At 35.6% G+C, this 69,215-nt stretch overlaps 4 protein-coding genes across 7 annotated transcripts; 2 read left to right on the forward strand and 2 right to left on the reverse strand.

Annotated features, from left to right (window-relative positions):
* Window positions 1–8,725: 8,725 nt before the first annotated feature.
* Window positions 8,726–12,644, forward strand: LOC133286212 (protein MANNAN SYNTHESIS-RELATED 1-like). The gene is made up of 6 exons (XM_061483604.1): window positions 8,726–8,827; window positions 9,154–9,289; window positions 9,397–9,467; window positions 10,628–10,713; window positions 11,624–12,206; window positions 12,366–12,644. The coding sequence occupies exons 1-6, from the start codon at window positions 8,726–8,728 to the stop codon at window positions 12,642–12,644; spliced, it is 1,257 nt and encodes a 418-aa protein (XP_061339588.1).
* Window positions 12,645–15,347: 2,703 nt separating this feature from the next.
* On the reverse strand, window positions 15,348–30,742 carry LOC133286210 (calcium-transporting ATPase 9, plasma membrane-type-like). The gene is made up of 33 exons (XM_061483599.1): window positions 30,536–30,742; window positions 29,834–29,950; window positions 29,704–29,743; window positions 28,928–29,037; window positions 28,713–28,844; window positions 28,516–28,605; window positions 28,011–28,080; window positions 27,184–27,254; window positions 27,022–27,105; window positions 26,859–26,936; window positions 26,709–26,780; window positions 26,443–26,526; window positions 26,233–26,315; window positions 26,031–26,139; window positions 25,891–25,946; window positions 25,731–25,773; window positions 25,540–25,623; window positions 24,801–24,938; window positions 21,919–21,984; window positions 21,695–21,793; window positions 21,344–21,454; window positions 20,851–21,018; window positions 20,438–20,497; window positions 20,070–20,234; window positions 19,781–19,897; window positions 17,859–17,957; window positions 16,987–17,124; window positions 16,778–16,878; window positions 16,590–16,635; window positions 16,355–16,486; window positions 16,025–16,132; window positions 15,851–15,942; window positions 15,348–15,626 (listed from the first exon to the last, which is right to left on the reverse strand). Exons 1-33 carry the CDS (start codon window positions 30,740–30,742, stop codon window positions 15,518–15,520), a joined length of 3,279 nt encoding a protein of 1,092 aa, XP_061339583.1. The 3' UTR covers window positions 15,348–15,517.
* Window positions 30,743–49,205: 18,463 nt separating this feature from the next.
* Window positions 49,206–51,883, forward strand: LOC133286211 (peptidyl-prolyl cis-trans isomerase FKBP53-like). Of its 4 annotated transcripts, XR_009748097.1 has the most exons (7): window positions 49,206–49,311; window positions 49,398–49,471; window positions 49,557–49,780; window positions 50,399–50,449; window positions 51,021–51,126; window positions 51,234–51,321; window positions 51,395–51,883. XR_009748097.1 is itself a non-coding variant. In XM_061483603.1 (6 exons), the coding sequence occupies exons 4-6, from the start codon at window positions 51,037–51,039 to the stop codon at window positions 51,508–51,510; spliced, it is 294 nt and encodes a 97-aa protein (XP_061339587.1). In that variant the 5' UTR covers window positions 49,217–49,311; window positions 49,398–49,471; window positions 49,557–50,449; window positions 51,021–51,036; the 3' UTR covers window positions 51,511–51,879. The 4 variants fall into 4 exon arrangements, 3 of the variants coding, with proteins under 3 accessions (XP_061339587.1, XP_061339586.1, XP_061339584.1); XM_061483603.1 differs by having other exon boundaries at window positions 49,217–49,311; window positions 49,557–50,449; window positions 51,395–51,879; XM_061483602.1 differs by having other exon boundaries at window positions 49,222–49,311; window positions 50,399–51,126; window positions 51,395–51,875.
* Window positions 51,884–54,863: 2,980 nt separating this feature from the next.
* Window positions 54,864–59,838, reverse strand: LOC133286209 (uncharacterized membrane protein At1g16860-like). Its single transcript, XM_061483598.1, has 5 exons — window positions 59,734–59,838; window positions 57,577–58,531; window positions 57,133–57,288; window positions 55,758–55,969; window positions 54,864–55,386 (listed from the first exon to the last, which is right to left on the reverse strand). Exons 2-5 carry the CDS (start codon window positions 58,450–58,452, stop codon window positions 55,194–55,196), a joined length of 1,437 nt encoding a protein of 478 aa, XP_061339582.1. The 5' UTR covers window positions 58,453–58,531; window positions 59,734–59,838; the 3' UTR covers window positions 54,864–55,193.
* Between the last annotated feature and the right edge of the window lie 9,377 nt (window positions 59,839–69,215).

The raw sequence follows: 69,215 nt of genomic DNA on the forward strand, positions 1-69,215 counted from the left end.
GAAATTATTCTTCAAAATCTGAGAGAAATGGCTAGCCTCAGCTTTTCTTAACATAATAATCTCCCTTCTACTTCTATCTGCTAACCCAAGCAAAGCTGCCTCATTTGGATACAATTGGAGAGACCCCAGAACTTTATTGTATTCAGATTCGGCATCCTCAATTCTGCTGGAAATCTTGCTAAAATGCTCAGTATACAGCCGCTTAAGTGGGCCCTTGAGATGCTTCAATCTCTTGCAGATAGCAAACATTTTGATGCCCTTTACTTGGAGCTTCCAAGCTTCACCAACTGTTGGCAGAAAACTAGATAAGTCTGAAACAGAATTATGGAATTTAAATGCAACATTACCTCGACCCAATGTTGATCCCAAAGATATAATAAGGGGAGAATGGTCAGAGATGGATTCAAAACCAGGAGTCTCATAGCTAGATTCCTGGAAATCAATAGACCACAAGTGGTTGCAGAGGACTCTGTCGAGCTTGCTCCACACACGGCCATTAGTCCAAGTGAAATGGCAACCATGATTGTTCAGATTAACTAGACCAAGCTCATCACAACAGTCCCGGAAGTCACTAGTTTCGTATGCAGTAACAGAGTTCCCATTATGTTTATCAGAAGGGCATAAAATGGTATTGAAGTCCCCTAGAATAAGCCAAGGCAGATTCATAGTGGCCCCAATATTGAGCAAGCTGGTCCATAATGCTCTTCTAGCTGTGATAGAGTGCATACCATAGACAAACGAAATCTGAAAAATTTTCCCAGAAGAGTTATCCAGGATATTGCAATGCATAAGTTGAGCTGAACTTTGCAAGACAGTTAGGGTGACTTTTTGTGGCTTCCAAAGAATGAGGATACGACCTGCAGCATGGGAGGAAAAGTTATGATCACACTTCAAGCCCACAAATTTTCTGTTCACAATCTGATCAACCAAGTGAAGGGATAACTTGGTTTCCAAAATAGCCAAAACATCCACTCCCCTTTTTTGAAGGAAGTGTTGCACCCCTTGGTGCTTTAGAGGCATATTAAAGCCCCTAATATTCCAAGAAGCTAAAATCATCGGGTTGTATGGGGAGATGAGTCCCCATCACAAGAAAATAACTGATTTTTATTCTTGCTGGCAGCTTTAACAAGAGACCCCTTAATCGGTTGCTTAGAACTGATGAGACTGTCCTTGTGTTTCTTTTTCCTAATCCTGGACACTGCCATGGTGAAACCTTCAAAATCTGCTTCATTGTGGGAGATGGGATCTGAGCAGGATGCATCTGTGGGAGTTGCAACTGCAGCCACTGCTTTGTTATGTAAAACAGCACTACTCGAGGGAATAACCAAAGGGGCTTGCAGATTAACAACAGGCTCCTGCTGAGGAGGATGGAGAATGGGCTGTGACAATGGTGATTCAGCCACTGCCTCCACATCATGGACCCCCTCGGTTTCATTGACTGGCTGCTGCTCGCTTACCCCAACTTTGGGGACAGATTTGCACTTAGTCACCTCATGACCTATCATCTTACAATGAGTGCAAAATGTAGGCAAGCTTTCATAATCAATAGTTTGAAAGAAGGTGGAACCATCAGGAAGTTTGCACCAGACCTCACTCATCAATTCCCCAGCCACATCAACCTCCACAAGTGCTCTAGCAAAGGAGATTGATTGTTTAGTTGCAGTTAACTGATCAGTCCTAATGGGAGTCCCTATTTTTGATAGGATTTTTCCCAAAGCTGCAGGATTCCAAAGCTCCAAAGGCAGATTCTTCAGCTGAACCCAAACCGGGATCTTGCTCAATTCCTTGGAGCCAAACATGAACAATGGTGGCATAATTTTTAGTAGCAACGGTCGCTGGAAAATGAAATAAGGGCCAGAAGAGAGCACCTTCAGCATATCAGCTTCATTCTCGAACTTAAAGATTAACCAGCCACTAGCATGGGTGATGAAAGAGGACTTGACACCCCACTTCTTGCAGATTTCGAACAGGGCTTTTTTCCCTGGAAATCTGCCAGCCACATACCCCACAAGGCAGTACTCCCAGCTACCAGAAAGGGGTTGAATATCGTCCTCGTCCAGTAAGACATCTTTATCCCCTGGTGGAGCCGAGAACTTGAGATTATACCCGCTTGAAGGCACTCTATTGTCCTTAAACAAGTTGGCCCAAGGCTTGGCGGGATTGGCAAGAAGCTTAGGGGCAGAAACAACTTGTTCAGTATCTGGAACATCCTCTGTTACTGAATCGTCATCCCCAAGAGTGCAAGATTCTGCCTCAGTTGGTTCAGGACAATTATCAAACACCTGGAGTGCAGTGCGAGGGAGAGACTCTGTTGGTGATGTTGGTTCCCCCAAGCCACCCAAATCATCAACAAGTGTCTCAACATCAAGTTGTTCATCAATAGCAACACCACTTGTGCCTTTAGAACTCTTACGTTCTTCGGATCTCTTACTCGTAGCTTGCTTTTTCTTTGCATTTCTACGCTTCTTATCTTTTTCTCTGTTCATTGGTTCCCAATCATACAAGCTGGGTCACAACAAATGTACTCCACGAATGGAGGTTAAGAAGAAAGAAAGGTAGTCTGCAACAGAAAAAAGAATTAATAGAAGCAAAATCAATATCACCGTTCCAAAGAGAAGCTTCCAAATCGACTGAGACAAGCGAGTCTAAATCTGGTGACGTGTAGCAAGGAGATGGCAATGAGACAAATGCATTCAGCAATCAGCCTTCATCGAAGTTACGGACCCAATGCTTGCTAAGAGACAAAGGCTCAGGAAACGGACAAAAGTCACCGCTTGCTAAAGGACAAGAATCACCGCTTCAGCCTTCGGATGCAAAGAGCATAAGCATAAGCCAATGCCTTCAATGAATCCACCAAAGTAAATGATGTTAGAGCAACTCTCCACAGTACCCTAGTAGCCTTCCACCCGCGATGGACAAGCCACAGGGATGCTCCCTTGGCGGCTGGAAGCACTTGAGCCTTAGGAGAGAGAACAGAGAAAAAGCCCTAAGAGAGAGAATGACTGAGGACTGAGAGCTCTTTCTTGATTCTATGGGTGGTGGTGCATGGCCGTTCTTAGTTGGTGGAGCGATTTGTCTGGTTAATTCCGTTGATATAATAAGCCTTATTCCTTTCACATTGTTGATTTAGGTACATTTTTTTCATCCTTTTCAAAGATAGGACATGCATTGTTTTGCTTTGTTCTCTTTGTTGTTATGCTTCTACCATAAAAAAAAAAATAGGGAAAAAAGGATATCATTTAAAATAACACACCTTACATTTTTTTATTCTCACAAAGAGGTGAGACTCATATCTTTAAAACTTTTTTTCCTCACTCTCTCTTCCATGATTTATCTCTTTCTCTCACTTAAAATGATAACTTTATGTCATTTGAAATAATACACATTTTTTCAAAAAAATATTCCAAAAAATAAGAAAGAGAAAAGGCTCTTCTTATCAAACTAGGAAAAGGATTTGATACAGATGTTAAATGACAAAACAAGAAGAAAAAGAAAACATGTTCTGTGAGAGGATGAAGCTGTAGGAGCTCTGATGCTGGTGATGCGCGGTCTCCACTACAAACAGAGACAGTGGAATCTAAACGGAGGTGAAAGTTTATTTTCCTTCCTCCCCTTTTTTTTCAAAACATTTTCTTGGGAAACAAACAGTGTTGTCGTATGCTGACGAGGAGGAAGGGCACATGCACGGGGTCCAGTGAATTTAAAAATAAAATAAAAAAATCGTGAATTTGACTTTGAATGTAGGAGTTGACTAAACGTGTATTAATAAACAAAAAATAGTTAAGTAGTGATGCATCGTTATTAATAAACGTTGGCAAAACTTTGAACTTTTTTTTTTTGGATAAACAAAACTTTGCACTTTTCTTTTTTTGGTGAACAACTTTGAACTTTTTTTTGTTGGTGAAGTGATCTTCAAATTTTTTTGTAATGCAGTTTTTATAAAAATTTGAACTTTTTATATTAGAAACAAAAAAATAGTTATTGATAAACGTTGGCAAAAATTTGAACTTTTGTTGTGCACTTTTTATTTTATTTATTAATTGTTGGTGAAGTGAATGTCTTTTTATCTGATGTTGTATGTTGAAACAATTACACATTAATTTTTTCTTTGGTTTAATTCGATTAAAAATTTCACCTGCTACTACTTGCAATATAATCACAACACCATTCCTTCAAACTCAAAGCGGGGGATTTTATTTGTTGTTTAATTCAATAAATGATATCAGGACAGGGCATAATGAATTTCACTATTAGTTATGTAATGCCGGTGTTCTGGATATAACAATTTTATGTGTTTTGGTTCTTTTTCGTTTAAATTCATCTCAATTTTTTTTTTGTGCTTGATTGATTTCGTTTTTGAATCGAGTAGATAGTGAAAACACAAACTGCTAATTAGCAATGTATCCCAAAATCCTTTTGGTAATTGTTGCGCCTGCACATGTTGTTTGTTGCTACATATATGGATTTTTTTTTTTTTTGGGAGTTACTCAACCCTAATTATCTCTTTGAGACGAGTTGGCTCCCTCCGGTATCCCCACGAGCTTCGACTCTTTAAGCCGACTATGAAACTAATCCAGAGTGCGGGGGAACAGTGATGACTAAAGGTTCAGCCCCCTCCCCAAGAATGCATTGAGCGATATCATGCTTGTTTTATACCTCTGCCCCTCCAATGCACTCGATTATCATAATCTCTAATTGTTACAATCTATGAAGCACCGACACTTTAAAATTTCTGACGTCGACACTTCTCGACACTCACCGACACTCCAATACTGGTTGTAAAGACTCAAAAAAGGTTCAAATGTTATGTTGCGTTGCATTTTGAGTTTCACTATTAGATTCGTTGAATTATGATTACTAATTTATTGAGTTTTATTAATTGTATATACAAGAATTAATAAGTTTATTATAAACATTCGGGATAATTTATGTTTCCTTGCAAAATTAATGGGTATTATAAGTTTAGCTTTATTTTTTTGTTAAATTATTGAATATTAAATATAATATACACTATATAAATTAAAAATATTATTTAATATCAAAACATGTCCTAACATGTCAAAATTTAATATTTTTTAAAATTAACGTGTCGAAGTGTCGTATTCCATGTTTCGTGTCAGTGTCGATGCAACATAAGTTACAATACAGTTTTCCTACATTATGGATCATTATGTTATTTATAAAAAGAAAAGGAGATACCCCGAAACTGCCCAGCGAACATCCTCTTCCTGACTAATCAAATTTAGAGTCTAAATCTAATAATACCATTGATTAGCTTTTTCGCCAACTGTTTGTAGTTTTGTAGTCTTTAGTCACTCTCAAGAACCGCACATTGTTTGGGGTGCAAAAAGAAGCTTTTTCCCGACTCGTAACAAACTCACCCCACTGAAAATTGAAAATACAATTTTACTGGTATCTTACCTACCAATATGAAAATACAGCATACCAAATGCCGAATAATGTTCTATATTTCGTGTCATATAATACGTTAGTACATGCCTCTTTTATGATCTGTGAATTAATAGCATCATATTGCACTATACAAATTAATTTATTATTTTTATGGAGAAGGATATTGTGATAACCAAGTTGTGTTACTACCAATTGACTACCAATCAATCTCACTGTTAGATCGATTATGTTGATCTAATGGTTATATTTATTTCCATCTTTGTATCGTCATAAATATAACCGTTGGATCAATATAATCGATCTAACGGTAAGATTGATTGGTAGTCACTTGGTAGTAACACAACTTGGTTGTCACAATATCCTTTCCTTATTTTTATTTTGAAATAAACTTTTATTGATCCAAAAAGGTTGAGATTGAGCCTGTAGACTTAAAAGCCAATGTAATCGAGGCGGATTAGTTGGATAGTCAAATTTTCTTCTTCGGCCTAACGCTCAAAAGAGTCAAATTATATCGCATCAGAAAAGTTGAGATGGCTTTGTACGAAGAGGACATGTAACTAGCAGGAAATAAATATACTTCCTGTGACTTCTCAAATCCCTGACACACTTTTAATTACATGCCAGGAACGGTTAACTATAGACACATATACCAGCGCACAACTTAGTATTACGTAAAGGTAAATAAATAATTGTTGTAATTATGATTGGCTCGAAGAAAAAAAAAATCAGAAAATTCAATTCAACCGGATCCGATTTAGATTAAAGTTAGCTTTTAGGTTGACTCGTTTTTAACTTATTTAAATGAACATATAATATTAATGTAATGTACAAGTTTAAGTTATGTGACTTCCATCAACTTAAATAATATAATTGTCTTACAGAATAATTTATAAAAAAAAGCAAAATAGAAAGGATTACAAAATGAGAAATAAAAATAAAATGTTCTAGTTTTGAATTTTCTCCATAACAAATTTGCATCAACATTGAGAAACAATCAGAACCACTTGCTATCAAGTGGGTAAGATATTTGAACCAAATAGAACCAGCACAGCTTAATAATATAAAAATGGCAGCGATATGAGAAGATTAGAGATTTATGTTTAGAGAAGGAAGAAAGATGATGACAGCGTATGTGAGTTTTGTCTATTTTTATATATTATATTTTGTACTTTTTTTAATAAAAAAAATTCAACCCGCGAGTTGGTTTGTTTTTTTTCTAAAGCTGACTAGAGTTGACAGCTTATTCTTGTCAACCTAACCCAACCCAACTCATCTTTGATCGATTACGATATTTTTGCCAACGCTAGTTGCAATATCATTTCAAGTATAAAATAGTTGTACGACCAAATGGTTTAAGTAATTATTTAATGTAAAGTAATAATGTAAGGATTATTTATTAGTTTCACTTACATAACTTGTTAAAATTCAGTCTACATAAAAATTATTATATTTTTTTAAAATGTAGTCCGTATGTTTTTTTGGATACATGTCCGTGTTTATATTTGTTAAATATGTTCAATAAATTCTTAAATATTTATAATTATATCAACAATCAGTAAATTATTATTTTGCGAGGTATCGTGGCGTAACAACTCCTTTTTGCATTGTACAATTAGAAAATAGTATATATAAAAAATTTCGACTAAATTAAGATTTAATTGAAAACAAAAAGTTTTATGTACATCCAATGATAACAATGAACAAGTATTTCCCTTTCATTAAAAATAAAAAATAAAAAAATCATATGGTAAGATTTTGGGCAAAGAATTGTACTTTCCAACTTTAATTTTTTGACTTTACGGGGCAAGGATTTCAGATATCGAGCTTACGATAAGATGAATGATAAAAATATGGTGAATACAGAGTGGCACGCATTGTCATCATATATTGCTTGTGTCAAGTATCAACTGCTCTCTCTGAACATCATATGGGACTGCCCAATTACTCAATGAACAAGATATTTATAATATGAAATGAGATGTTTTGACATCGATTTCAAATTTGAAATTTGATATCTCATCTGATAGTCGTTAGATCAAAAAAGATCAACGACTCTAATTTGTAAGCATGTGACACCATTAATGACTATCAGATGAGATGTCAAATTTTAAATTTGATGTCAGTGTCAAAGAATCTTACCTCTTATAATATTTATATACACTTAAAAATGAATTGGAAAAGGAAAGACAGGATTAGGTACAATAACAAATAAAAGTTATATTTTTCTGAAAAATAAAGGTTTGAAATCTTATAAACATGCACGAAATGAGTTCTGATATAAAATGGTAGAGAGATATTCGAGGAATTAAAAAAAGAAAAGAAAAAAGAATTTAGACATTAGAGAGACAGGGCATGATTTCTATTGGGAAAGTGTCGGCAGTGTTAAAAAGTAAAAAAACTTCATTATATATTAATTAAAAAATATTAATCACATATTATAAGAGATTAGTATCTTATATTATAGATACAAAATATATGAGCCCATTTTTTAAAAGAAAAGAAAAGAAAAATAAATAAGTGAGTCCCGTATATTTTATATATGAGATTTATATTTATCATACAACGTGGAGAAAAGTTAACATAGACTCGGTGCACCATAATTCAGTGTTTTATTTTCTAAAATAAGAAACTTTTTATGACACTTTTATCCCTATCATTTTAGGTATTTCCTTCCGTGTCCTAATTTTTTTCTATTTTTAGAAAAATGTGCATTGCACCGGGTGCATAGTAACTTTTCTCTACAACATGATACAATAATTTTTTCTACACATACAACATTTTGTTGGGTCCGTATTTTTTGAAGCAAAAAAAAAAACTAAAACACAAAAAATGAATCTCTATAACATGACACAATCACTTTTACTACAACATAATTTTTATAAAATCTTTAATACATATGACATAAAATATTAATCTCTTACAACACACGACACTAATATTTTCGGTATTAAATATTAATACGCGCATTACTTATCCTCGTTTCATGGGACACAACTTACCTTTATTGCTGACACAGTTAAATGTGGGGCCATCACAATTTTTAAAACAAAAAACAAAAAAACAATTGGCTGACATTTCGATCTATCAGTAGGATGGAAAACAGTTTTTCCAGGAATGGGTTGTGTTGTTATAATCATTGTATAACGTAATGTGAGCCAATTGTTTTTTCCCTATTAATAATGGGTTGTGTTGTGTTTGTTTTCTGTTGTGGGCTCCCCAAGTTGAACTGAATTTGAAGCTTGAAGCTTAAAGCTTGAAGCTTCCATTGCTTCTCATTCTGAATTCAATCACAGGGAAAGAGAGAGAAAGAGAGATGGGAGTGGATTTGAGGCAAGTGGTGGCTGGTGTGCTGACTCTCACAATGTTCGTCATGCTTGGAAATATGATCAAAAGAGACCACTTTGATTCACTTCAAGTAAGCCTATCTATCTTCTCTTTTTTCCTTTTCACTAATTCCATATGAGAATGCTAAATGTATTGGATTTCATTTCGACAATGATAAATAAACAAAACCCTTTCCTTTATTTACAATTTCAAACTAGGAAACCATAGCTGCTTTATAGATAAGATAATTTGAAGTTGTACCTTTTTGTACACCGCCCCCATTCCTTCTCTTCATTTTCACAAACTTATGTTATGCAATGATTGATTGACTACACCAAGTAAGCAAATTGAGAATCATTTGATCATAGTTACAATATTAGTTTATTTCATTTGCCCTTTTACTTTTTACTTTACAAGGAAAAACTTCCAGGAGGAACGGAGGATACCAACTTTGAGAATGCCAAGTTTGACGCTACTCATGTAACAAAGAATCTAGGGCTTTGGAAGGGAGATGAGGATGACCTAAAACCGTGTTGGATTAAGCCATCTGAAGGTAAGATTTGATTTTAAAAGACTCAGCAAATTATTGAGAAACTTATATCACTCACTAGACATAATCTTTCTGTTCTTTAATAATTCATATATTTTCATGGCTGGCAGTGGATGTGGAGCAGACTGAAGGGTTTATTATTTTTGCATTAACCAATGGCCCGGAGTACCATATTTCTCAGGTAACTGATTCAATGATTATGCTTAACTTAATGGGGAGGTACTAATGTATCAGTTATGTATAGTATAACTACTTACAGCAGTTTCTCAAAACATCAGCAATATTTTTACCTTTAGATAATGCACACCCCTTTCCTTCCAAAATATATGGAGCCATTATTGTGGATTATCAGTGAGAAAGGAAAGACTATTTTATGACACATTCTGGTTACCAGCCAATGCTGATGATGGTTACGCTAAGATTTATAATGTTTTGCTACTCTGTTATTCATGTGCTCCTTCATCAAAGAGTGTCATTGTAAATTTCTCGTTTATTACCATTTTCATTCATTATTCTCTTTCCTTTCTGCTTTCTTCTTCTTTCTTAATAGGTGTTTCTTATCACTGAATATGCCTTTAATTGACTATTTTTTTTTTTATATTTACCATATTAGTTAATTGCGCCAGAATAGCGCCGCGAGCCGCGCCGTGTGGGAGTTGCAGTGCCTAGCGGCAAGAAACCGCGCAGCGCCACATTGCACCAGAACGCAATAGCGACCATTGCGATCACATTTGTGGCCATACTACTATCATAAGGCAAAATGTCGATTTTGTCCAAAATTTAAATGTGTAACAAAAAAATATTAAGGGTTTTTTAGTCTATTTGTGTCTCTCTCTGTCACTTATGCTATCTCCGCCTTTAAAAAATGTTTCTTTTTGTCATTATTTCTGTCATATATCTATTCTGCTGTTTCAACAACAACAACCTGCTGTAACGCTATAGCGTTTTTCGGGGTTGGCCATGACATGCCGCAATCCACAGTTGATAACTTTGATATTTACTGAACCAAGTAATCTTTCCACCAACTGGTGGATCATGCTGCATGTGTTTCTTTCATTACCTGTGCTCTCAATATATTAATCTAATTATCATATAGAACTTAGCCTTTATGCCTAGTATTGAGTTGAACGCCATCCAAGAGGGATGACGGACTGCTTTGCCTGTCCTTTTTCCCCTCTCCTTTCTGCTGCTGTTAGTTCCTAACATCTATTATTGTTAGTTGTTTATACATTGCCTCATAACATTAGATGCAGTCATATCCTGATAGATGCACTTTCCCCAATATGTAATTTCAACTATTTTTTCCTATATTCTCTAATACTCTGGTACTGCATTGTTCAGATAGCAGATGCAGTGATTGTTGCTAGAAATCTGGGGGCAACACTTGTGATACCTGACATCAGAGGAAGCCAACCTGGTGACAAGTGGTTAGTACTGAATTTCACTATATAAAGCATTAAGGATATACTTGCAGAGTTATGTACGGAGGAAGATGTTTATTTTAATCAATTCTCCATATTTTTTTTGGAAGGGGGGTTATTTTACTTTTTTGTTTTTAAATGAGTAACTGTAATATTGTTGCTTGTTCTGCGTGCTGTGTTTATTGTTGTTCATCTTTTGTGTCATCAACCAAGATATATGAGCTATTCATGGACACGATAAGCCGAAACTGAGTTAGCTTCATTTCTCAACTGTTAAAGAAACATTTTTTTTCTGCCTTTTTTGTTTGTAAATATTTAGGGTCTCAAAATATCTTTAGAAACTAATCTTGGGCTTTCACCTAACAATTTAAGTTTTTACACAATTGGTCCTTGACCTAAGTAATGCCAGTCTATTTTAATTTATCTTTCTCTGGATATTGTGAAACATTATACAAGTAATGGAAGCAATTATCACAGGGAAGGGAGTAGGTAGGTGGTTTATGAGCCGCATGATTGAAATGCCTGGCAAAAAACTTTTCATCTGTTCTGTATTGTTTGCTTTACTTCTTAATAATTGTGCCACGTTTAGATGTCCCCCCCATCTCTGCCCTTATTTAAACATAGTAACACACTGCCAGCTGAGTTGAGGCAAGCCAGGGCCAGGAAAAACCCTGGGCCGAGTTGTAGGTTGGAAACTGACTTAAGGCCCTCCAATTAGACAAGAACCAATTTTCAGCTTTGTTATTTCAAGCCCCATTCTTATTGCAAGCTTGCTTTGGAGGTAGCTCAATTTGAACATGCTTAATTGTTGATGACATTAATGAACAGCTCACAGTTGAACTCATTTTTGAATTCATCTAATTTACATAGAGCGTGAAGAAGTACTAGTTTATAACTAATATAAATGACATCTCAGGAACTTTGAGGATATTTATGATGTTGATGTGTTCATGAAAAGCATGGAAGGGGTGGTCAGAGTGGTAAGGAATCTTCCTGCTCATATATCAACGCGGAATATTGCTGCTGTTAAAGTCCCGAATCGGGTTACAGAAGACTACATAGCTGAACATGTTGAGCCAATATATCGAATGAAGGGAAGTATACGGCTTGCAACTTACTTCCCTTCAATAAACATGAGAAAGGCAGGGGAAAAAGGTGACACTGATTCTGTTGCATGCTTAGCAATGTTTGGAAGTTTAGATTTGCAGCCAGAAATGCATGAACTGGTTGACTCAATGGTTGAAAGACTAAGAACTTTAAGCAGAAAGTCAGATGGTCAATTTATAGCTGTGGACTTGAGGGTCCAGATGTTGGATAAGAAGGGCTGCCAAGGTAATGATAATGATGGAGAGAAAAGCTGCTACAATGCACAAGAGATTGCAGTATTTTTGAGGAAAATTGGTTTTGAAAAGGATACCACAGTTTATCTGACTGAATCAAGGTGGGATAGTAGTAGCCTTGATTCTCTAAAGGATTTGTTCCCTAAAACTTATACGAAGGTGAGTTGTGTTTTTTTATTAATCTGCCTGTTTCATCTTCTATCTCTCTCTTGCACATGCAACATACATCTTATTCCATTAGACTACTCTAAGGAAAATCTACAAACTTTAAGAATTTTTAACATTAGAAATATAAAATTCTCCTTGCCTTGGATGCAGGAAACCATCATGCCCGCAGATAAGAAAACAAAGTTCCTAGATTCTCAAGATTCTGAATTTGAGAAATTGATTGACTTTTACATAAGTTCTCAGAGTGACGTTTTCGTACCAGCAATTTCAGGTCTGTTCTATGCAAATGTAGTCGGAAAGAGAATTGGTTCTGGAAAAACCCAGATACTGGTTCCAGCTGATATTTCTGGTTCATCTGCTTCTGCCTCCAATTTTCTGTCCCCTTATGTCTCCAAGAAAAACCACTTTGCTTATTCTTGTTACTGTTAGTTTTCTGTGAAGAATCAAGTGGGAAATGTGTTGGGAATGGAACGAGGGAACCCAAAACTCTTTGCAAAAATGTACATCCTCCAATGAGCCAAATGACAAACCATAATAAGTGGGCCGACACCACATCTCAACCCAAACCCTTAAGGCTGTAGGTTTTATGGGTCTTTTGCAGTTATATGGTCATCACTTGGTCTATGTCTAGCTTATGTGGAACTTACTTCACCACCACTCACTCACACTTGATTATTTCCAACATCCTTGCTTCCCTGTTAGTTTATTTTTTTCGAGCGTTCACCAAAAAGGTTGAGTGTTCACTAGATTGAAGTCATTGTCAAATATGTACAAAGGGGAAGGGCTATCTATTCATCACATGTATTTTGTAAAATTATGGTTGCCTCATATTTATTTTTCATAATTGGTGAATGAAATGATAATGAATTCTTTTGATACTTTAATGCTCCTTGGTATAATGTCAGCGCATGTATTGGATATTTTTTTATTTATTTTTTAATTTCTTTCAGATAAAAGATGTATATTCATTTCTTTGTATTATTATACATCAAACGCAAACCTTGATACAGAATGGAAAGCTTTGAATAGTGGAGGGCTATGTTCCACCGACACCGATACGGGACACGGGATACGACACTACACTACATTCCGATACGTTAATTCTAAAAAATATTAAATTTCGACACGTTAAGACACGTTTTGATATTATATAATATTTTTAATTTATGTAGTATATATTATATTTAGTATTTAATAATTTAACAAAAAAATAAAGCTAAACTTATAATACTTAATAATTTTGCAAAGAAACATAATATATCTCAAATGTTTATATTAAACTCAACAAAATAATAATCGTAATCTAACGAATGTAATAGTTGGAACTCAAAATGGAACTCAAGGTAACCTTCGAATTTTTTTTGAGTCTTTGCAATGAATATTGGAGTATTGGAAAGTGTCAAAGTGTCGGGAAGTGTCGGACACGACACATCAGGATTTTTTAAGTGTCGGTGCTTCATAGGTGGAGGGCGGGTAAATAAGCAGGGCATGCCAGACTATAACCTATATAGATCAGACCAACCGTACATTATTTTGAGCCTGTGTAAAAAAACATAAGATCAAGGGTGAAATAGCCTTTCACAATGCATACAGATAGCAACATGAGCAGCAGATGGTTCATGCAAATGATCAAGCTGACCTAACAGCTTGTTCATTTCGGAATTGAACAGCTTCCATCCGGGGCGTTTGATAAAAGAGAAAAAAAAAATTTATCTTAAAATCACGATTTTCGAGAATATAATAGAAAAGTGAGTTTTCTATGAATGTTACCAAAAAATTGTTTGGTAGACCAAAATATTTCCGAGAATGTTGAGTTAATTTCCCTGTTAGTATACTTGGTTGATTGTTAAATATTAATGGGAATGTGAGATAATTTTACAAAAATAACCTCTATTACAAAAAATATAGAGCTCGTCTTCCACAAGGAACGATTTCCCGGTAGCAACATTCTTCACATTTTTATCGGCCACGAGGGATGCGGATCCTCTAGGCGCCGTTTTCCATATTCCCATGGTATTCCTTGATTTTCGCACAATTTCCTCAGCAAACCCCCAATCCAACCCGTTCTGCCATAGATCAAGAACTTGAGAGGATGTTTCTGCAAAGAGCCAACGTGCTTTGACGATGGAACCACCATTTTTGTATTAGTTGAGACATATTTTGCGAGTTTTTCTTCTTTAGATCCATATCTCAAACATTGACCGTCTTCTTCAGCATTTCTTTCTCAGTCGTTGTCTTTTAGAAAGCATGGTTAATTTTTTCACAATTTTTCCAGGTTGATTTTCCATTTTTCGATAGGATTTTGGTTGCAAAAATACATATAAAATGGAATCCTGGGAAAATTACTTTTCCGGGAAAATATCTTAAATAAGCTACCAAACATTGACATTTTAGAAACCCATCTCCACTTTCTTGGGTTTTCAAAAATAATCCCCCTACCAAACACTTCAATATTTGCTTGTTTCCGTGTGAAAGTCTTCTTATACATGTATTTTCTCTGTCTCTTTCTCTGCAATTAATTGAAAATGAAAGCTATTATAAAAGTGTTTTATGATAATTGTGAAGTCCACGAAGTTGGATCAAACGAGTTGGGTCCTTGGTCAATTTTCATTTTCCTACTATAATGATTTTGGTCTCGCTATTTCAGCTCAAAAAAAAATAAAGCGTCTTTTCATATCCTAATACCAGTTGCTCACATGTCAAAATGAATCTTTTAATTTTTTTGGTCTACATGACAAAAAAGTTCATATAGTGATATGCATCTGTTAAAGACTGCAATAGCCAGTTAAATTGCCTGGCTATTGTGCTTTTTATGGTTCGATCATTTAACTACAGGCCCAAAGTTTGATAGCGTAAGGGGAAGGGAATGCTAGTTTATGATTGGTTAGACCATGCTAATGCTTTCTTGTTCTTGTTCTTTTTTCCTTTCGGGAAGAAATGAACCTTGCCCGACTAAAAAGTCAATGTAATAGTATTTGTAGACTAGTAATTCTGAGTTCTGACAATGTCCAGAAATGGTAAAATGTGTATGTGAACCCTCCCTCCTCCCCCATCAAAAAAAGAAAGAAAAGGAAAATGAGGTATATGCATTGCATAAAGATTGCTGTATGTTTAAAATCCTTTTGGGACATATTTGAGAATGAAAGATTGCTATATATATGTTGAATATACAATATATTACAAATTCTAGAAAGAAGGCTAAGCCATATGAACTAGTAATATGTATATTTATTACATGTCAGTCGTTAGCTTACAATGAATTGCAGGTGATCCTTTTTGCAACCGATGGTCTCTCTCTTGAGCTATTGTTCAGCACGAGACTTCCTCAATCGCCTGAATGACCTCTTGAAGTATCGAGACAGTGGTGTTTTGGGAACTGGAATGAATTTTCCAACAATAGCAAGAGGCCAACTGTTACAAGACAAAATCAGCTGGTCAGTACTCAGGGCCAACATACAATCTCCTGAATGAATTACAAACTTGAATACGAAAATTTTAAATTTTGTTCACATAATACTGCTAAAATATGTCGTGAGGGTAGAATTCAATATAATGATGAATGTGATCATACTGTAAAATGAGCAGAATACTCCCACAATTGTCGTAATCAAAATTACTGCAGCGAGTCAACTAACCTGACAAGTCCGATACAAAGAGAAGCAAGCCACAGCTTCCAATCAAGCCTCACTGTCGTTGTGAACTTTCCAAGAAACTCGATGATGATTATCTAACAATTTGACGTGAGAGTCAGAAATGCACTCAAATGTTGACAATTAAGAACACAAATAACAAGAGGGATGCCTTTTCACCTGAAGTATAAAGGTCACTCCAACAATTCCTACGAAGAGACGGTTCTTTGTCACTCCCCGGAAGACATTCATTTCTTCTGGTTTTCGAGCATTGAATTCATTGAATATCTGTAAGTTGAAACATTATAAAGCTGTTCAATAAGAATATTATGGGGGGAAATTCTATTCAATAATTCCAAGCCTTATTAGATAAGGGACCCTGGCCGATTAGAGAATAAAGAGGGGTTCAATCCATCAACCACGGAGAAACCCCAATCAAACAAGAAAAAAATGGCTCCGCTAACGTAAGGACCAGCCAAATATCTCATATTTTCATTAACATTCACTTACTTGGCACAGGACGAATGCATTGAAAATTAAAGTATTCTTCACTTGTAAGGTATGGGTTTTAGAATCTTGATTACGTAGAATACTTTCACCACCGAAGGTAAGAAAGAGAAGAACAACGACTTGATAGAGAGCCTGCAATGGCAAATTAAATATCATTATAGTATTTAAAGAGCCCTATGTTTCCAATTCAAAGATGATCTTAACAACTCTCTCCACAGAATGAAATATATTTTACCTGTACGATCAAGTTCCTCCACATGACATTCGTTATAAGGGGTTCCCTGAAAGCCCAAACATAAGATCATAGTTAAAGCGTTCATAACAAGGTTAATTCGAAGCCCAAATCAACCATATATAGCTTAGTAGGTTTAACAGTACTAAACATTGAGCTGCATTGTGAGAAAGGCAATCAATAATCCAAACCTTCGGCCAACTGGTGTTCTGTGCATAAGGCGGTCTGTTGGTGGTTCCGTAGCCAGTGCAAGAGCCCCAAGTGTGTCCATGATAAGGTTAACCCACAAAAGCTGAACCAAGAGCATGTGCATCAGAAACCAATATGTACATAATTGAACAATACATACAACTGCAAATAGTGAAATATTCAACAAAAGAGAAGAAAGAGGGCGGAGTACCTGTACTGCATTTAAAGGAACTTCACCAGAAGATACTGCTGCCACAACATTTATTACAAGAGCGGCAACGTTAACTGTAAGCTGGAACTGAATAAATTTCTGAATATTTGCATATACAGAGCGGCCCCAGCGAACAACCTACACAAAGTGAACTAGATATCTTAGACAATTCACAGATTGGACCAATCTACTAAAAACTAGATATCTAGGCCATTGCACATTACATCAATTATTTTATGCAGAAAAGGACAAAAGAATGAGAAGTGATCAGATAAAGGTTAAATTAATAGGAAGGTCGATGTAGTTTTGTTGCATTTTTAAATAAGTATATATAGTTTATTAATTCAATATTTTTTAATAGAATCCGACCTTTTTAAAAATGGGTTTTTATAATTCTCATTCAATATGAGAATTGAAATCTTCCTACACATCATTCGATTTCCGTGCTGACATGGGTCGCACATATAATTTTTTCTAACATATAGGTCTCACATGTTTTTTGTCTCTATAACATAAGATTTCAATTCTCATATAGCTTTTAAAAATTCTTATAAGTTCTTACAATTTCAATAATTTTGTAATTAGGTTCTCATTAAGTATAAAATTTTATAGATCATTTAAATATATAACAACAACATGAAATGACCTATTGATGATTGTAAACATACATTAAATAAGTCTAAATAGTTATTAGATTATAAGAACTCATTTAAACGTTTTTATAAGGACCGTAATAAAAGTTTGGAAATTATTATGACTCGTTTAAAATTTTAGTAAAACTTGAAGGACTTACGGAACAATTCAACATAAAATCATGTATCAATCACAGACAGCGGAAAAAAACGACTCAAGTGAATAACAAACACGCTTACCTTTACTACTGATGCAAAGTTATCATCCAGAATTATAATATCTGAGCTTTCTTTAGCAACTTCAGTTCCTTGAATGCCCATAGAAAGACCAATATCTGCCTAAAATACAAAATAGTAAAACACTATATCAACTATAATAAGGAAATCAATAAAATTGTTAGATTCCAGGTTTTGATAATAAATTTTAAATTTAGGCTTTTGAACATATAGAAATTTGTGTGCAGGATTTAAGTTATTTGATGATTTTTTTTAGCATATGTCAGTATATTTGAATTTGAATAAAGTGATAAGACATACATGTTTCATTGTCTAAACAAAAAATGTTTAATTGTATCTTCTGTCATTACATGGATTGATTAATTAAAGATTTTTTATTATTTTGTACATCTTTTAGGCAAGTTTTTGAAATAAGATATGATGAAATCTCCTCAATTAAGTATTTGATTTGTTGACTTTGATAAAAGAAATAACTATCTCTGTCTCTTTATATGACTAGGCTCCTGTCTTTATTAGAACATGCAATAATAACAACTACCGGGGAAAAGAACAACTCCTAAGAACAAAAGAAACAACTACCAGAATTGCATGTTTGATTTTCGGCTTTGGCTCATTAGATTTTAGTTTAGAAAAAAAAATATATGTTTTAACCATTGATTAAAAAACTAATAACTAAAATTATAATAAAATATATGCATATGTTTTACAAACTATAAAATTAAAATGTATTCCCTTATTTTTTTTAAAAAAACTATAACAACTTCATTTTTTTATAGAATACATCCTCAAGAGTCAAATCCTTAATTTTCATATTTTTTAAAGAAAAAAATTAAAATAAATCAAATTCACTATTATCTGTTGCGCGGAAGAAAAACACTCTGGACAAATAATAATATAATATGTCAAAAAAAAGCGAGAGAGACACCCCCTCTGTTTTTTTTTTCTCTGATCTGTGTAGACTATTATCAGGTCAAAAATATTATGCTGATTAATTTTAAAATGTAATGATTTTTATACATTTTAATACACTTTCATTATCTTTATTTTTTAAAACAAGTAATAAAAAAAATATAGGAATTTTAACGTGCAAATAACATTTTGGAAATTTTACAACCTGATCTTCCAACCATTTTCGGGAGGAGAGGAGGATCAGGCTGTATTATAGCCAAAGGCTATGGGCAATTCGGCATGGAAATGATTATGGAAGAAAAAGAAAATATTATTTACAAAACTCGTTACCTGTAACTATTGTTGAATCCAGAATGTTGTCAATTCTAATGGCACGAAACTTACGGTTTTCTTTTTTTTTGGTAAAAAGATTGACGTTCATATATATATGCAGGGTTTTGGCAACTAACAATTGCAAATGCATCTATAGTCATTGCTACATCACGAACACATTAGATCAACTATTTCACGATGGCCGCTTTAGTTCCTAGCAAATAAAAAGGCTATTCGTGGTTTCTAAGAAATTCAAAATGGACCCATTTAGTTGAAATCATGGTCCCTCACAAATTCAAAAAAGACTTACATTAGTCCCTCAAAAGAATTAAAATGGGTCCATTTTGAATTTCTTAAGGGCCACGAATAGCCTTTTTATTTGCTAGGGACTAAAGCGAGTATCGAAAAATTTGGTGAGAATCGAAAATAGTATTTATTCAAAAATTAACTACTACAGGCTGCACATAAAACACTTCTAGTGAGAACAGTTTATGGTGAAGTCCATCTATTATAGAAGTCGATATATATATATATATATATATATATATATATATATATATATATATATATCTCGATGAAATGTGTGCAACAGCGATATACATATGCATTCTATGCAGGTTTATCCTTAAGAAAGCATTTAAAATAAAAAAAAACTCAATATTATTTTTCAGCCTGAAGACGGTACATCCAAGAAATATACAGACCTCATGAAGCGCAGGAGCATCATTGGTGCCGTCTCCTGTGACAGCAACAACTTCACCACCTTTACGTAGCGCTTGCACGAGCAAAAGCTTGTCATTAGGAGAAGACCTCCCCATCACCTATATGTATTATGCAAATCAAAAGTATATATTACAACCGTGGATGTAATATGTGGTACGGGTTATTGGCGGGGACAGCATTCCTTTATGTAAGATTAGTGGTGGATGAATTTCATTCTCGAATATTTTTAGCTAATGAATATAAACAAGCCACCACAATAAAGAACCATACCGTTATTTTCTTAGCAACTTGTTCCCTTTCTTTTTCAGATAGTTGACGGAATGTCTTTCCTTCAATTATATTTGGCTCAACAGCATCTTCATTTGAAATCAGTATTCCGCACTCCAAAGCTATTGCTTTTGCTGTTTGAAGATTGTCTCCCGTAACCATGCGTACCTATGAGTTCACAGACATACAATGTGTTGGGTTCCTTTGACTTCACATTTTGGATAAACATTCATGCAAGTTATAAAGTCAGAAACTACGTTCTGACACTGTCATTAATGGTTTCATTTGAACTGCAACCTAAATACGAAGATATCTAGTAGTTCGATTTATATGAAAACTATACTCATTAAACAATAAATGATATATATTACCTTAACGCCAGCTTGAGTGCATATTTTCACCGCATCTTTGACTCCTGGGCGACATGGATCCTGAATACTCAGATTGATGTTAGTTAGATGAAGGGCTATACAGGTTTAATTTGAAAGCATAAGTACAAAACAAGTTCCAGAGCATAATATTTTTTACAACAATACCATATTCAGCATTAAAGAGAATGCTTTCAAGCTCAAAATTTGCAATCTTCATTACATACATGTGATATTTGAAGTATATTTGTTATATATAAATAAACTTAAAGTCTTAATACTTTAGGAATTTAATTATGAACATAGAACTTAATGCCCTATTTGTACAGAAAATTGCAAGTTACGGGGAAAAAACAAATTTCAAAACCTTATAACATTAACACATTTATAATGGAAAAAATACTCTTGCGTCTTACCTTTATTCCAACAATAGCAAGCAAAACAAGCTCGTTATCTGGTAAGGACCACTGGTCTAAATCGTCCTCATTGGACGGAATTTTGTCCAAACCATATGATCTGTATGCAATGGCAACACAACGCAAGCTCCGAGCAGCCATGTCATCGATAGCATTCTTGAAGAATACCTGCAAAAGATATTTAATTAAGTATTATATAGCTAGGAAAATGCTGTAAATATTACCAACTGCTATCAGTTGCTATAATTTTTTAAAAATGAAATTAGTGCACCAATATATAATTGCATAAGTTATCAGAGTAACTTGAAACAACACTATTACCACATTGATATGAATAAAGTGATTTGGTGGTACCCTTAGTCCGTATATATATTTTTTAAATTTCAATTAGCTATCAACCAATAGAAAATGTTTTTCTTATCTCTATTTATTCAGTTCAATGATTTTAATCCCCTCAACAAACTTTCTACGACTTGAAACTGCTGTTCCTGACCTTCTCTTCTTCTATAGACTGAAAGTGACTATTGGAATCAATATATTGAGTACATGTTCCTACAACTATCTCTGCAGCTCCTTTCCAATGTATATGTACTCCAGAGTCCGCCTGCAAGCAAAATTGCAATCAGTATTTCTTATTAGCATATGAAAGATGATGGAAACTATATCCAAGTGATATGATTCCATAATAGCAAAGCAAACAAAATCCACTTCCGTAAATTAAACAGGTTCAAAAATGAGATTTAAAAAATTGAAAGCACAGGGATGGATATTTCGACCTGATAATAGTTATAAAATACAAAAAGATAAAGGGATGAGTTGGTTAATAATTTTATCAAATGATTACCGGTTTCACAGCAACACCACCTCGCTTTTTCTCAGAATTGAAGGGGAAGACATGGAGAACTTTTGAATTTGATCTGATAAGATCAAAATTCATTCCCAACTGCCATGACAACTCAATAAATAAGTTCAGCATCAAATCAATACATTAATAAAGAAAAGGGCGGAAGAACATAAAAAAGAAATAAAGGAAGAATAAAAGAGGGGGGGAAAACCCAGCAAGAGTACCTTCATGGCCCAAGAAAGAATTGCCTTCTCTGTAGGAGATCCTGATACCTCTGCCTCTCCACCATCCTACCAAAGCAAAGGCAGACAAAGAATGTAATGCTTAATAGATATTAATGTCATGATTCAAACATTCGTGAAATAAGAACCACAGATGTAATACCAGTTGAAAGTGAAAGAACAGGTTAGTAAAGAACCTTCTATGAACTTGTATGTTACTACAGTTTATAACAAGACCAGTGCGTTTTCACGGTAGTAAAAACAAATCAATAAATCCAGTTTGCTTATTATTATTTGTTAGCTTGTACATTCATGTAACATCCCGAGGCTGACGAGGGCGGGGAGTGATCGCTGGTGCAAAGAGGCACGGACAAGGAGCGGCTCCTGACAGGCTTCCAGCGGGGGTTACTTGCACGAATGAATTGAATCGACACCCGAAAGAGAGAGATTCCAAAGACTGTGCAGGTATGAGACTGCACAATTTGGGATAGCTTATAAGAATTAATTGGTACTACCTATACTAACAAGATGCATCTTCTTTTCGGTAGCCCAGAACGGAAGACTCCACAGTTAAGCGTGCATGACTTGGAGCAATTCTGGGATGGGTGACCTCCTGGAAAGTTTTCCCGGGAAGTGTGCAAGTGAGGAAAAAGCACACTGAAAAGTCTCGTGTTAGTATGTGGGGATAGTCATTGATTCTTGAAGCGGCCGGGCGTTACAAGTGGTATTAGAGCAGGGCCTCTCTTCCAGTACGGTGTTGTTCGAGGACGAACCATGCGGAAGCTAGTGGGCATGTAACATCCCGAGCGCTGACGAGGGCGGGGAGTGATCGCCGGTGCAAAGAGGCACGGACAAGGAGCGACTCCTGACAGGCTTCCAGCGGGGGTTACTTGCACGAATGAATCGAATCGACACCCGAAAGATAGAGATTCCAAAGACTGTGCAGGTATGAGTCTGCACAATTTGGGACAGCTTATAAGAATTAATTGGTACTACCTATACTAACAAGATGCATCTTCTTTTCGGTAGCCCAGGACGGAAGAACTCCACAGTTAAGCGTGCTTGACTTGGAGCAATTCTGGGATGGGTGACCTCTTGGGAAGTTTTCCCGGAAAGCGTGCGAGTAAGGAAAAAGCACACTGAAAAGTCTCGTGTTAGTATGTGGGGATAGTCATTGATTCTTGAAGCAGCCGGGCGTTACAATTCATATTGGCCAATACAAAAGAAACCAGCAACAATCACACTACAAACACCATCACCAATCTTAGTAGTAATTCCCATTCTGGGAGTAAATTAAGAATGGCTTTATGTGCATCAGGCAACATGCCATAGACAGACAAGTTACAGCCACAGGACATATATTGCAGCTTGCAAATGAACACCCATTTCTAACAGTTGTTTTTAAATCCAATTGTGAGGTTTTGAAACCCTGCATATAAATATGAAGAATCTTTGCTGCAGCAGTAGTCTTGTTTACACTTGCCAAGTTTAACTATCAGAATGTGATTTTTAAAAAATGAGATCTGATTTCATTTGCAAACCAAATCTTTTGTTTAGAATGTTAAAATAAAAAAAATAAAAAATGATTTAATTTTAAAATTTCATGGATTTAATTACTTTTGTTTACAAATCTTATCAAATTTGGTAGAACTCAGAGAGAATTAACTTAATTTTAAATTTAATAATATAAATTAACTTTTTTACCCTTGTTTGATAATCTATTCAATAAATAAAGTTAAATCAATTTTATTTTTAAAGAATGTTAAACATAAAATTTGTTTTTCAAATTAATTCAAATCCTATTTTTCATAATAAATTCTAAATATAAAATTTATTTTTTAAATTAATTCAAACCAAATTATATTATATTATTTCTAATTTTTAAAGAATAAACATAAATACATAATCTTACAGAAAAGACATTAGCTATCAGCTGTGAAACATTACGACCTTATGATGGTTATTGGTTACTGCAGATGAAATCTTAGGGTGCGTTCTGGTGTGCAGAAATATTTTTTATTTTATTTATTAGTTGTATTAATAATTATAAGAGTATCCCTAACAAAAAAACACGGTCCCCACTTTAGTCCCTTACAAAAATAAATTAGTCAGTTAGTTCCTAACAAATTCAAAGTGGACCCATTTTAGTCCTTTTGAGGGACTAATATGGGTCTTTTTTGAATTTGTGAGGGACCACGATTTCAACTAAATGGGTCCACTTTGAATTTGTTAGGGACTAACTGACTAATTTATTTTTGTAAGAGAGTAAAAGGGGGACCGTGTTTTTTGTTAGGGACCAAAAAGGGTATTTACTCTAATTATAAAACTGTTACCTTATTTTTATTATTTTTAAAAATTTGTACAGAAAATAATTAAAAAAAGTATAAATCTTAAAAATTAAAAATAAAGTAAAAATAAAATGACATTTTATAATTATTAATAAAAAATAAAATTAAAAGCAAAAAGAAATTGAATAAACCAAACGCATCTTTAACTTTCTATCTTGCTGGTATCTTCTTCACATGTAGTTGTCACTTAGTAGTACTATCTTTCTTTTTTTGCCCCCTCTTTTAAATCCGACTACGTTTTAGAACTTCAGAATAAACGAGTGCTTATAATAGGAAGCTATATGCTGAAAGAAACCCGCGTGAAACCTATTAATTGTCCTCAATGCACACAAATTCTAGTGCAGCACTACTGGATTTATTCCTGATCTTCCAAAAGATAAAAGAACACATGCAATTATCTACTACACCTATCACTGCGATTGCGTGTGTGTGTGTAAATTTGTCTATTTGAAGATCCTTGAGTTAATTTAGTATCAAATATCACAACATAAAAGGGAATCATAGATTCAGTTGTGAAAATTAAGTAGAAAGGCAGACCTTAGGCACGAAAACATTGCCAGATGTATTTTGTGCAATTCCCTCAGTTATCAGAGACAAAACTTCTGGATGCAACTGTGACAAGTCATCTGGGGGATTTAGTTTATTCCTCCCAACATATGCCTCAACTACAGTCATCTATAAAAGCAAAAAATAAATTACTATCAAATCTTGATAATTCAAGGATTTTAAATATAATGAATGATGAAAATGCAGATAGCTAGGAGGTAGGCAGAATGAACAAATAGCTAGTAAACCTATTTGATAGATTATGCCTATGACAAAGTTATGGATACATTGCCAACAAGCTTGTAGCTCAATTAACATTGGGTGAGGTTCTCTTATCCAAATTCTTGCGCCTCTAACGTAATGAAAAAAAAATGGTGAAGTTGTACGTGCCAGAATGATCATCTAGCATTTGTGAAGGAAAACGCAAATGAAACTAACAAATCTCAAGGTATTAATCTTCATGAAGTTACATTGTTTAATTTTCTGGAAACCTAGTACCAAAAAAAATTCTGGAAATCATCTGCATTTTCCTCAACAATAACATATAGTGGACCATAAATAAGCTGAACATTTTAGGAAAGAAACAATGATCAATCTGTTATGAATCCCATATCAACGTGAGCTACATCAATTAGATAACTATTGAAGCTTTTATTCATATGCATAAATGTAAACTATGGCCATAACTCCTCCTAGCTAGACTATCCAATCCTCCAACCACGGAACCCACCTGATTTAAGGTCAAAGTTCCTGTCTTATCACTGCAAATTGTTGTAGCAGAGCCCATAGTTTCACAAGCTGACAGCCTTCGTACCTGCACGATTGTTGGAAAATATGTTTTAAAACTAAATATGACAAATAGTTGCAAAACTTACAAGTTAGAATATTGTGGTGATTGTTGGATGGTAAAAAGATACTTACCAAGGCTTTGTCTGCCATCATTTTCTTCATTGAGTATGCTAGGCTATCATAAGAGTGATCGAGAAAGAAAATTACACAGATTAGAATAAACAACATCAGACGGCTTAGTTGTGGCTAAATCTTGTGTTGTAAATGAAATAAACTAGCAACATGTACTTACGTTAAGGTAACAGCTAGAGGTAGACCTTCAGGCACTGCAACAACCACAATTGTTACCTGCACGGCTCTATATTTAGTTGAAAAAACTATTACAAAAGATAAAAAAGGATGTACTAAACGTAATCAAGAATTCTCACTTACTGCAATGGTAAAAATTTTGATGACACCATCTACTGCATCGCTAATACTAGTTGTTCCGGCAACAAATTGCACTTTTCCATCCAAATCTTTCGTATGGCCAGAAAAGAATCTAGAATTCCCAAATCATTACACAGGTGGTCAAAGTTGGCACCGAGCTGGTATAAGTAAGTTATAACCTACAAAAACAACAACTGATATTTACCTTCCCAAGAGGACAGCAAGCACAGCAGCAGCTACAGTAAGCCCAACTATGCCAATAAAAGTAGCTACTCCATTCAAACGTACCTATTACATGTCACCAAAAATAAGTTAAAAGTCTTTACGAGTGACGGATATGATTTTCTTTAACGAACAGCACCACAGCTAAAGCAACAGCCTTTTCTTTCTTTGTTTTGGATGGGGCAGGGGGAACCTGTAATGGAGTCTCTTCTCCAGTATCCTCTGAGATACTTGCCATCAGCAATCCCCACTCAGTATTTATACCAACACCCGTTACCTACAGATGGCAGTATGTAACGTGTTAGGGTGGTAGCATCCTAAAAATATTTGTTCCTAGTGCTTAAATACCACTACAATAATTCAATACTCTAAAAAAAAAAAATCATGTTTATATCAACATAGACATTGCTCATCAAATAACAAGCAGACTAGCATAAAAGATATAATATCATATTATACCAGCATAGAACCAACTCCATCTGCTACTTTGCAACCGGACATTAAAAAAGGCGCTTTATGATCCTTGTGAACCTGCAGAACACTCATTGCTTAAATATTATAAGAATTAAAAACTAATAATTAGGTCAATAGAAGGTAAAGACAACATACAATCTTGCTTTCACCAGTCATACTGGACTCATCAATGGAAAATGAGTGACCAGTGATTAAAACTCCATCAGCAGGAACCTGATCACACCCGTAGAGTAATTAACGAAGAAAGAAAACTAATAAAATTTCCAGAGAAATAAACTGAAAAATTATGCAAGCTCACTTGATCTCCTATTTTAAGGGGCACTACATCACCAACAACAATTTCAAATATCGATATTTTTATTGTTCTGCCACCTCTAATGACCTGTAACGAGTTCACGAGTACATGATCAGTTTAACTTCCACATGATTAGTTATGTTCTAATAGTATAATGTTACACACCTCCAATTGTATATTTTGTTTTTCTGCATTTAAGTTCTGAAACTGCAGAGATTGCCGATAATCACTGACAGCTGGAAGACAAAGAGGAAAAAGTAACAACATGAAGTATCCAAATAAGTTAAAGGATCTTCCTATCATCCGTCTTTAGGGATTTTAATATTTTTTATTATAAAAAGTATTAGATGTTTTTAAATTTTCAAAATATTAGAAACTTCTATTTTGCTAGATTTTATTATAATTCCTTAATCAATATCTTAACAAATTTCATAAACTAATACAACTTGAACTAGGGTCGTTAATAGACAACAATAAAAGTTAATCCAAATAGTCACTTGTGCATAGCTCCAGAGAAATTCTTATATAGAGTTAATTTACAGAGACGTTTTTTTTTTTTTTGGTAAACATTTACAGAGAACTTAATTTATTGAGGTAATTGACATATTATGATTTTTAACTCAAAATAACTATAAAAACCTCTTGATGATACAAAAATAACTATATGATACAAAAATCTAAACAATTATTTAAAATTAAATAATAATATACCAATTATTTATTAACTTAATTTACATGACTCTACTTGACTGAGTGTACACTAAATCTATGCAATAATTTCTCTTAACTCAAGTTTTACGGGTGCGGTGGGAATTTGGGCAGCCATAAATTCAAGTGCAAGTAACAATTTACTGGTGAAGAAAAAAAAAAGTTTATCCTATCAAAGATTTCATTTCTTTCCTTTTTTTTATCCTATAGAAGCATACAAATAATTTGACAAGATTAAGTACATTTATATACATCAAAACGAAAGAAACTGTTAAATCCATTACCAGTAACTACAATGACAAGTAATACAGCAAAAGCAATGCTTCCCCCATCATACCATCCTTCTTCCAAACCCTAGCGATTACGAACAAAGGAAAAGGATAAACCTTGGTGAACGATATCAATTTCAATTAAAACGAAAGAAACATTCCAACGACAACACCAAGCACAGTGAAGAAACAGGCATACTGAGAGAAAAAGGCAAGGGTCCCAAAATAAACGCATAAAATAAAAAGTATAACATAGTATGAACAGAATGCAAATAAAAAATAAAGCAAATATCCATTGTGGATGAAATGTGATGAATTCACTTTATCTTGTTATCATGTTCAAACCTGATAAAACCTGGTCAGATTTATCTAAAGATTTTCTTTTAAATCTAACTCCTATTAAGAGAGGCCAAAGTATTTATCATTCATATCCTTTCACAAAACGAGGCACCTATTAATTTTGCTTATATTACTACTTATGTGATTGATGAAAACTAGCAAATAAGGGTGTTAATCACACCTCTGTTTTTATTCCAAGTACCAATGACACCGCAGCTGCTATAATCAATATTATAAGGGTCGTATCTTGCCAAGATTCCCATAGAAACCTCTGTAAAACAACCACAAAGAATTAATACCAGCATAGCATCTAATTCATCAACTGTAATTAAGAAAAAATAAATAAAAAATGAGAAGATAACATCATAAAGAATGTACCCAGAATCTTCTCCCTTTTTTCCGAGGATATGTATTAGTACCAAATGCATTTTTCCTACTCGATAGATCAACATCATCTCCGCTAATCCCTTTATCTGGATTTGATTTTAGTGAGTTTGCTAAGCCTTTAACCTGGATAAGATATCACTAGTTTATATTAGCAAAGCACATTGCTTCAACATAACGCCACAAACAAAAATATGAAGTAGACTTGCCCCTCCATATTGTTGTAATGCAAGAATATTCTGATCCTTAGACATTGAAACAAGTTGTTCGAGCCCGACAGTATAGTCACCAACTGGAGTTGGGGATGCCACTGCTATACCTGTCACTGTGATTCAAAATATCAATTGAAAGGTGATAATGAGTAATTTAAAACACAATCACAACTCATAATTCATAAGTTTTAACCGAATACAGATATGTGAACTTAGTGTTATAACAATAAACAAAAAAAAAAAAAAAAGGAAGTTTGTACTTAGCATAAACAGATAAATTAATTGAAAGCTACAACCAAGATTCGTGCAAGAGAATACAGATTGATTTGTATACATCCTATACCAAGTAGGACCTAAAAGCAGTTCATATTACAGTAGTTCTACAATGGTGGGTGACTTTCAACAGTTAATATATCTAAAACGCATATCCACCTAGGAATATTTATCTGCCGCTTCTAGTTTCTAGCTTCTACATGGCAAATTTGAGAAAAATGAAAATCAACTGATTGCAACTGCTGAAAAAGCAATAAAGCATCAATACCAAACTGTTCTTTGTTTTGGATTTTATGCCAGTAGTTGGCCACAAAGCTGCACTTCTAATGACCACTGCTCTGTTTTTCTACAGACTTTTCCTTTTACAGTGGCGGCAGGTTAATAATTAACAAAGTTATTATTCTTTCGAAGAAGCTTTTGGCAGGTAAGGTTACAGACTATAGAAAGATTGGGGTGGGAGGGAATGGAAGCTATATAAATATATATAAAAGTAAGTATACCTAGTTCACGTTCACCGGCCAATCTGAAAAGCAAAGCTGCCTAATAGAAGAGTGAATCATTGATTAGAAAAGAGAAAATAAGGTTAGAATTGAACAATTGGGAAACATTTTAGCGATTGAGAAACATTACTCTTATGACTTGAGCATGGGCTCTAATCATGCTTTTCTTTTGCTCTTTCTCCTCTTCCTTTTTCAAGTCAAGAGTATATCTAAAACGCCTGGACGCATTGAGCACGAATGCTGCTTGCTGCAAAGAAGCAAAACTTGATTTCAGATTCCTTGAAAAATTCAAGCACACTGCTAAAGTAGCTATTGTTCCTATCCTAGTCCTTGCCAATTAAAAAAAACAAAAAACAGGATTGGGGGATAGTAAAATAACTGTGCAGAAGAGCAACAGAAATCCTATGTTAAATGACACTAATAAAAAAAGGGAAATATTATTCACCTTTCACATGAGATATCATCTCTCATTTACTCTTATTTCGATTTTCGTATCCTATCTTTTTCTTTTTTTCCTTTTTTTCGTAACGGTGGAACCCACTTATTTTCTCTCTACAACATAAAATAACTATCTTATGTTAAATGACACTAATAAAACCCAAAAATAATAATAATGGAATCTATCCCTCTTTTGTGTGAGTAGAATAATTGTTTCTGCGTAAAAAATGAGATAAATATAACCCTTAATCAAATTACCCAAAACCTTGCTGTTAGCATGGTATGTTTAGAAATGAATGCATGTATGAGATTGAGAAACAAGAATGTAATGTAATGTATGAATTGGGATTAATATGAATGAAATGAGGGGTTGGGTTGGTTGGTTGGTTCTTACTCTCCAACGCTTGAGGGTCTCGGGAGGTGCATTTTTGGTGTGGGCAATGTCGAAAGGATCGTCGGGATCGACGAGGAAGTCGTCTTCATCGTCTTCATTGTTAGTTGTGGGGTCGTCAGGGTTCCTGCTGCTGCTGCCGCTTGCAATGGTGACTGTGAGGAGGCCATTGGAGGATGACGTCGAACCACGCGACGTCGACGTCGTCATGTTTATGTTGTTATTGCTACTGCTCATCCCTTCCCTTTTCTTCCTTCCTTCACAATGATGTTATTGCTATGCTAAGCATTTCTCAATTCATCTCAATTATCCCAATGGTATGCTGTTTCCATGTGCCTGCTGCTATTTTCCTATTGTTGACCAATGACCATGTCAATAACTCATCATCAAACATACATTACCCTTTTCTCTCTCTCTCCTCTCTCCAGTTTCTTCCAAATATAAATATAGATGATATCCCAAACAAACCCTATATATATATAAGGCAGCTATTGCTAAGCATCATCACCAAATAGCAAGGCACGAGCTTGCGGTCTGCCTGTGACTCTGAACCACCATCCATTATTATTCTTTCTTAATACATAATATTACATTTATTTATTTCTGCAATTGGAATGTATAATGTACAACTAGAGCCGTCAAAAATGCCGTAACCAGTGGCGTGGGGTGTGTGTTAGGAGTGTGTGTAAGTGTAGGGTGTTGTGTTTCAATTCTTTGTAACTTCCAAAAAAAAAAGAAAAAAATGCCCTAACCCCGTGGGCCACCCCTTGGGCCCTCATTTTCAGCCCTCAAATCTTCTTATATTCTAAAGGAATGACATTCTTTGGCAAGTTTGCTCATGTAACATCCTCGTCTCGAGCCGGTTCAATTAACATACACATGATATAAACAGAAACAGCGGAAGACTTAACTTACGAAAATATGAGCTAACTTTTTCTTTTTCTAACTTAATTCTTACTCGGCGTAAACGAAAATCGGGCAGAGTTTCCTCTATAAATCGGACAACTGGGGATTTTCCAATCCCACTCAGAAGCATTTCCTGATAAACAGTTTATACAACATATCAATTCAGAAATACCAGATATCCAAATATAATCAAATACCCATACATGGGCGCATGCATAACATGGCTCCGTGCCACTAAATCTAACAGCATGCCATCAAAACATAAACCTATCTGAATACTACATCATCATATAACGTTCTTGAATACTCAAATGTACATGCATCAAACTGACAGACATGTACAAAACATATACAGGCCATATACAAAATAAAGGATCAATATCATGATCCATCAAATGCGAAAATACTAAAATACATCAAACACTCCAAAAAGGTAGTAGCCTACAGCCACTCAAAATCCGGTCTGTCAACTGCCTCAGCCACGTGTCGTGTCCCTGCCTAGTGAGGACTCACCGGAAATCTGGGCACCTGAAAATGTGTCCCCAAAGAGGGGTGAGATTACAAATCTCAATAAGCTCCAGGTTTATAGAGAATTCTCCATACCCCTGGCTCACTCCTGCATGAAAGCCAGATACAAAGTATACGAATACAACATATAACAGATATCATAACAGAACAGAGCATATATCCATATCATATCAGAGATGTGCGCCGTCATTCCCAAGGGAGGACCCCAAGCGGAAATCAACGCACGTGTTCCCGAGGGAGGACCCCAAAGCGGAACCAGACATATCAGAGGAGTACACCATCAGTCCCGAGGGAGGACCCCAAAGCGGACGTCCGGGTACTATACAATCAATGGCCAGAGATTGTTACAGAAATCAAATTACAGAAGTCATATCAGAGCAAAACATATCACGTTATCAAATAACTCTATATGAATGCATCTATACAAAGCATCTAAATCACAGTCATACAGTCCAACCATAGTTCACTAACCATGGTGGAGCACTCAAGCAGGAAAGACTCCTTAAACATAGAGCTTACCTCTTGAAGCTTTACCAATACGCTTACTTGTGGAACAAGTTACTTTTATCACTTCAAGAGATTTCCGATCCTTCTCAATCCCTAGGCACACCTAGAGAATAATTTACAATGCATCAATAAAATGATGCAATACCATAATTATTTCATAAGCATACATTTTATCGCTTATTTTCCTTTCTTTGCATTTTTGCCAATCCTATGCCAATACACAAGTCTAGACCTCTTTATAACCGTTGGTGTTCTTTAATTTAATCAACCATTCCCTTAGGAATTTTCAACATAAATCATGCTACTTTTCTTCAAAACTCATCACTTTTATACAATTTATTACAACACATTTTATTTAAAATAAAATGTACAAAATATATCCCTAAATACCCTATAGGTCGAATCCTATAAGGGGAATTTCCAAAGATCCTTCTCTTTTACAATACATTTTCGTTACTTCATTACAACTTGCAAACACCTAGGAATGCTTCCACTAAATTCCTATTTTGAGTTTAGACACCAAGTCCTTTTTACTTAGGCATTCTTACTAACTCATCCATTTTCACTCATTTCCAACACACTATACCTTCACAATACATAATATAATTTTTCCACAATAACTCCTACTCACTCCATGATGGCCGAAACCTAGGAGGAAAATGCAATAGGGCTTTTAAATTTTTATATCACATGTGGATGCTTACTCAACACTATAACTTCCTAAACAACAATAATCTATCATAAATTTCACATTCTAACATCAATTATTCCCCACTCACAACATGCTCATATATTTCATAACTTAAATCATCAAAATTATATCATGGAAATAGAGGTTTCTTACCTCTAAACACTTGTACAAAGCCTAGAGAGCAATCTCCAAGCCAAGCTCCATCAAAAACTCACTTTTTCTCCTCCAATGAATAGTAACTCGAAAATGAGAGGAGGAATAACTCTTTACACACTCAACAAAACCTCAAATTGATGGTTGGAATGGGTTCATTGGGTGTTTTACAAGCAATTTCATGTGGTGGGTCTTTGAATTTGGAGTAGAAATGATGGAGAATCAAGGAGAAGAAATTCAAAACCCTACCCCCCTTCTCCAATGGTGCAGCTCGGTTTTGAGAGGGTGAGAGGAGAGAGAAACTGATTTGGGATAATGAGACTAAGTCACTTATAAGGCTAGCACATGTGGCCTTTTTTAACAGATGTTTTTCTATCGCGTATTTTAACTTAAATTGACCCGGAACTAACTTAAAACTACGAACATATTTTTATTTTTCTAAAATCATTTACATTAATTTTTATCTATTACAAAACAATATTCATAATTCACAGTATGGTTTCTGCACCGTTTTTGACGAAATGCACTGTGAATCACTAATTGTACTTTATTTACTTTTAAAACTTAACACTTATAAACTTATCATTTTCTTGGGCCTATATTGACTTGCTTGGCATAAATTGGACTTTCTTATTCTTATTTCATCAATTATTTATTTCTGGACTCTACCGGTTGCTTAAACAGCAGTACAAAATACCCGGTAGAAACACTATTCACGAGATTTTCACGGAAAGTGTCAGACTATACAATTTTTCGTTCTGAACTCATATTTGTCATCAGAATTTTCAAATTATGTTCCTAAAATTATTTTGCTCATTTTAAGCTCTACCGGTTAATTCACAAAACTGTAAATTCTCCGGCAGAACGCACTGTTCATAACATAGTCATGATTACAGTCAAAATACTCGAAATCGCTCACTGAATCTAATTATGGCATTTAAATCCTTAAATTAAATCTCTAACTAAGATTTACCAGTTAGGGTCATTATAGCTCACGTGTCGCTTTCTCCTTCACTTTCAGCTTGCTTTGTGTTCACGCTACAAAATTTTAAAAACCTTTCATTCTTTGGTAAATCAGTGAATAAAATAAATATAAAACAAAATCAATTTTTCAAGAGCAAATCGATGGACGAGATTTCTTAATTTAAATCAATGGTCAAGATTTGTTATAAATGTTAGCGGCAGACAGTTCATTTAATGTACCTCTGTTTTCTACAAATTATTAATATCTCACTGCTTTCTGAATTTCCAAATTTGAATTTGAATTGTAACTTTAAATTTTAAATTTGATTTTTGAATTCTAAATGGTGGCAGGCAACTCATTTAATGTTGAGCTTCCTTCTGCATTGGATTTGTTAAAGAATTTATAAAATACATCTGCTTCTGTTTTTTCTATACGAACGCTTCGGGACGATTTGGTTGCTTCTGTTTATTGTTTCTTTTGTTGTTGCTGCCAAATATCAACTGTTTACGCATTGCTTCCTCAATGAAATCGCTTCTTGCTTCTCTCTTTTTTTCATCTTACAACAAATATGTTTTCAAAATATGATTTTCTGAAGGATGTCAATCCTGCCAATGAGGATTGGAGGATTAAGGTGAAGGTGGTTCGGGCTTGGAAAGTTCCTAACTTTCAAGTAAAGATTTTGACGACAATGTTGAAATGGTTTTATTGGATGAACAGGTAGTTGTCTGCATTTTTTAAATCTTCCATCTTTGCTCTGATCGTTTTAATTAACGTTATTGATGTAAGTTGGCTGCGTTTCTTTGTAGGTGCGGAAGAAAATCCATGAAGGAGAGTGTTATTCTATAAAAAAAATTGGAGTTGGATTCAATAGCGATATGTTCAGGCCAACCAAGCATCAATATCGTTTGTCTTTCAACTTGAGGACTGATATTAAATCAATTGTTGATTCTAATATTTCTGAGAGTGAATTTGATTTTGTTAATTATGACATCATTGAGAAAGAAAGAAACATCTGACTCTCCTTATTTAGTGGGTAATATATTTTTTCCTTACTATTGTTCATTTTTTAATTGTTGCATTTTTTTTGACAAGCTCTTTGCTGCCCTCTTTGTTTTGTAGACGTCATTGGTTTAATCTCAAGAATTGGGGAAGTTTGTGATCGTGTGATTTCTGGTAGGAAGACGAAAATGGTTGTGTTGGAGCTTGACAACCTGAGGTATTTTAAATGTCAGAGTTAAAGAAAATAATTTTGTTGTCGCTATGTTATCTTATATGTTTCGTGTATGACATTGTTCCTGCTGCAACTCATATGTAGGGGTCACAAGCTGGAGAGCACTTTGTGGGAGCATTATGTGGATGAGGTGCAGTCTTTTTTGGCAAACAGTGACACTTCTCATAACGTCATAATAGTTCAACTGGGAAGGATCAAATCTTTTAGGGGTAAGTTTTCCCCAAACGAAACATTATTCTATTTTTATTCAATATTTTCTCTGACTATGTTGACACCGGTGATCAATTCTCATGATTCCGTTGTTGGAGAATTTAATTTTTCAGTTGTTCGGACTGCAAAAAAAATAAAGCTTGAGAAAGAGTTACGTAATTTCTAAATTAGATTTGTATTTTCATTTCAGTGGCATGTATATATATTTTTTTCTTAATTAGATGTGAAAACCATTTCATTTGCTTATGCAGATTAAAAATGCTGATCATTGAAATTTTTTCTTTCTTTTTTTAAGTATATTTGATGCAGAAGCATATGAGAATACCCCGTAGATTGGCCTATTGTGATTGAAGAGTGTTATTTAGTGTCTTGGAGAGAAGATGTTTAAAGAAATCTTGTTGTTATTTAAACAAAATGTTGAAGTTACATTTTTTTTGTTGGAGTTACATTTTTAAATGTTAAAAACGATTCCTTTTTTTGGGTTATTGTAGTGACATTTTTTAGATGTTCAAATCATTTTGTGATATTTTGCTATGTTGACTTCAACCAATGATAATGTTATGTGATGTACATCCCAACCTACGATTTAAATTTGAAAAAAGTTTAAATTTGATTCAAACTTTTGGTTCTTATGGATATATATTTAAAGTTTGGGCTTTTATTGACCTTGATTCAGTGAAATTCAAATATTTACTTTAAAAAAAAACAAATCTCTAACTACTAAAAACATTTCAACCTACGATTTAAATCTAAAAAAGTTTAAATTTGATTCAAACTTTTGGTACTTATGGATGGATATTTAAAGTTGGAAATTTTATTGACCTTGATTAAATAGAATTCAAATATTTACTTTTTTTCAAAAACAAAAAACAAATTTCTAACTACTAAAAACATCCCAACCTACGATTTAAATCTAAAAAAAGTTTAAATTTGATTCAAAAATTCTGCATCGAAAATTGTTAAACCTATTAATAATATTTATTATTATGTAATTAAACTAATGAATGGTCTTTTGATATTACCCTATTCAACTATAAATTGTTTGATAGAATATTAAACGTACCAACTCAAATATTTTCCAACTCTTTTTTTTTTTGAAATAAAGGAAATTACATCAGTTGTTACATAATCTGAGGTTACCAAACCCCGGTTCATCCCTACGAATAAGTGGCACACACCCAACAGGGGGTTGCTCTAAAACACAGAGGTTCCAATCTTCGTGGTCATGGCTGAAGCCTGCGAGCCAGTCGGCCACCATATTCCCTTCTCTAAAGGTGTGAGTGACGTTAACTGACCAAGGGCTGGCTAAGCATCTCCTAATTCTGGAAACCAGTGCAGCGAGGGGATGTTGATTACTGCAACCAGATAAAATGAGTTGTACTGCCGTGAGAGAATCACTCTCCACCCAAACATGTCTATGTCCTGCATTCCAGGCAATCTCGACTCCATGGGCCAGACCCCAAAGCTCCGCTCGGAGAGCCGTTCCACTCCCCGTGTTTCTATGGTAGCCTAGAATCCAGTTCCCATTCGCGTTCCTGATAACCCCACCACAGCTAGATTTTGAGCCTCCATTCGAGCATGAACCGTCAGCATTTAGTTTAACCCAACCTGGATGGGGAGCTTTCCAGAAAACTAAATGATCCACACTATCATTCGCACGCAGCCCTCCCTTAGCCAGTTTTCTGTTAGTGTCAACCTAGTTCCTAGCATAGAGGAGCGTCTTCGTGGTAATGGACATAGGGGTAAAGGGTTCCCCCTCAAAGATGAATTTATTCCGGGCTTGCCAAATGTGCCAACAAAGAATACCAAATAAGACGTTCCATTTCATGCCATGCACTCTATACTTGACAGAGGATGTGAGATTGCCATCAACCCAACCTTCCAGATCAAGCTGGAAAAAATCCCTACGAAGCGACGTAGGAACCCAGTTGTCCCAAATGGTTCTACTCCCATTGCAGTCTCTAAGGACATGCAGGCAATTTTCACATGCGCCACGACATCTCGAGCAAGCATCATCGGTGACAAGATGCCTATCTCTCCTGTTAGCATTGGTTAGGAGTTTATTTCCTTTGAGAAGCCAAAGAAAAGCCCTAATACGCTGGGGACCCTCCCATTTTCAAACGATGTTCCAGTTATTCATGCTGGCAGTTTGGGGTCTGTCCACAATAATATCATAAGCCAATTTTATAGAGAACCTCCCATCATGAGAGAAGTCCCAAACCACAACATCATTTCCCAGGGATGGGTCAGGGGGGCTATGGCAGCTAAACGAGCACAGGTGCCATCATCAAGGAAAGTTTGGATGCTGGGCCAGTTCCAGGAGCCATCAGGGGTAACATATCTGTCTACTGTCCAATCCGCCTGGTCTTCAGGGATAGGGATTAAAGCTTGGTGGGCTAAGGTGTGCCATCTAGGAATCCATTTCTCTGCCCAGAACTTTGTCCCTTTCCCATCCCCAAGCTGGCTACTAGATCCTTCCAGAATGCTTGGCCAGACTTTGACAATTCCTTTCCAGATAAAGGAGGAGGATCGTCTAGATGAGATATGGGGAAAAAGGTCATTCCCAACGCTATATTTATTCTTGAGGACTCTCAACCAAAGGTCGTTGCGCTTAGTGAGCAGGCAATGACCCAGTTTCATCATCGTGGCTTGGTTCATCTTCTGAGTATGGTGAATGCTAAGACCCCCCTTCATCTTTGTGTCTGCAAACTTTCTCCCAGGACACCGCATGGACCTTACGGCTTTCCGCATCAGAGCCCCAAATAAAATCTCTGACCCTCTTGTCAATTTCCTTACACGATCGAGCTGGGAGAGGGCACGCCATCATGGTATATAAGGGTAGGGCAGAGAGAACCGATTGGGCCAGGGTAGTTCTTCCTGCAAGAGATAATGTTTTCCTTTTCTAACTAGAGAGTCGTTGGTCTATTCTTCTGAGAACATGGCCGAACGTGGAATGGTTGAGCCTACCATGGATGAGTGGAATTCCAAGGTACTTCCCAAGGTCCATCGTTACTGGATATCCCAAGGCATTGGAGATCTCAGTGGTGCAATTGTGGTTGATATTCTTAGAAAAGAATATTCTGGTCTTATCCCTACTAACACGTTGGCCGGATGAGGAACAGAAGCACTCAAGAATGCAAGAGATGAGATGAGCTTGCTCCATCGAAGCTTCTGTGAATAGAAGAAGATCATCTGCCAAAAAAAGATGGGAAATCGGTGGGCATCCTTTCCTCAGAACCACAGGTTTCCACACTTTTTTGTTGCAGGCTTCATTGATAAGTTGAGCTAGTCTCTCAATACATAGCACGAACAGGTAAGGGGAGAGAGGGTCGCCTTGTCTCACCCCTCTTGTTGGTTTAAAGTCCTTCGTACTACTCCCATCCCAAAGGACATTCATGGTGCTTGAGGAGACGCATTCCATAATTATATTCAAAGCTCTCAAAGGGACTCCAGCTTCAACCAATGTTTGTTTGAGAAACTCCCAATTTACACGATCGTATGCTTTCTCCAAGTCCACTTTGATTGCCATCCAAGCTTTCTTCCCTCTCTTAATCCTCATGGAGTGGAAGATTTCTTGGGCAATGACAATATTGTCTGAGCTATGTCTACCTTTGATGAAGCTACATTGGTTAGGCTGCACCAGGGTGTTCATGTGAGGTCTTAACCGATTTGAAAGGATCTTAGTCACAACTTTGTAAATCACATTGCACAGGCTAATGGGTCTTAGTTGCTTCAAGGAGGAAGGGTTGTCCACTTTGGGGATAAGACAAATGAACGTCTGATTGATGGCACTAATCTTCTCCGGACAAAGGAAGATTTCCTTGATAAGAGAACAAACTGAACCCTTAACTTTGTCCCATTGACTTTGAAAGAAAATTGCTTGTAAACCATCCGGGCCAGGGGACTTGTATGGGTGCATAGCGAAGATAACATCTTTGATCTCTGAGTCAGTGGGGGTAGCTCCAAGACGCAAGAAAGACAAATCCTGAACGATGGGAAACCAGCTCAGAGGAATTGGAGGGTGAATGGTGTCTTCTGCAGCATACAACTTTTCGAAGAAATCCACCGCCAGGTTTTTGAGCTCCAAAGGATCTGATACCCACGAATTATTATCGTCAAGGAGCATCAGGATTTTATTGGTTCTACGCCTGATCAGCGTTGCAGAATGGTAGAAATGCGTGTTCTTATCCCCATAAACAAGCCAATTACTTCTAGATTTTTGGAACCAATTTAGTTCCTCTTGAAGATAGATGGTGTTTAGCTCGTTCCAAAGCTCACCACGCAGTCTCTCAAGGGAGTGGTTTGGGTGCCTACTAAGTTCCTCCTCTACACCTCTCAGCCTGGCATGAATTCGGAACTTAGTATTTAGGTGAGCTCGAAAAGTAGTACGGTGCCACAAGGACGCTTCCTCCTTGAAATTCAAACTAGCATGAGCCCAGGGCATGGAGCCAGCCCAGCAATCATCGACAATTTTGCGAAAACTATCTCACGTAAGCCATGAGGCTAAGAACCTGAACAATTTCTTCCCCCCACGCTCCATGTGGTTAGGAGGTTCCCCCAGAAGAATGGGCCGGTGATCAGAACTGAAGAAAGGTAGGTGCTTGACTGCTCTATTCGGGAAGGAAATCGTCCAAGTCATGTTCGCCAGTGCACGATCCAATCTCTCCAAAAGCGTGCCTCTTTTCCATGTGAAAGTGGGACCAGAGAAGCCTAGGTCAAGGAGGTCACTGTGAAAAATGCAATCTCTAAATTCTCTGATGGACCCCTGGCAAGGTGGGGCTCCATCTTTCTTTTCAGAATCCTGAATGTAGGCATTAAAATCTCCTAGAAGAACCCAAGGTGTACCAGTATCTTGATTAAGATTCGGAATTTTCTCCCACAGCATCCTTCGTTCTATCCGTCTAGGGCTGGCATAGATAAAGGTTATGAGCTCCTCTTTTTGAGACACTTCCCATCTAACTTTCGTATGGATGTATTGGTGGTCAGTATCCACAACCGAAATGGAGACGTCGCTTTTGTTCCATAGCAGCCAGAAGCCACCAGAAAACCCCAAGGGATCCTGGATGAAAAAACTGTCGAACCCAAAATTCTTTATTCTCCGAGTTGCTTTCGCTCCACCAATCCTAGTTTCCATCAGAGCAAGAATGTGGATGTCATGTTCCTTATTGAGATCTCTCACTAGCATAGGGAGGCCTTTTTTGCTGGCCCCACGGCAATTCCAGCTACAAATATTCATTAAAGACATAAAAGACATAAATAATAAAGATAGCAAAAGGACCTTGACAAAAAGTCTAATAATCATCAGCAGATAAAGACAGACAAAGGAGCAACAGCTCGAAAACTCCCAGAGGGCAACGTCAACTGAAAAACTAGTTGGAGTGGGGACCACTCCCAACTAGTGCCAGCACTTGGTCTAAGGATGCATTTTCCTGATCCTGGGATGCATGTCTCATCATGTGCAATATGTATGCCTCCCTTGCGAATGTCACCCTCGATGTCGTTTCCTCCATGCGCTGTTTGTCCTCCAAAAGGTTCTGAGCCTCAGCCTGCTTACCCGCAATCTTAGGAGTAGGCAGCTGAGAACATATGCCCTTTGTAGTGTTTCATTCCTGGCCTCTTTGCATGGATGTAGGCCCCACTAGGCTACTTTGAGATTTAGGGTTTTGTATGATCTCTTTTCTGCTAGACGCTTCTCCCAACGAGACCTTACCCCCTGTCTTCCCGATTGGACCGTTCTTCAAGGTCAACTTCTTAGCATTGGATAAGGGCCTGCTGTTTGTAGCTTTTTCTGACCCCTGCTTACCAGCAGTATTAACCAGATTTTCCTGAAGCTTCGGACCGGTTAAAGCTCCAGGGTTGTCAGGTCCTGTCCCTGCCTGTTACCAACTTCACCCGCAGGCAACGGTGCTACTCGGTCAGCTGAGGTCTGCAGTGGTTGCTTCGCTGGAATAGCTTTGGTTCTTCTTCTTTGAACTACCATCCAAGCTCCAAAGGCTTCATCCCCTCCAACATTTTGCTCCTTCCCATTACCGGATTTGGATGAGTCTTCGTGGGCGCTGCCAGTTGTTTTCACTGATGGGCCAGTCTCCATCGTTTTCCCTTTGCATTGGTCTCTACGGTGGCCATACTGGCCACACTCAAAGCACACAAGGTGCAGGCCTTCATAGGCAACCTGGTATATTTTTCCACCGATCCTGACTTTGGAAATAAGGCTTTTGCGTAGGTCGACCTCCACACAAATGCGGGCATACCTAGCTTTATCAGTGCATTCATCAAGCCCACCCTCATTCTTTCTAATGGAGTTCTGGTCAACCTTCAAATGTCTCCCCAGTAGGCACCCTATCCGCCAAAGCATGCGAGATGAATAGAACTCCATTGGGAGGCTAGGAACACGCACCCAGACAGCCAACTTTTTGATCGATTCATCATACGGGTCAAAATATGGTCTCCATCTCTGGATGGTAACATAGTGTCCTGCCACTATCCATGGCCCTTCATGGAGGACATGGTTGTAGTCTTTCTGCTCGGTGCACTTTAGTAACTAATAACCATTATCAAGCTCTATCATTTCGTGCCTTCCCTGCAGGTTCCACATGTTTAAAAGTCTCGTCTTCAGGAACTTCAAGTTTATCTTCTTACCCAATAGTTTTATGATTAAAGTTGCCCTCCATTTCTGGCACTCCACTTTGTGCTCTTCCTTGGAGAACCGGAGAACTGGACACATGGGGTCATCATCCTCATCCGGGACCACATCCCCACACTCTTCCTCCTCTTCCTCTCTTCTTTTTTTCTGGATCCAGTCTTCATCCTCACTTTCAGATTCATTTCCCCCACCATTAAGATGAAGGAGTTTGTCCTTGTAGGAAACCACCTTTCTCTTCATGCAACCCCCTAAAGTTTTCTTTTCTGAGCACTCCTCATGGATTCCGTCGACCTCTACTTTGTCATCTCTCTTCGGCTTGTCCACCATAGGTTCGTCCATAGCATCATCTTCGGGGATGGCTCCTTTGGGTTTTTTAACGCTCCTCACTCTCAGGTCTTCTTCCTCTAGGGAGAGATCTCCGTCAGTCCCTCGTTCTCTTCTCTCAGACATTTCCTCCTCGGCTCACTGGGTTTCTTAGTTTTTTCCAACTCTTTATCTCTTATATATGTCACAAATACACAGATCACAAAGAGTCGATTTAAAGGCAACTGTAAAATATATAGATAGTAGTATATTCCCGTGCGATGCACGGGGAAAAAAGATCAAAAATTCTATCGTTTGCCGTGGTTGGTTAATTGCACTGCAAATCTTATATTTACAAAAAGCTGTGTTGTTATTTTGTTCTATACTTCAGGTGAAAAAAATTACAGCATTGACACAGAGCTTTGCAAATATCAACCACAAACAAAAATCTGTTATTCAGAGAGATAATTAATTTTGCATACAACTACATCATAATACACCATAATACGTTATAATACACCATGTTAACATGAGAAAGGGATATAAAAAGAAAAATGCATACAAATCATTGTTAACTATAAGATTCATCAACAAAATCAAGGTAACAATAACACCAAGCAAATATGGATTTAAAATATCAGCTTTTACCTATAATATGAAAACGCTATTCATTCAGTATCATTTCTTAGCAATTATTGAAGGGATGAGTTCAACACTTATTAAATATGTCATTTCTTGTGTGATTTTCGTTCCTTGTGCCTACGATACATAAGGCAAAAACTCATTAAATAAGTAACACTAATATGTTAACACCCAAAAGTCATAGTATCAGCAAAAAAGAAGAAGATTGGATTATATTTTTTTAAGGACCAAACAAAATGTTGTCTGAACGGGATTTGAATGCAACTTAATCAAATAAGCAGTATAAGTCATATTTTTTGCTTATATTACAACAAATGCATATGAACAGAATAAAAGCAACTACACTAATCTTTGAGATAGACTTTCATTTATCGCAATCACATTTAAAAAATTATAATAAATAATTATTATTTGCAAGAGTTTGTGTCGTTAGTATTTGAAATTTTACAAATTTGTATTTACAAAAATTAAAATCAGATTTAGGAATTTAATTATAAAAGAAGAAGGACGAAATTTTAATTTAATTATAAAAATGTGTTTGTGGGTCGGCCCTCTGGGCCGAGTCCAGTTTGTCACCTCTAACTATCAACATGTAAAAGGTTTTTATATTTATCCACAAAAAAACATTTTTATAGTTGCGTCTAGGTTTTTATATTTTATCTCAGAGATAAACTTTCATTTACTACAATCAGATTTATAAAATAATTATTATTATTATTATTATTTTTGCAAGGATTTGTGTTGTTAGTCTTTAGAATTTCAAAAATTTATATTTATAAAAATTGAAATCAAATTTAGTAATTTAATTATAAAAGAAGAAGGATAAAATTTCAGTTGAATTATAAAAATATATTAGCGGGCCAACCCTCCAGGCCGAGCCCAGTTTTCCATCTCTAACTGTCACTATTTTATATAAATATTTTTTTTTGCAAGGATTAGTGTCGTTAGTCTTTGGAATTTCACAAATTTATATTTACAAAAATTGAAATCAGATTTAGTAATTTAATTATAAAAGAAGAAGGATAAAATTTCAATTGAATTATAAAAATATATTAGCGGGCCGGCCCTCCAGGCAAGAACGCACCAACTCAAATATTTTCAACTTAATCGATTCTACGATGCAAATTTGCTTCAAGCTCGAATGTTCAACAACAAGCATGGAAAGAATTAGGCCGTAATACTTCAAACATCTATACTTCTCATATGATTGTTGAAACTGTTTATTTTTTTAGCTTTTTTTGGCATTGGCTTTTGCTTATAAAATTGTTGGAGTTCTTTTCTGGATTGAGTTTTTTTGCTTACAAAAATTTTATTTTATTTTTGTTGCATGTTCTAGGTTGAGTTTTGCTATCTTACTCTAAATTTGACCCCTTAATTAATAACTGTATTTACCAATTTGAAATAAAAATTAAGATTATCCGTGTTTGATTTCCCTTTATTTTTGTCACGCAATTCTAATCGTAGTTGCTTCCTCTGTTGTTTGGATTAGTCTTAGTTTTGATTGATGGAAAAAACAAAAAAATGTGTCTGTTATCTAGATTCAGATGATTGGATGATGATATGCCTGAGGTGTTTGGTTGAGGAGAAATATTATGAATGATAGGGAAATGTTATGTATAGGGAAATGGGTGGGAAGTGAGATTGGTAAGAAAATGTAAGAAAAATTTGTTTGGTAGGAAAATATTTTACTGGGGAAATTAGATAAGTTTTGTAAAATCTATGTTTGGCTTTTGGTAAAATATAGATGCGAAAAAAATATGATATTACAAAAATATCCTTTTTTTTTTTAAATGACGAAACAGCCTTGCTGGCCTTTATGTTAAAAATATCCCAACGGTCATTTGCAAATCGTGTGTGTAGGCAACGTCCATATGTTAAAAAAAGGAAAAAGTCTGTCTTTGCAAGTGTCGAGTTTTTCCGGTGAGCAACCATCAGAAGCGGCACCACTGACCTTGTTCCAGACAGTCACAATGTTCGCATACAAAGAAGGCGGAGGTGAAAGAGAACACAATCAAGTCATCAATGGAACACACCCTGCAATCTCTAGCACACTTACAATTAAGATTGGAAGCAGCAGCAAACAAGGTGAAGAGTATTCTGATCTATACGAGTATTCTGATGACACTGCCGATACAAAGCTCAAATATGTGACATGTGTTCCAGTTCCTGAAGCAGCTCCTCCACGCATCTCATTCTCATTTCCAGTCCCTAGAATCTCCTTTGCAAAAGGTCCTGTTTCCCCTGCTTCCAATGCCAAACTCAGAAGCTGTGATGTTTACATTGGATTTCATGGAAAAAATCCCAACTTGGTGCGCTTCTGTAAGTGGCTTAAGTCTGAGCTTGAGCTTCAAGGGATTAATTTCTAGGGTACGCTTGTCTTTCAACAAATAACACAATATGACCAAAACATAGATAACTGCAAATACCTCCTCACCAGAGGGTTATTTTGGCTGGCTATCTGCCTTAAAAATCATGGAGAAACTGGTTGGCTAGGAAACGAATTTAGGTAGGTAAATCATGATGCTCTCTCAACCAAACATGGGCTTCCAATTTACCCACTTGTCATTTGTCTATCATTCTCCCCAGAATCCCTCAACCAAACAGCCCCTTTAGGTAAAAATATTGAGCTTCTTCTGGTATTGACTCTTGAGTGAGATTTTATTGAATGGACTAATGGAACATTGTTCTTCCAAGCATTTTTTATTTTTTTAACGAGTACATATCAAAAAGTAACTGAAGTTTGTACTGTGCGACATAATATTGTTATATTAACATTCAAATAATATGGACTATGGATCTTGTGCATGAACTATAAGAAGAGGGAGTGTGGAACGTTTATTGTATTCTGTACTCATTCCTTGTCCTGTTCGGCAAGACCAAATTACTAATGTTTTCACGGGATTTATATCTATCGTTTAACATGATCACAACAACTTTTCTACACACAACATTTTGTGGGATCCGCATGTTTTAAAGAAAAGAAAAGAAAAATTACGGCACGCAAAAAGAATCTCTATAACATAGCACAATCAATTTTCCTACAACATAACTTTTATAAAACCCTTTTTCCACTGTCTCAAAAAATCTAGATTATTCTGGCCATTGTTTTCATTTGTTAATGCCGAGGGATGCTTACCGTTGATTTTAGGAAAAAGGCACTGGAATTGTAATTTGTAAAGTTTTACTCAATTATTTTTTATTAGATCAAAGGCTTGGGGCGCGTTGCACTCTGGGAGCGTTACGCTTGTTTTGTATATTAATACATTATAAAAATTGTTTCAATATTATAGACATGGTTACATGTCATCTTTTAATATCACTTCTTATAATTAATTTTCATGATAACAACTTATTTTTAATTTATTTATTTGATTTTTGATTTCTTTATTTTTTTTTAATTTCCATCTTTTTTGTTTGAAATTTAGTTCTAAATAAATACTTTGATAAACAAAATTAAAAAAAGAAAATAATAATTGAATTTATTAATTGTTAAAAATACTATTATACTTTATTTAATTTTTTAAATTATAATCTTTAAATTCGTACAAAAATAATATAATAATTATTAAACATAATTAAATATATTTTAAATACTTTTAAGGGAAGACATTAAAATATGCATCAAACATTGTTCTTCCATAACACCTCACCCCGCTTTAGACATTAAAATACTTGTGGTTCTTATGGATATATATTTAAAGTTTTGGTTTTTATTGACCTTGATTAAGTGGAATTCAAATATTTACTTTAAAAAAAAAAACAAAACAAATCTCTAACTACTAAAAACATCCAACCTACGATTTAAATCTAAAAAAAGTTTAAATTTGATTCAAACTTTTGGTTCTTATGGATGAATATTTAAAGTTGCAAATTTTATTGATCTTGATTTAGTGGAATTCAAATATTTACTTTTTTTCAAAAAAAAAAAAAAAACAAATCTCTAACTACGAAAAACATCCCAACCTACGATTTAAATCTAAAAAAAGTTTATTGGATAAAATTTTCAAATTTTATTGACCTTGATTCACTGTAATTAAAAAAATTACTTTTTTTCAAAAAAAAAACAAATCTTCTTATATTCTAAAGGAATGTCATTCTTTGGCAAGTTTGCTGACGTGTCACTTTCTCCTTCACTTTCAGCTTTGTGTTCACACTACAAAATATTTAAAACCTTTTCTTCTTTGGTAAAAAAGAATAAAAAGAAAAATATTAAATAAAATTGAATTTGCAATTAAATTCAATTGAGAAAATATGTTAAGAATTGATGGTGGCAGACAACTCATTTAATATAATGTCATTCTACTTTTTGCATTAAAATTTTCAAATTAATAATATCTCACTGCTTTCTGAAATCTTGATTTTCAATTTCGAATTTTTAATTTTAAATTTGTATTTGAATTTTGAATTTTGATTTTGAATTTGAATCTGAATTTTAAAGGGTGGGAAAACATTTGAACAATTATTGGTGGCAGACAACTCATTTACTATCTCATTACTTTTTTTTGTAGACATTATCCCATTACTTCATTTTTTTTTGGTAAGCTATCCCAAGAAAGTAAGTCATCCCATTACTTTCTACATATTGTTAACCATATTAATGCTGCATAAAAAAATACTATTTTCTTACAAAAAATAATTAACATAAATATTTTAAATATATATATATATATATGTAAATCTAATCTAAAAATTATAAATTAAAAGATTAAAAATTATTTTTTCGAATAATATTTAAAATTAATAAAAAAAATTACATCTATCATTCTGTATAAAATAAAATATAAATATTTAATAACTATAAAAATGAATGACCATTCAGTGACCACTGATCATTCAACTCCTGCATCGTAAAAAGATGATTGCCATTAAGTATTTTACAGACTATTTTAATGTTTATCATTACTTTTTGCATAGAAAATTGTTAAGCATATTAATAATATTATTTATGATATCTATTGGGGGGGAAATATTTAATGTATATAATTCAAACTTTTTAAATTTGAATCTTGAACTTGATAGGTGGGAAAAGAGTATAAAGCAAAAACTGAAATTATAAAAAATTGGAATTTGATTAAACAGAGTATTCTAAGAGCCTATTTGGATCCTCTTATTTTTAAGCTAGAAGTTACTTATGAGTTTAAGCTAAAAAAGAGAGCTTAAAAGAAGAAGCTAAAAGCTGTTTGAAAATTACATAAAAAACTTAGCTTAAAAATTACTTAAAAGCACATATTTCAAGAAAATTATCTCTCTCTCCATCTTTATCACTCTTCATTTAAAAAAAAGCACACAATTCAAGAAAAATATATAAGAGCTTAAAAAAAACTCCTCCTAATAGCTTTTAATTTTCTGTTTTTTTCTTCATTATAAAAAGAAGAGCTTTTCATTATAAGAGTTTTTCTCAAAATCTGTTTGGCCTAACTTATGCTTATAAGTAGCTTCTAGCTTAAAAAAGAGAGGATCCAAACAGGCACTAATTACGTTTTTTCTAATGACCGTGTTTTTAATACACATATATATATATATATATACTTTTTAATTATGTTTTTGTTTAAATAATAAAATATTCGATTGTATTAAATGCAGTGCAATTCAAATTATCAAATATACACAATGAAAATAAATATATTTCAATTTTAAATTTTAATAAAAAATAAAAAATGACATTTTATCGTTCTGTAAATAATAAATAATAAAATTTAATAGCTGCAAAAAAAGTTTTAATTTAATATATGACTCGTCCGGGATGTTTAATATGGGGACTTTTTAATCCTGTGAACTTTTTAGCCCTAGTCCGCGTGGCTAGAGCCTAACGAGCCAGGATGACCCGTTTAAATTGTTTTATTTATTAGAGCTCTAGTTATTGCAACAGTAGCGGTCCGTTAAACATTTCCAGTTTTTTTTTTTTCTTCTTATATAAATATATTTTTTTCTTATATAAACATCTCATTTGTGGGTTTAGGGTTTTGCTTTTGCGTCGGTGAAGGAGACATGAATTTTTGGGGTAAGAAAGTTGTTTATGCATTTCTGTGTGGAACTAACTACTATTCATTGTTTCATTTATTGATTCATTGATTGATTCATTTTCAGGTGTTGAAGTAAAACCAGGAAAGCCTTTTACTCTTGAACACAATGACTTGAAAGGATGCCTTCGTATTTCAAGGGTAATAGTGTGTGTAGTGTTGTTCTCTTGATTTTATTGCAATTATATTATTACTGATAATAGTTTATGCAAAAAAATAATTGTAGGCCACTTTGGGATTGGGCACTGCAACAGCGATAAGCACACTGCAGTGTAGTTTTGGAAATAAGAGCCCTATGTGTGTGTTGTCTGAATCCTGGAACTACTGACTCATTGAAATTTAAACTGAAACTCAGGGGAGTTGGACAAGTTATTTTCTCAGTTATTGGAGTATTCATCTTTCTGGTTACTATTACACTAGTGGCCGCCATAACAACATCAACGATGTTTCGTATCCTTATTTTTGTTCTCGCTCTTTTTCCTGTTTTTTTACACCTTTTTTTTTTTGTTAGGGTATACTTTTAACGCATAGAGGGAGAGCCTTTTAAGGTTGATTTTTTTTGTGATTATTCAGTGTAGGAAAGAATCTCTTGCTAAAATTAAAATAGTAAGACTGTGTATAATCAACCGTGATCCCTATTGACCTCATAGGGGGGCGTTTGTGCATTGTGGTTTACTTTTTTTATAATTGAAACACAAAATGTATTCAAGAGAAGGGCGAGTCTTGGAGTAGTGGAAATGTTACTCCTTTTTTACCAGAAGGGTAAAGCTATCTACAATTGACTCTCACCCGTACTTTTGCAAAGTCGGGAAGTCTTTTGTGCAGTGGGGTTTCCCTTTAAAATTCATTCAGAAGAATGGGAACTTGATTTCCATTTTTCAGGAAAAATTTGATTAGGAACATCACATAAACTTATTCTTTAGTAGAATTCAAATCTTTGCTTGGATTTCCTGTTTGGATTTGCGTCCTCCTTTTTTATGTATTAGATTTGATAGCGACATTGTGTGTCTATCAAAAGATCAAATGTAAGTGTAAATCCAATTTTTTCCCCTTAATTTCTAATCACAGTGACAGTGATCCAGAGGTTTTCCCATCATCTCCAAATTCTAGTGAAGGCACGTTCAAATATTTATGTTAATCTCTCAATGAAGGGAACAATTTTTTCTTGATTTTGTCTCCATTTTAATAAACCATGTCTTTCTTCGAGTGAATAATCCAAGTTAGCCGGCTTGCGGCATTCATTTTAAAAAAAACTAATTACATGATGTTATATTAATTCTAACTAAGAGTTTATTGTCCATACCACTTTACTATGAGTCTTTCATCTAGTGAATAACCAATTTAGTAGGTTGAGGCTGGCAGAATCCTCTATTTGAAAAACTAATTACATGATCGTTTGAAAAGCATTTCGATAAATGGCTAGCTGATTTCAGTACATATATTCATTGATTAGAAAACCAATTTCTTCTTTCCTCAATTTTGAATCCTTTCTTCAAACATCTTTTTATTTTCATGAATGATAACCACAGTTAACATCAATTTCATCATCTTACATCTGGAAATTGATTTTTCAATTATTACACAAACGCATCTTTTCTTTAACAATTGTTTTTGACATGTATTATTGGTTTGTTTTGATTGTGATATGCGTCTATCTGATATGCGTCTATCTGTTGAGCAAAGTAGGGAGTAATAGTCAGGGCAATATGCGTCTATCTGTTGAGCAAAGTAGGGAGACAATGGAGGAGGATGGAAACAAGAGGGAAGATGCAAAAATTGGTGCAACAGGAATAAAGGTAGTTCTTTTAAATGATTTAAAATATCTTAGTGGCTACCTGTAAGAAGTTTTAACAAAAAGAATTGCATATTCGATTTGATTTAAATAAGTAGTCTTTGTTTGCAGGTCAGCATTTATTTGACTGAAAAGTTGAAGGAAAATGGAGTAATATTTGAGTCAAATGCTGACCAAGCTCCTCTCGAATTTCGCCTTGGTAACACCATTAACTAGAACCTTCTGTTACCTGGATATGACTTTGTGCTTACTTGTATTATTACCTTTTGCAGGCAAAGGAAAAGTTATTGAGGATTTGGATGTGAAAGTTAAAGTTAAGGAAATGAAGGAAAAGAGGAAAAGTCAGGGCAATGTGGAAGTTGATAAAAAACACACACGATGCCTCTGAAGAAAGGCAAACTTGCTTGAAGTCATATCGTCTGCATAATTGCAGCAACAACTTGCTATGATTTGGATTTACAAAAACTACTATGCTTTAAAATTTCGTTCTAGATTCACAGTAAAATTAGTATTAGGTTGCAAATAGATATGCTTCACAGTAAAATGTTGACAATACGACAAAATTTCCTGTTAGATTCTGAATGAAATATTTCTTAAATGAAAATATTCATCCGATTTAGCCTTTCTAGAATCACGCTTCACGGATGGTGCTCAATTCACCAAACAATTTTTTTCTTTGGGATAGACATCACATGGCCAGAATTGAGATGAAATAATCATTTTTAAATATCTAATTTGGTACATTAGCATCAACATATATTTTGACACGAATAAAGACAAAGTAAAAATGGAAAGTAATTGTTTACCGAAAAAACAAATGGAGAGTGAAAAACGAATTGGAGGCACCAAAAATGCATAATATCTTGGCAGATATAAAATATTAATTAATAAGCAACAAAAATAATTTGAAATTTGACATCTCATTATATATATATATATATGAGTTTGGTGTTTGTCATTTTAAATGACATAAGTTATGTTATTTTAAGAGAGAGATGAACACAAGAAATGAAAATTATGGGAGAGAAAATCGGTGATTTTTTTTAATTTAAATTTTAAATAAAAAATATTTTTTTGTGTCTATCTTTCTCTTAAAATGACATAACTTTATGTCATTTAAAATGACAAACACTTTTCCCTATATATATATATATATATGATCCTTTAATACCAGTGTCAAATTTTAAATTTGAGACCTCATCTGATAGCCGTTAGATAAAAAAAGATCAATTGTGCCACATGCGTACAAATTAGAGTTGTTGATCTAACGGCTCTCAGATGAGGTGTTAAATTTCAAAATGACCCATCTCCCCAAAGAATTTATAAACAAAGGATCCGAAATATATATATATATATATATATAGGGGAAGGATATTGTGACAACCAAGTTGTGTTACTACCAAGTTACTACCAATCAATCTTACCGTTAGATCGATTATATTGATCCAACGGTTATATTTATTTCCATCTTTGTATGGTCATGATTCTCCAAATTTAATACTTTATATTTATTTTCACCTTTGTATGGTTATGATTTCCCATATTTAATGCTTTCACTTTAAATATGGGGAATCATGACCATACAAAGATGGAAATAAATATAACCGTTGGATCAACATAATCGATCTAACGGTGAGATTGATTGGTAGTCACTTAGTAGTAACACAACTTGGTTGTCGCAATATCTTTCCCCATATTTATATAGGGATAGGATACTTTGACACCAATGAACGATTATCATTTTATATCGGTGTCAAACTTTAAATTTTGATATCAAATCTTAATCGTTTATTTCCGCCAATCAACGATTATCATTTATTGGGAATTAATATGTTTGATTCCCAATAAATGATAATCGTTGATTGACGATTTGATATCAAACGATTTCGTTCCAATATATATATATATATATATATATATATATATATATATATATATATATAGGCAATATGATTTGTAATGTGACTGCATATAAGCATTAGTATCTTCACCTAAAAACTTCGTCGTTTTGGTTGGGATGAAGAAAGTTTACTTTTAAAATTAATTGTAGAAAATGAAAATATTATATTTATTTATACCTTTGTATGGTTATGATTCCCCATATTTAATATTTAATATTTATTTCCGTTTTTGTATGATTATAATTCTTCATATTTAACGCTTTTACACTATAAAATGACATAGTTTTATAGTATGACCGCGTGTCCTAAAATGTTGATCGCGTGTAATTTTTTTTTTCGAAAAACGTGTAAGTTTTTTTTTCAAAAAACGTGTCGTGCTTTCTTGTAACAACTGATATGGTGAGAGATCGCTGCCACCAAGGGGCATATTTTAATGTCTCCCCTGAAAAGTATTTAAAATATATTTAATTATGATTAATAATTATTATATTATTTTTGTACGAATTTAAAGATTATAATTTAAAAAATTAAACAAGTATAATAGTATTTTTAACAATTAATAAATTCAATTATTATTTTTATTTTTTTAATTTTGTTTATCAAATTATTTACATATTATAAATTTAGAATTAAATTTCAAACAAAAAATGAAAAAGATGGAAATTAAAAAAAAATTAAAGAAATCAAAACTCAATTAAATAAATTAAAAATAAGTTGTTATCATGACAATTAATTATAAGAAGTGATATTAAAAGATGACATGTAACCATGGCTATAATATTGAAACAATTTTTATAATGTATTAATATATAAAACAAGCTAACGCTCCCAGAGTGCAACGCGCGGCTTTTTCATTCTTTTGCCCTTTATTAATTAATTAATAACCATTTTACCCCTGATTTGAAACTATCTATCAATCTGCCTCTCTTTAATCGACTACCTTGCATTTTTAATCGACTAAATGGCCAAAACAGACAAAAAAATGGCTGTTAAATCTCCATATTTGACAACAAAAATAAGTCAGTATGATTTTAATCGATTAAATAGGGAGATTTAGTCGATTAAATCTCCCAACAACCATTTAGTCGATTAAACATGCAAAGTAGTCGATTAAAGAGGGACAGATTGATAGATAGTTTCGAATCAGGGGCAAAATGGTTATTAATTAATTAATGAGGGGCAAAATGGTCAAATAGCCTGCAACGCGCCCCAGCCTTTGATTTAATAAAAAATAATTGAGTAAAACTTTACAAATTACAATTCCAGTGCCTTTTTCCTTTGAGGGCGTTTGTTAGAGGAGAATTTTTTTTTCATTCAGGAATCTCGATTTTCATAAATATAATTTTTATATTCAGTTTACGATAATATCCGCAAATTAAAAATTTAGAAAAATTCAACTTCCTAAAAATCCTAAAAAATACTGGGTACCAAACACCATCTAAAATCAACGGTAAGCATCCCTCAGCATTAACAAATGAAAACAATGGCCAGAATAATCTAGATTTTTGGAGACAGTGGAAAAATTAGTAATTTGCTCTTGCCGAACAGGACAAGGAATGAGTACAGAATACAATAAACGTTCCACACTCCCTCTTCTTATAGTTCATGCACAAGATCCGTAGTTCATATTATTTGAATGTTAATATAACAATATTATGTCGCACAGTACAAACTTCAGTGACTTTTTGATATGTACTCGTTAAAAAAATAATAATAATCATTTTGCGAAATAGTTAACCATGCATACCATTTTATTGTTTGTACAATGCATATCATTGGGTTCCCTCCCATAGACCTCAGAATGGAGGAAAAAGAAGGAAAAGTATTAAATGGTAGCCCTCTTTCAAAATTCACCAATTAGGCAAATGTATATCATGCATGACAGATTCCTTTGACAATTAAAAGCAGCTAGAACACAACTTTCAAAAACCACACCCATTACAAGTTATAAACTCCTTAGGAAAAATAAACGAATAATATTTTTTCATTAGCTATACAACAAACTAGGAGTTGAGTGTGCGAAAAAGAAAATCACCGATGCCAATTGTAGAATCATCACACTTACCAACTTACAAAATACAAACAACTTCAACCCTCAATTTTTTTTTTTTATGTGATATGAAAATAATTCTTCAAAGAAGAATACCGAAGAGGTTTCTGGAGCACGCAACTACACTGGAATGACATCAATCTTTGATGTATCCTCACATCTCAAAACAATACCCTCAAGGCTAGCTGGAAATATACATTTAGCCCATTGGCATCCTGTAGTCAAAGGCTCAGGTGGAGGGACAATCATAAGCACATTGTCATTTCTTTGAACAACTCCCATTACGCTTACTGTGCTACCTTCTTTGATGTACCTACAAAAAAATCAATGGCAGTTTTATAAGAGTATCCTACCCACCCAGGTTTACCCCCAAGTTTCTAATATTGAAGCTTAAAGACTAAAGAGTTTTGCTTCATCATCATTAATACCATGTTGCATAACATAAATTATGTACTGGGCTACACTTGGTCCCATACCAGACATTTGGCACATGGAAGACAGTTAATGTTAATTGCTAGCAACAAGTTTAACCCCAAAAATAATAAAATGTTTCCGCTAGCAAAATGTCTATTTTCACACCTCCCCAACAACTGATGGATAGGGTTTATTTAACCTCAACAGTTTCCATTTGCACCAATGTATAACCTGGAAAATTTCAACTCTTCAGCAAGATAAGTACTTTACCCTTCTTTTAATCGCATTATCCGATCATCACTTGAAAGCTTTCTCTCTCCCAGCCATCGAAGAAACTCCGGGGACATGTCTTTATTGGCTGGGTTAACATCAATTACAATAGAATCATCAACATACGGAGTCACCCTGGCACCAAAGCCAGTTTTAACCAATGCTCTCAATCCAGACTGGAAATCAGAGATGTAAAAGTCCACCACATGCCTCTGCATTAAGTAAATGTAGGGTGAATATTAAAATACTCGATACAATAGATTAGACAGCAAAATCTCTAAATACACAAGTTGCATCTTGATACAGGCATGTCTGGTCCACACAATAAAACAGCTCAAAAGAAGGTAACCAGAACTTCTATTGATCATAGGTTAGGGAGCCAAAGAAGATAAGGGTGTATTGTAGGGAGAGCTATAGAAGATCTTCATCTCCACTATCACTTGCTGAGTCAGCAGCACATATTCACCATTTAGTTAGTAGGAGAAACGATTAAGATATGACTGATGTGGTGCAATGATGGGAAGCTTCTAGAGCTACAATTCTGTTGCATAAAAAGGGATCATGGAAAGACATTCATCATCTTTGGCACTGGGACTTAGGCATTTGGGAGAGACTAGGAGCTCTTGAATTCTCTTGGAATATCTTTTCCTTTTTCTTGTTATTTTACAGTTTTCTTCATATCTGTTGCTGAAATCTTGCTCTGTTTTACTGTATTGAGTTGTATTCCAGTTGAATCAACTATTATCAATATAATTTTCCATATCTTCTTCTTTTGTATCCTATAATTCTGGTTGGACCTTATCATCATATTTGAAACCAGACACATACAAAGTACTCGTATCACATCAGGCAGGAAGATATCCTTAGTAACAGAATGAGAAAACTCTCAAATAATGAATAGCAGATAAAAGCTAACAGAGCATGAACTCAAAGCCCCAACAAACTAATCAATCAAAAGAAAGAAAGAAAAAAACATTCAGTGAAAAGGTTAGATGGAAAATTAAGAGAAATAATAATTTCTTTTGACTTTCAATAGCTTGAAGATATGGCGCAGGAATCTGCTAGAAACCAAACTTCAGCACTCTATAAATTCTTCCTGGGAATAGTTTTATTACAATATATTTGAAGTAAATATAAAGCTATATTGAAGATTATAGATAGACATAAGGAGAGATTATAAGATTATGTCAACAGAATAGATTTAACTACAGGAAGGAAAAGATGAAAAATTGCTCGCATAAGCAAAGTAAGTTTAACCAGAATGAACAATATCTAATTCATCTCAATGACCAAGGTGTATAAAGAGTCCCCAAATGTAATATTTGATAAAACGGAAAACTGAAAAAGAGAAAATTTAACAGATTATTGCAGTTACCTCAGCTGCTCTGAGTCCCCATGTAAAACGGCAATGTTTTGGGTTGGCTGGTTTTGAATCCCACCCTCGATATTCGAACAAGCTTGTAGATGTATAGACGCATCTAGGAACTTTTTGAAAGGAGGACTCTAATGGAACATTACCGCAGGTTACCACCTTCAAAAGGAAGAGCAAATCATTGAAACACTTCTCTCATTTATGCATGTATACAAATACAACAACATAAACAACAGCCAGAATGGTACATTTCAGACAAGGGACACCCACCAACCATTCAAGTCACTGATATCCATTACATAAAAATCATTTATCCACCAATCAATAGATGAAAGATGAAATGAATCCGCAAAGCAAGGGTAGTTAGTTGTCTATGTGATTATGCTTTTCCCATGTCTGTATGCTTAATAGTATTATACATGTATATGTCAATATTAATTTACATACCCCAGAAACCTTCACGAATTGCCCATTCTTGGCAGTTCTAAGTTCAGCATCAGGATAACGAGAGATGAAACCAACAATGGCCGTCCTCCCACAACAACTATTCCAAGTGAATAAGGCAGCAACAGCACCAAAAATAACTACTACAACAATGAGGAGAATGGGATTGTGGACAGCTCCAAGAATAAAAGCACCAGCAATGAATCCCATAACAAAAATCAAAATCACAGACCACAATATTGGCTTTGGGAAGTTCCTCCCGAAGGAATATTCATCATCTAGGCTAAGAATGGTCATGGCTGGATTGTGGGCTACAGAGAAACTCTGTGATTTCATTGATCCTGTAGACTCTAATGGACCAGATACCTTCCTTGGAGCTCCAGATGAATTTAGTGGGCCAGACGTAATAAGACCAGTTTTAGGAAGAACAGGTGGAATTGGACCAGAGTTTTGGCGTGTAACTCCGCCAGATTGAGGGCCAGATGACTTCTTCATTGGTTCACCATGTTTATTCAGTGGACCGGAGTTGGTCTTCTTCCCTGCGACTGAAGCATGCATGCCTCCAGAAGATATGTTACCCGACGTGGTATAAACAGAACGAGCTGCTGTATTTGGCATGATAGGTCCAGAATGTGAAGCAGCACCTGCAAATGAACCAGTCCGTGAAGGAGCACTATTTAGCTGACCAGATTTTCTTGATTTAGAACCATCCATTGGGATATCAAACATTTTCCCCAATTCTCCTGATCTCTTGATGTCACCACCAGTGTAAGGCATGGCAACTGAGCTCATTGTTGGAGTTCTTTCTTTTGGCTGTTCAGGCCGACCTGATACATACAGGCCATTGCTGAGCTGATGAGATGGGAATCTGGAACCCATCAGGCTTCTTTAAAGCAGCCAAAAGGGGCAACTCAATATGAAACAATACCAGTGTGCTGAAGCAGTATTCAAAGTATCACTGCAACAAAGTGAAATTGAGAAGACAAATAAAGCAGAATTTCAGCCATAATTCCAGACTTTAATGGGCAGATATCTCTACATTCATCTAGAGAAAAAGCATACAAAGTATCCAAATCCGATTCCTTTTATTAATTGAAAAACTTATGAAGTAAAGTTATATTTATTTTTTTGGAGATATTCTCATCGGTTCATCGCTTCGCGACTAGTCCAATTCGAAGCGGGTCCCGAGATTAAGGCTTTAAAATTTAAACCCCTCCCAAAGACGGTACTGGGGATAATCAAACACATACTCCCACCCCCACCTGCTCAGTTCCCTGGGCGCCAATTGAGCTACCATCATTTCGTAGTAAAGTTATATTTGCCTTAGAAGAAAAGTGAGAATAACCACATTCATTTATAGAAATCAGATGAAAACTTAAAATAAAGGTAAGAGAATCACAATACCCCATTTTCTAGAACATAAGAACAGGATACTCAAACCCAATATAAATAATATTAAATTAAATAGATTGGCCAAAAAACCGGTAAATGTGAATATTATTTAAAGACGTGATTGGTGTAAAACATGAGGCACGTGGCAGATGCTTTATATTTTTTAAGGTAGAAACTCAAGTAACTAAATCAACGACAAAATCCCAAGAAGATACGAAGGGTACGAGACTACGAGTCAAGGGAATAGGAGAAACATTAAGATTAAAGTCATTTTGTGGATTCAATGGAAGCAATTGTACATTAAGTAAGAATTAAGAAGCAAAGCTTGCCCTCAAGCATGCTAATGAACAGTGAAGGCATTTGGTTCCAGCACTGCACTAGTCGTTTATGAAAGTTGAAACAAAATTCAGTGATTTAAAGCCATCTATCTATTCTAGCAGTCTGACGGAAGACCAATTCTACATAAAAAATAACGAGAGCGAGGAAGTTTCTAGAATTTCAGTTACTTTACTTAAGAATCCTAATCCTAATCCTAATCCTAATCCTAAGGAAAATTGAGTGGATCTGAGAATTTCCGTAGGCATGGGGCAGTAAGGGAAAACGCAAAATGCAAATATGTTACGAGATCCAACCGAAGAAAGAAGAGAATGCAAAAACCAAACCTCACATATTCCCATTTGAATGCAAATGCAAATGCAAATGCAAATGCAAATGCAAATGCAGTGGGCAAGATCTGATAGAAAGAAAGCAAGTTAATTGAAGATGTACCTCAGGTCACGACTGGTGTTGGTGTTGTCAACTGTCAAGTGAGATGAGATCCCCTCTTTAGTTCGTAGCACTTTTCTTTGTCTTCTTCTTCTTCTTTCTCACAAGAGTTCAGTACTCTTCTTCTTCTCCAATTATTAATTTAAAAATTAATATAAAAACTAAACCCTTTCTCTCTCTCTCTCTCTTGCCTTTGTCTTCAAAGAGCCGCAACAACTGGTGGCTTGTCTCCTCCACCAAACTAAGCAAAACTAAATTAATTTCTCTTTCACATCAATTTTTATTCATTTTTAATTTAATCTTATACTCTTTTCCGCTTTTTATTTTATTTAATTATATATATATATATATATATATATATATATATATATATATATATATATATATATGTATATGGTTCACTTTTTCTACATTCAATGTAGATAACTTATCTACTTTGAGCCCAAAACGACATCGTTTTGAGGAGAGAATTAAGGTATTTTTTGTAATTATAATTTATTTCAGGGTTATAATAGTCGTTTTTATTATAATTTTTTAATTTTTCAACCTAAAACGACATCGTTTTGGAAGAGAATGTAGATAACTTATCTACATTCGCTTTAGAAACATTAAAGCCATATATATATGGGTTCGCTTTTTCTACAGTTACTGCAGATAAGTTATCTGCAGTAAGCCCAATACGACGTCGTTTTGGGACGGAAATCATGGTGTTTTTATAATTTTAATTTATTTTAGAGGTATAATAGTCTTTATATTTATAATTTTTTAAGATTTCAATACCAAAACGACGTCGCTTTGAGAATAAATGTTTATCTGCATTAACTGCAGAAATATTTTTTCCTATATATATATAGGGTTCGCTTTTTCTGCAATTTTTTGTAATTATAATTTATTTCAGGGTTATAATAGTCTTTTTTATTATAATTTTTTAATTTTTCAACCTAAAACGACGTCGTTTTGGAAGAGAATGTAGATAACTTATCTACATTCACTTTAGAAACATTAAAGCCATATATATATATATATATATATATATATATATATATATATATAGGGTTCGTTTTTTCTGCAGTTACTACAGATAAGTTATCTGTAGTAAACCCAGTACGGCGTCGTTTTAAGGCGAAAATCATAGTGATTTTGTAATTTTAATTTATTTCAGGGTTATTATAGTCTTTATAATTATAATTTTTTAATCTTTCAATCTCAAAACAACAACGTTATGAAAGTAAATGCAAATAACTTATCTGCATTAACTGCAGAAATATTTCTCTAATATATATATGGGATAAATAACAATAATGTTACAGGAAAAAGTTTCCTGTCATGCAAAGCTATCGACAAAAAAAAAATTATTGAATACAGTGTTTGTTCCAATTTTTTTATTATTATTTAAGTTGTCATTATATATATATATATATATATATATATATATATATATATATATATAGGTAGGATCCTTTGACACCTCATCTGAGAGCCATTAGATCAAAAAAGATCAATGGTGTCACATGCTTACAAATCAGAGCCGATCTTTTTTTATCTAACAGCTCTCAGATGAGTGTCAAGTTTAAAATTTGACACCGGTGTCAAAAGATCCTACCTCATATATATATATATATATAATGAGATGTCAAATTTTAAATTATTTTTGTTACTTATTAATTAATATTTTATATCTGCCAAGATATTATGCATTTTTGGTGCCTCCAATTCGTTTTTCACTCTCCATTTGTTTTTACGGTAAACAATTACTCTCCATTTTTATTTTGTCTTTATTCGTGTCAAAATATATGTTGATGCTAATGTACCAAATTAGACATTTAAAAGTGATTATTTCATCTCAATTCTGACCATGTGATGTCTATCGCAAAGAAGAAAATTGTTTGGTGAATTGAGCACCATCCGTGAAGCGTGATTCTAGAAAGGCTAAATCGGATGAATATTTTAATTTAAGAAATATTTCATTCTGGGCGTTTGGTTGACGAGAAATTTTTATGAATTACATGGAAACGTGATTAGTAGGGAAATGGTTGAGAAGTGAATTTGGTAGGAAAATGTAAAAATAATTGTTTGGTTGGAAAAAAATTTACTGGGAAAATTAGGTAATTTTTGTAAAGTCTATGTTTGGCTTTTGGTAAAATATAGATGGAGAAATAATGTGCTATGACGAAAATACCCTTGTTTTTATAAAATATTGGTTGTGAGCTTTCAGATTTAGGTAGCTAGGCAAACAAGGGGTACACTGGTCTTTTCTTACATATACGATGTGAGCAAATATGGAGGTTTTCAGAAATACAACCTACAAAAAGGGCAACTTTGGTCGGCAATATCAGTTGCAATAGATATGCAAATACGTTTGCTAGCTTTCAGATTTAGGTAGCTAAGTCAGGAACCACCTTGAACCAAATGATGTTTCTTATATTCCCACTTCTCATTTATCTATCATTCTCAACAGAATCCTTCAACCAAACAGCCCCTCAGAATCTAACAGGAAATTTTGTCTTATTGTCAATGTTTTGTCCTTTAGACAGAGATGTCTAGCCCAATTAGGCTAGTACGTTAATGTTGGATCTGGTGCCCTCTCCAAGGTATCTATGAAGGAGATACCCTCTAGTCAAGCAGATCACTGTGCACAGAATACTATAACGGCGTTAGCCAATGGGGTGTGTGTGTGCACATTGACAGTATAACAATAAGAGAGAGAGAATGTGTGTACCTTTAGGGTTTACCTTTGTATTTATAGAGGTTACCTGTAGGTACTGTGGATGGGCCTTTGGTTCCTACGGTGAGGGTCCAGGCCTGATAGCTATGTTGTCGTATTAGGATTAGTATCCTTGATGGATATCTATCCTTTATTAGCATCAATCCATATCTTGGATTGACCCTTGTTGGGCTTACTACTTAATAGGCCCATTATACGGGTCCATAACAGTTGCCTCTCAGCCTGGCTACCTGGGTATCCGGGTAGTCGGGATGAACTTATGAGTGCATCTCTCCAGTTTTTTACTCCCGAATGTGTTTGTGTTTTTGTAGACTTGCATGCTCCGCTTACGAGGGAATTTGTTTTCTAACGGGATGTCCTTTGCCCCCTTATGTCGACGGGTTGAGCATCAACCCGGTGAGATACTTTGCGTACCCCACTGTTTGGGCCGGGTACAATGTCAAGCTGTCGGGTTGCCTCCTAATGTCGACATACGTGTTGTTTTCGAGTGCTTACCTTCGTTATGTGCATCGCCATTTCCCTCGTATTGCCTTGCTGGTTGAGCGTCAACCGTATTGCTACTCCGAGTTAGGAATACAATTGAGTTGTTTAATCCCACTTGCGGGTTGCCCCCAAGCAGTATTCCTTATCTCGGACTGTATCTGCATATTTATTTGGCTGACAGTTGTGCATGATCCTGTCGGTGTTTTCATGAAGAACCCGCGTCGGCATTTTACCCGGGTTATTGGGGCATGCATGTATGCCTGTTGCTTCCTTTTGTAGCCGGGTAGAAGCTGTGCTGGAATAACCGTGAGTTGACTATTACCCCAGCGTCAGCTTCGAACTCGGTGAACAACTGTATGTTCATATACACCTTGTCTCATATGTAGATTTTCAAACTATACTCATTGCGTTGTGCCACGTGTTCCAACCCGCGTGCTTTAGCGTGCTGCAGCAGTTCTTATGTCGTCATTGCGTTTCGTGCGCATTTATTGCAGCATCGCTTCAGTTGTCTAATCATTTTTTTTTTGTGGGAAGTGGCAGTTTTGCCCTTGCCCCCTAGCCTCCTCTGCTCTATGATTTTCGCGCATGATGATTGCAGTTTCCACCCACGATCGTGGCAGTTATAAGTTGAGGGTGAAAGGACCTAAATAACCCTGACCTTTGCTATTCGCACTTCAGTGGTCACTTGCTTGGCTATATAAGCCCTCTTTCCCTCTTACATGCTTTCGTTTCGCTTTTGAGCATTGTGCACCAGCGTTAGTTGTTTGCTTTCGTGTGCATGTCTTCTAAGTCTTGTGCCTCATTTCTGCTTCGGTTCTTCATCTTCCTTCAACAGGTATTTCACATATTTTTAGCTTTTTGTTGATTCTGTTGTGCGACTCTGCGCTTTAACATTTGCTTGCTAGTATGCTTTTTAAATTTGAAGATGTATATGTTCCATCGTCGATTTTTGCTATTTCTTCAGAACCTGTGAAAAACTTCCATAGTTTTCCTCTTTCAGAAGTTGTATGTTCCCTCCTGTCGTGCTGATGGTCATCACCTTGCTTTTCTCCTCCTCCTCCCTTTGCTATTTGACATTTAGTGTTTTTCAGTTTTTGACCAAATGAGGGGGAAAAACTCTTTTTCTTCAGCTCTGTGTTTTAAAGGGCAGAGGGAGGAAGATCCTGATTTTTTCAAAAAGATTCCTCCAGGTGCTCGTTTTTGGCTTTGGGAGATTCCCAGGACCGAAGAAGAAGAGCAGGAAGCTATGCTTCGAGGCTGCCGTGGTGGTAGATCTCGGCGAAGGGACAGGGTGTCGAATAGGGAGTTAGGGTCTCACCGGGGTAGAGGTTGCTCTTCCCGGGATAAGTGTCTCATAAAAAATAGTCCTTCAGTTCCATCTTCTCAACCTGGGGATTTGCTTTCTTTCCCGCCCATGACCACTTCGGGTTCACGTTCCAACATCCGTTCTTTGCCCTATCCTTCCTCTGTCTCAGGAGGTGTCCCCTGTTACTCTTGCGTCTATCTGAGTTCTAAGCTTGTCGAGCAAGGATGTGACTCATTGGCCGAGTCCACTTTGGAAAGTTGCCGGCATGGAATTTTTGTTGGATCGATGTCGGCATCTGGTGGGGCCAATGATCCGATTACTATTTCTGACGTGCCCAGCTCTTCATCTTCTAGTGACTCATCATCTTCTAGTATTTTTGACGCAGGTATATCCATTCTTTCCTTCTGATTTAAACTTTTTTATTTTTCTAGGCATTTATGGCTTCTCCCCCTCAAGAGGTAGTAGAGGAATTTGGTTCTGCCGAGTCGCAATGTGGGTCTCCGCCAGCCTCATTGATATCCCAGTTTCCCTGGGTGACTCATGAGGTTTTGAATACCACGTCCGAGCTTTCTGCGGAGGACGTGGCTAGACTTTCTGTCGGGTCGGTTGAAAATTTTGACATCGTAACTCATGTAGAAGACGAACCCGTATGTTCAGGCGAAACTGAAGAGGGTCCTTGCTTCTTTTTCTTCTACCGAGATTTCGTTACTCAACTCGGACTCCGATTTCCCTTGACCGAGTTTCAAATAGAGATACTCAATCATCTTCACATATGCCTTACACAACTCCATCCCAACGGGTGGGGTTTCGTTAAGGCCTTTGAGCGATTTTGTGCCTACCTTGTTCTTCATCCTTCCGTTATGGTTTTCTTTTTCTTCTTTCAAGTTATCTCTTGTCGAACTGGTCGCGAACCACCGGAACTGAAAGGTTGGATCACTGTCCGAGGTGTCCCTGGCCGTAGACTCTTTAAGGTCTACACGGAGTCTTTTAAAGGTTTTAAAAACAAGTTCTTTAAGGTTTGCGCGCATCCCGGTAAGGAGGTATGGTTTCTCCAAAACTGTGGCACGAAGGATGTAGAGGGAAAATTTCCCTTATACTGGTCATCCGATCATTTCCAATTTCCTCCTTCCAGCTACCGCTTTAAAGAATCCCAGTTAGACTCCAATGATATTAATACCGTGATCGCCATCGGTACATATCTTCAGACGCATCAGCATGCTAGCATTGCGTCTCTCATTTATAAGTCTCAAGAGGAGCTTGATGCCGAATTAAGTATGTTTGATTGCTATATTGAAGTGCTTTATATTGCGCTTAACAGCTGATTTCATTATTTTGTTTTTCAGTTCCCCAAATGGAAAAGCAACCAAAAGCTCTTCTGGGCTGGTTGGCCGCATTGACCAAGGGAAGGAATGAGTCTCCCTCCAGGTTATCGCAGAAGGATACTTCCACCGGATTGGGGACAAAGAGGAAGTTGTCAGAGCTGAATCTGCACAAGGATGCTGTCAACAAAACAAAAGCCAAGGTGACAAAAAAAGGGCAAGTTAGGAACAAAGGCAAGGAGATCCCCGCCGAAAATGTTCCTCCCTCCTCTCCTCGGCAAGTGATGGAAGCCCCTCCTCCTTCTTTGTGTTCCGGTTTGGCCAAGCATGCCGCATGGCAGTCCGGGGTGTCTGATGCTATTCGAGAGGCAGTTTGTCCCCTGAGTCATTCTCCAGTGCAAACCCCTTCATAGCTGAAGAAATTAAGGTGCTGGATGATCTGGAGCTCGGTGGCCTGAAGTTGTCTGGGTTAACGAGATCATTACGTTCGTTGAAGCGTAAGTATCTTCGTTCTCTTGATGAGGCTGCTGCCTCTCGGGAAGAAAAAGCAAAGACTGTTGCCGAGTTGCTCAAGGTGAAAGAAGATTTTTCATCGATGAAGGAAAAATATACCCAAAGTTTGTCTGACTTGGGAAAAGCACAAGAACCCTTGACACAACTTCGAAGTGATCATGAGAAGCTCCAATATCTCCATGCCTGCAACAACAAGAGTCTGAGTGATTTCAAAATCACGTATGAGAAGGAAGAAGGGGAGATGAAGTCAACGCAGGACAAATTGAAGGAAGCCAGGGCCCAGTTGAGGGAGGCTCAGGATGAAGCTCAACTCTACCGGGGTGAACTTGAAAAGTCCATCACTGGTTCCTTTTATAATGCATTAAGCCAACTGCAAATTCTGAACCCAGATTTGCTTTTGAATGTGGTTGGCCTAAGCACTCGTGCCTATGTTGTTGATGGTCGAATCATTTTTCCAGCTGCCGCCTCTCCTTCACGTGTTTCGGCTTCACAATCCGAAAAAGTTGCTGCCGTCGAGGATGGTGATGAGGCTACCAACCAACCCGCAAAGGAAGTTGAGTCGACCAACCAATCCGGCAAGGAGGTTGTGGTGCTAGAAGATCATCCTGCCAGCCTGACAAAATGAAGGGCCGGAATGCCGGTTGGATTTATAACTTGTTGGGGTCCTTTGGGCCCCTTTTTGATTTATCTTGAATATTGCCGGTTTAATCCCGATTTTAATTTTGTTTTCTAGACATACAATTTCGCTTTGAATATCCTGCCTTATGGTATGTCGTTTTGCATCTCCTAATTCCGAATTCACCGTAGATGCATTTATCTAGGTTGTCGATTTGTCAGAATTCAGCATGTCGTTGCTGTAATGCTTTTTCTTTTTTGATTAGGCAAATCTTTTTTGCTTTATCGAATGATATGACTTAACCATTCTTGGCATATGCATAAGCCCCTTTACGAGGTAGCATTCCTCTTCATACCCGGATTTGTCCCAAGCTTTAGGAATTCCTAAGTTGCTCAGATTCAAATCCGATGTATTTAGATATATTTCACCCTCGTACTTGATGAGTGATATACCGAGGTTGCATTATTTTTCAATGCTTATTGGGTGAAAACTTCATCCCAATTTGTTTTTATGAACCCGTGCATCATACGAGTTTTTAATTCATGACCTGGCCGAGGTCAAAGCATCATACGGATTTCGTTTTATGTCAATTCGATGACGCATGTTTGTTTAACTTACTCATTCTGGTAAGCTTGCATATGTAATGGACCTTGTCTTTTGACTTAACCATTTAATTGAATTTGAATTTCATAACTCAATTTATCTAAGGTAAAAACAATAATGTCATCTGCCCCCTTTTTGGTATCATGACCAAAATAGTGACATTTTGACTTAATCAGAGTCACTATGGAAAATTATATTTGTACCTCGGATTTGATATTGATATATCAAAGATAGACAAGGATAAATCTTTTAAAAAGAAAAATTCCTCATTTATTGATATCAAATTGCGAATTACATGAATTTGCCGGCATATTCGACTTTAGTCAAATCCCTAGTAGAGGAAAAAACTTAAATCAAAATGCAATTTTGAAATATTGAAGCGGAGGAGTGCATATTTAGCTGTAGTATGTCTTCAGCTTATCTGCATTCCAGGTCCGTTTAACTTCTTTGCCTTCGACTGTCTCCAAGATGTAAGCTCCTTTTTCAAGTTTTCCTCTAACTCGGTAAGGTCCTTCCCAATTTGCAGCTAGCTTTCCATCTCTGGCATTCTTGTTGCCAATATCTGCTCTCCTGAGTACCAAGTCATTCTTTTCAAAATTCCTTGGTCTCACTTTCTTATTATACTTTGATGCGGTCTGTTGTTTGGCCATCATATTCTGGCAGTGAGCTGTGACCCTAGCTTCATCCACAAGGTCTAATTCTTCAATAAGCATTCTACTGTTCTGTTGTTCACCTTGTTCAAGACTATTCAGTCTTCTACATGAGGGTTCTCCAATCTCTACCGGAATCAAGGCTTTACATCCATACGTTAGTCTGTAAGGGGTTTCTCCAGTTGCAGTTTGGGTGCTGGTTCTGTAACCCCACAAGACAAAGTATAGCTGGTGAACCCAGCTTTCTTTTGCAGCAAACATTCATTTTTTGAGACCTTCCACAATCACTTTGTTGGCAGCTTCGGCTTGCCCATTCGATTGTGGGTGTTCTACAGATGCGAAACAATGTGTGACGTGTAGGTCTTTCATTAGCTGCTGGAATTTTTTATCGGCAAACTGCGTTCCATTATCAGTAACCACCTCGGCTGGGATTCCGAATCTCGAAACAATACTTCGTTCAAAGAACCTTTGCACTCTAGCCGAGGTGATTGTGGTGACTGGTTCTGCTTCTATCCACTTTGTGAAGTAATCCACAACCACGATCAACCACTTGAGTTGCCCTTCAGCAGCTTTAAAAGGTCCTAGCAAATCCATTCCCCATTTGAAGAAGGGCCATGGGGCCGAGATGCATTTCAGTTCTTCAGGTGGTGAAAGGATTAACTTGCCATGCTTCTGACAACAATCACATTTCTTGACATGTTCTTTAGAATCTGCCCCCATCGTCGGCCAGTAATAACCAGCTCTGAGGGCCTTTCTGGCCATGCTTTACCACCCATGTGATGCCCGTTTATTCCTTCATGGATCTCGGCAAGGACGTACTCTGCTCCTTTCGAGTTTAAGCATTTTAGCATGGGGTTATGCAAACCCTTTCTGAATAGCTGGTCATTCACGATCGCATATTGTGTCGCATCTCGGACCAGCTTCCTAGCTTCCAGGCGATCCTCTGGCAGCATCCCTTTCTCCAGATAATCGACTAGAGGTTTCCTCCAGTCGTTTACAGAGGTTACTACCATCACGCAACTCGGCATTGTTATACTTTGCTGAACCACGGTTCTGTGATTACCCGGATTTTTGGTACTGGCTAACTTTGACAAGATGTCAGCTCGGCTATTCTCCCCTCGTGGGATGTGAGCAACCCGAACCTCATCAAAGTCGGCCATAATTTCCTGAACTCGACTCAGGTACTTCATCAGTAGAGGACCTTTGGCTTGGTACTTTCCTTCTATCTGCGAGGTCACCAGCTGTGAGTCGCTAAACATTTGCACTTTCC

Source organism: Gastrolobium bilobum, unplaced genomic scaffold (assembly GCF_033153095.1).
Source record: "Gastrolobium bilobum isolate Gb01-03AN ecotype WA unplaced genomic scaffold, APGP_CSIRO_Gbil_v1 utg14755, whole genome shotgun sequence".
Classification (NCBI taxonomy): domain Eukaryota; kingdom Viridiplantae; phylum Streptophyta; class Magnoliopsida; order Fabales; family Fabaceae; genus Gastrolobium; species Gastrolobium bilobum.

Bases quoted from the DNA above. Each gene is read 5' to 3' on its own strand.
- LOC133286212 (XM_061483604.1), top strand. From the start codon at position 8,726: ATGGGAGTGGATTTGAGGCAAGTGGTGGCTGGTGTGCTGACTCTCACA. The intron at 8,828-9,153 runs GTAAGCCTATCT...TTACTTTACAAG, and splicing joins ACCACTTTGATTCACTTCAA to GAAAAACTTCCAGGAGGAAC. The intron at 9,468-10,627 runs GTAACTGATTCA...TGCATTGTTCAG, and splicing joins CGGAGTACCATATTTCTCAG to ATAGCAGATGCAGTGATTGT.
- LOC133286210 (XM_061483599.1), bottom strand. From the start codon at position 30,742: ATGACGACGTCGACGTCGCGTGGTTCGACGTCATCCTCCAATGGCCTC. The intron at 27,106-27,183 runs GTGTGTAACATT...AACTCGTTACAG, and splicing joins AACAAAATATACAATTGGAG to GTCATTAGAGGTGGCAGAAC. The intron at 16,879-16,986 runs GTACTCCGCCCT...CTCTTGGTTCAG, and splicing joins TTCCTTTAAATGCAGTACAG to CTTTTGTGGGTTAACCTTAT.
- LOC133286211 (XM_061483600.1), top strand. From the start codon at position 50,947: ATGTATTATTGGTTTGTTTTGATTGTGATATGCGTCTATCTGATATGC. The intron at 51,127-51,233 runs GTAGTTCTTTTA...CTTTGTTTGCAG, and splicing joins TTGGTGCAACAGGAATAAAG to GTCAGCATTTATTTGACTGA. The intron at 51,322-51,394 runs GTAACACCATTA...TACCTTTTGCAG, and splicing joins TCCTCTCGAATTTCGCCTTG to GCAAAGGAAAAGTTATTGAG.
- LOC133286209 (XM_061483598.1), bottom strand. From the start codon at position 58,452: ATGGGTTCCAGATTCCCATCTCATCAGCTCAGCAATGGCCTGTATGTA. The intron at 57,289-57,576 runs GTATGTAAATTA...TTCCTTTTGAAG, and splicing joins AATTCGTGAAGGTTTCTGGG to GTGGTAACCTGCGGTAATGT. The intron at 55,970-57,132 runs GTAACTGCAATA...TACTTAATGCAG, and splicing joins GGGGACTCAGAGCAGCTGAG to AGGCATGTGGTGGACTTTTA.